The 72,089-nt window shown below is 35.0% G+C and overlaps 2 long non-coding RNA genes across 5 annotated transcripts; one reads left to right on the plus strand and one right to left on the minus strand.

Moving 5' to 3' along the window:
* Positions 1 to 2,237: 2,237 nt before the first annotated feature.
* Positions 2,238 to 20,958, minus strand: LOC105467597 (uncharacterized). 3 transcript variants are annotated; one of them, XR_979000.3, is made up of 5 exons: positions 20,905 to 20,958; positions 16,429 to 16,563; positions 16,101 to 16,164; positions 5,410 to 5,521; positions 2,238 to 2,363 (listed from the first exon to the last, which is right to left on the minus strand). It is a non-coding gene; the product is annotated as an uncharacterized lncRNA (long non-coding RNA). The 3 variants fall into 3 exon arrangements; XR_979002.3 differs by lacking the exon at positions 2,238 to 2,363 and adding an exon at positions 3,834 to 3,935; XR_979001.3 differs by lacking the exon at positions 2,238 to 2,363 and adding an exon at positions 3,913 to 3,929.
* A 97-nt stretch (positions 20,959 to 21,055) lies between these two features.
* LOC105467598 (uncharacterized) lies at positions 21,056 to 60,380 on the plus strand. Of its 2 annotated transcripts, XR_011625340.1 has the most exons (4): positions 21,060 to 21,117; positions 23,368 to 23,454; positions 31,984 to 32,046; positions 59,957 to 60,380. It is a non-coding gene; the product is annotated as an uncharacterized lncRNA (long non-coding RNA). The 2 variants fall into 2 exon arrangements; XR_011625339.1 differs by lacking the exon at positions 23,368 to 23,454 and having other exon boundaries at positions 21,056 to 21,117.
* The last annotated feature ends 11,709 nt before the right edge of the window (positions 60,381 to 72,089 follow it).

Here is a 72,089-nt window from a genome sequence, read left to right on the forward strand (position 1 = left end):
ATGTATTTTCATTAGATAGATACCATACTTACGTTATGGAAAAGGTGAGTAAGAAATAGACCTGACAGGTTATTATTATTTAAGAGATGTAATAAACCTGAATGTCTTTATGAAATTTGATTAACATTTTTCCTAAAGTTAGAGACATAGTGGTCTACTTCATCAATTTCAACCATTTTTGTTTTAATTATTGACAAGAAGTACAAATGTAGAAGACAAGTATCCCACTGTGCCCATGGGTCTGGCATCACTGAAAAATAGCAAAGATGTCACCAATTGACTAGTGGAAAGAAAAAAATACATTTAACAATGTCATAACAAAAGAATCCTGAAATCTGACAGCATTGGGAAGACTTATGAAACAAAGAGTGAGTATAATTTTGAAATTTCATTTCCTAAGGAATTCTTTCAAAATCAGCCATGAACGCTGGTTTTTGGAGATCGTCAAGGTAGGAGCAGATCTAGAAGGAACCAAAAGTCAAGATCAGACTGACAAAGGAATGTTTCTAGACCCCGTTGCTGTCCAGGACAACAATTTATGCCTTCTTTAAATATACTTTCCCTGATCACCTATTCTAAATAAGAAATATCATTTACCTTCGTCATACCCCATCACTCCTTCTGTTATTTGTTACGTTTGAAATTACATTGTTTATATGTTTGTTCATTTAGTTATACAAGTCATACAATATTGCCTAACACATAGTAGGCTCTAAAAAAATTTACTGTAAATGAAGTGAAACAAGATAAGAAAACACAAGGAAGATGGAAAGGCCATGGCAGTATAACATGTTAGTTACCTGCTCAGAATTTATTTGATTTTTTTCTCCCATAGCTTAAAACATTTTGTAATATAATTATAGGAAAATACAGTAATTAAAACATTTAAAATAAAAAAGTGCTGCATTCATTCATTAAAGGATTATGTTGATTATCATCTTTCATTATAATTATAGCACTGTGTCTTCAAATCAGAATTAGATGGAGTAACTGTGAATATCAACATGGTTTTATCCTTGGAGGAAGATTTTTTTTTTACTTTTATGTATTATCATTTACATATACTTTTTTTTTCTTCTGGGGTGGAATTTCATTCTTGTTGTCCAGACTGGAGTGCAATGGCGCGATCTCAGTTCACTGTAACTTCCACCTCCCAGGTTCAAGCAATTCTCCTGCCTCAGCCTCCCTAGATGCTGGGATTACAGGCATGCACCACCAAGCCCAGCTACTTTCAATTATTTATTCCTGTGTTAATATTTATAGAGTGGCTAGTGTCCATCATTTCCCCAGAACGTTCCATAAAAGACATAGATAGGTCCTGCCTTCTAGGGATTTAAAATCTAGTAGGCAAAAAGATAAGGAAACCAACATACACCAGTGCAATATGGCAATAAAGTTAAGCACAGTGAACTATGGGAGCACAGACAAGCAGATCCTGACCTGGCAGAGGTGGTCAGAAAAGGCTGACCAGAGAAAGATGGATGGACAATAAAAGGTAGAGTTTAGGTCATGCTGAAGGAGTAATTTCAATAGGAAACAGAGAAATTCAGCCTGTTGGTATGACTAGGCAGAATTTATTTAGGAATTATGGAAGATAAAGATGGAGGGGCAGGCAAGTCATATTGCAAGAGTCTTTCATACCATACACACTACAGATAACATACATTAAAAAGCTATTTTCTGTCCAATATGACTGAAACTGAAACTTCCTTTCATACCACAGGAAACAATAACTTGCAAGAAGATGAGCTGGCTATGTGAGAAGTAAGGCTGGGATCTCCAGAGACACAGGCAAATAGGATGAATACATGAAGACACTTATTATATAAATCAGAGGTAGAAAAGTCCCACAACCTGCTACCTGCAAGCTAGAAACCCAGGAAAGCTCGTGGTATAATTCAGTCTGAGTCCAAGGGCCTGAGAACCAGGAACACCAACATTGGCAGACAGGAGAAGATGGATGTCCAAGTTCAAAGAGAGAAAGTGAATTTGCCCTCTTATTTCTCTTGTTCTATTTGAGTCCTCAAAATATTGGATGATGCACAACCAATGGTACATCTTCTTTATTCAGTCTACTGATTCAAGTGGCAACCTCTTCTGAAGATACCCTCACAAACACACTCAAGTGTAATGTTTTACGGGATATCTGGTCATCCCTTAACCCAGTCAAGTAGACATATAAATTAACCATCACAGCCACCAATGTTTTCATATTTACAGATTCAGAAATTTAATTTGTTTAATTCATCCAGAGTTCTGGAGAGTTCAGAGTGACAAAATTCATAAGAGGCAGTTACTATTATGTCCAAGTATAAAAGAAAACTTAAATCAACTTGTCAGTCCATTTTCTCCTGGGCAACAGCCTAGAAAATGGACAAGAATGGGATAATCTTATTAAAAATATATTAAAAATAAGTTGTTATAATAAACCCATTCAACTGTGGAGAGAAAAAAAACAGAAAATTAATTATGTGCATGGTCAGAGTCACTCAAAAGGACTAAAAATAAATTCATGTTATTTATTGTCCTTTGAATCTCCTTTTCTAAATCTTTACATTTCATACTTTAAAAAATAGTTTTTCTTTAGATTATTTATAGTAAGTTTCACTGCACTTGGCATTCAAAAGACTCTATGAGGATGTACTTTTTTTTTAAATAAAAAGGTTTTTAGATTATAAATGTGGTACAGAAGTCTTGTAAAAATTTTACTAAATATGTAAAGATAAAGGTGAAATCAAATTTTAGCCCATCCCTTAAATATAAACTCTATTGATATTTTATTAGAAATACTCATCTTTTTGCACACATGCTATACAAATAAATATATATTGCTTTGTAAGTCTATTTTTGATTTAATGATAAACCAAGCATCTAGTTGCATCAATAAATGTTGTTTGCTTGTTTTTTTTTTTTTTTTTTTTTAGACAGAGTTTCCCTCTTGTTGCTCAGGCTGGAGTGCAATGGTACAATCTTGGCTCACTGCAACCTCCGCCTCTCGGGTTTAAGCGATTCTCCTGCCTTAGCCTCCCGAGTAGCTGGGATTGCAGGCATGTACCACTACGCCCAGCTAATTTTGTATTTTTAGTAAAGACGGGGTTTCTACATGTTGGTCAGGCTGCTCTTGAACTCCTTACCTCAGGTGATCCACCAGCCTTGGCCTCTCAAAGTGCTGGGATTACAAGCATAAGCCACCATGCCCAGCCAATAAGTGTATATCTTGTATACTGTCATACTCATATTTTATATATTCAAAGCCCTTTATTGGAAATTCAGATGATATCTATGACTATTTATTTTAACAATGAATATTATTAGAAGATATATTCTTGCATGTGTATATATGTCCTCTTCACTTGTTTATTTTTTCATAGAATAAGGTACTAGAAATAGAATTTATGTGTTAAAGGCATGCATATTCTGCAGATTGGGATTAAATATGAACTTTTTTTGCTCTCCAGAATTTATCTTTTATGCAACAATTTTACCATACTCTAATCAAATTTATATTAATATTGTTGTCAATGATTTCTCATATCTCATATATATAAAATCCTTAATTACTAGCTAGGCTGAATACCTCTTATTCTTACTAATCCTTTGGTTTTCATTTTTAACTGAAAAGTTATTCTTTTTAACTGAAAAATGAAAATCAAAGGATTGGTAAGAATAAGAGGTATTTTTCAATACTTATATTGAGATGCTAGCTTTTGTTTTTTTATTAGTAAGTGATGAATTCCATTAATACAATTAATATTGGTCACTGCTGTGTACCAGACACTATTCTAGGCATCTAAAATATAGCAACAAGGAGAAAAGACAAAATGCTTTCACCAGCACCAAAAATAAATAAAATAAATTATACACACACACATATATACATATATAACATATATAATACATACCTGCCCATGTACTCTGTCTTTTCTCCACTGCAGCTTAAACACAAGAAAAATATTTCTCTCACAGTTTTCAGTGATATATAATAAACTACTTTTTAAGCTAGATGCCTCAATGATATTTCAATATATAGAGTATGGTCTGATTTCTATTACTTTTCCTTTTCAGAGGGTGATTTTCCCTCTCTAGGTTTTTTTATTGGAGCAACATTAGCACTTAAAGAATATTATTGGAGTCCAGAAAACAAATTACCAAACCCCTTCTAAAGATTTCCAAACTTCCACAGGGTGTATTTGAGGAAAACGTGGATATTGAGGCTTTTTATCTTTAACCCAACGCTGGGTATGCCCTCATCACGATTAAAGCCAGGGCCAAGATTGCGCTATAAGCAGAGGGTCAGCATCAGCAATATCAGGAGCACTGCAGTCATGAAGATGAGGGCTTTTGCTTGTCTTTGTTGTTCGTGTTCTATTCTGTTTTAATCCAACTTGTAAAAATAGGAACTTATTTACCAACACAAAATTAAAAAAGAAAGATAAAAGTACCCTAGCTCTGGCACCTCAGCTAGTTACAGACTTGAGAAATAGGACAGCCTGTGTAGACAACAACCTTAGCTTACCTTATCCTGTGTACACTTTCCGGTAGACATAATAAATGGCTTTACCATAGTCATAACTACCTTGAGTTTTCATCAAGGTACTCTTTAGACCTTCAACACAAATTTAATTTGAATCTTTTATGCTCATAAAACTTCAATATCTACTCTTCCTACCCCATATTTTTATTTTATTTTTGATTGCCTCTGCCCTTGCTCTTTCAAACAAGATCTAAATGAAAAGTGTCAGAATATTATATCAAAAGCCATTTAGATTGTTTTTGAATAAAGTGCTGGAGTGCAGATAAGTATTCAAACTTCTGAGTGCTTGGTCTAACCTATTATGCCTTTCAGTGTGCCTTCAGGAAGCAATTTCTGAACTGTGACAAATGTTTCTCATCACTGTAACTCGCAAATGAGTCCGAACTCCTAGAGGTGTAGGACAATTGTTGACCTTAAGGATAAACAGGAAGAATTTCAAGTAAATGGCTTGGACTGTCATTATCAAGACTGATATTTGGTGACTGCTCGGTCCCAGCCCCTGCTGAGTGATGTGCTACATCATTCCAAAACCTGTATCATTTTATGAGAAAGAACATCTTTGAAAATTTGTCTCACAACAGAGTCAATATTGCTTCTGCATGTGGATTTTTATTATCATCTATTCAAAAACAGAAAAAGTTTTTTTTTTGTTATTTGAAAACAACTAAAACTGTAAACTTCTCTCTAGGTTTATTAGTGCTTGGTATTTCTAAATAAATAGAGTAAATTGCTGGGTGTAGTGGTCCATACCTCTAATCCTAGCACTTTGGGAGGCCGAGGCAGTAGAATAGCTTGAGCCTCGGAATTCGAGACCAGCCTGGGCAACATGGCAACACTCCGTTTCTACCAAAGGATAAAAAACAAATTAGCAGTACCTGGTGGTGCATGCCTGTAGTCCCAGCTACTGGAGAGGCTTAGGTAGGAGGATAATTTGAGCTCAGGAAGCTGAAGTTGCAGTGAGCCAAGTTCATGCCATTGTACACCAACCTGGGAAACAGAACCAGGCCCTGGCTTAAAAAATAATAATAGTAATAATAAAAATAAAGAATAGGATAAATTAACTTAGTCTCTCTTGTACCTAATTCAAGCTGGGTTTCGTTTGTTTGTTGTTGTTGTTGTTTTGTTTATTTGTTTTTTACTTTTGAGACGGAGTCTCGCTCTGTCGCCCAGGCTGAAGTGCAATGGTGGGATCTCAGCTCACTGCAATCTCTGCCTCCTGGGGTTCAAGCAATTCTTTTGCCTCAGTCTCCCAAGTGACTAGGATTACAGGTGCCCACCATCATGCCCGGCTAATTTTTGTATTTTTGTACAGACAGGGTTTCACCATTGTTGGCCAGGCTGATTTTGAACTCCTGACCTCAGATGATCCGCCCTCCTCAGCCTCCTAAAGTGCTGGGATTACAGGCGTGAGCCACTGTGCCTGGCCCCAAGCCATCTTTTTTAATGGAGTCATTTACATATATTGACTACTTTGTGAGTGATTTTTGTATTTACATAATATTTCAAGGTGATTCAGGTGCTGTGCGAATATTACATTCTTTAAAGATTGCTATTTTTTTGTCTTTTTAAGGAGAAAAAATATATTACGTAGACATTAAAGGTCATTAATCTTGAGTGAGGAGGTGATGTCAGCAAGATGGCTAACTAGAGGCACCCATGGCTCATTCTCTCACAAAAAAGGGACAAAAACAACAAACAACTACATTTTGACTACAGGGTCTGAAGGAAAGTGCTAAAGTACAGAAAGGGAGTGGCACAGACCCCATGGAACACAGAGACTCAGGATGGCCAAGAGAGAAGAAAACAAAATACTCTGTTCCTGCCACCCCATCTCACCAGCCAGGATCAGCTTGAAACTAGGAAAGACATCTCCTTACAGGGAAAAGGCAATCAAAAGCCACCAGAGTCCCCTATTGACACCATGGGCATCTGCAATCTTTGCTTCTGGAGAATCCTACAGTTTTTTACAGGTCCTGAGGCCAGTCTAGGGGGCTACCAACCGTTCACGTAGTTATGCTGCTCTTGAGAAGGGCCACATTATGCCCCTCCCCCTGTGACCCAAACTGCTGCTGCTGCATGGTGTTGTGTTGTGACCAGAGTCACTGTTAAAGTGTGATCTGCTCCAGGGGCCAGTAGCCACTGCTCCTCTCCCAATCACTGAGGCTCTGTCACCCTTATACCATACTCATATATGACAGTGCACAATTCCCCAGCTCAACTGCTACAGAGCCCTATCCCTGGGAGAAAACTGCTTAGGAAGCACTTCATCTATCCCATTCCAATGGCTGCAGCACCCTGACTGTGCAATTGGAGCCTAAATCCAGCGAAACAGCCATGATCCTTGTGTCTGAGTCCATGTGTTGGCTTATCTCACAAGGAACAGTTGGACAGTTGGTCTCTTCCCATGGAAAAGCTGAACCCAAATTGGCACTTCTTTGGCACATAAAACAGCTCACCATCCTCTCACCTCAGGAACCCCACCCAAGATGCTGGAACAGCTACACAAATTCCAGCAGCCTAGGCCACTGAGGCGATCTCAGGCATTGCTGATATTGACTACAGCTGAAGAAACTTCTTAGAGACTACACTACTATGTCTACTTTGAACCAAAACCAAAGCACACTACCTAACCAACACCATGGGACACATCTATAGGTAAAAGTCTTTCTCTACAAAAACCACTTCACAAAATTAGAAAGAAAACCATAATACCAGATGCACAGATATGAATGCAAGGATACAAGAAACATAAAAAAGCAAGGAAACAAGTCATCACCAAAGAAACACAGTAATTATTCGTAACTGACCCTGAATAAAGAAAATTTACAAGCTCCCTGAAAAGAAAGTGAAAATAATAATTCAAAGAAAACTCACTAAGATATAAGAAAAGACAGACAATTCAATGAAATCAGGAAAAAAATATCACACAGAAAGAGATGAAAAGAGCCAAACATAAATCTTGTACCTAAAGAATTAAATGAATAAAATTTTTAAAAAATATAATCAAGAGTTTCAACAGCAAATTAGATCAAGCAGAAGAAAAATTTCTGAAACTGAAGACTGGTCTTTTGTGTCAGAAGAAAACACTCAGAAGAAAAAAATTACCCACTCAGGAGGAAATAAAAAAGAAAAGGATTTAAAAAATGGAAGAAAACCTACAGGACTTGTGGATTACCATTAAGCAAAGAAATCTCCACATCATTAAAATTCCAGGACAGAAGAGATAGATGAGGGCACAAAAGTTAATTTAAGAAAATAATAGCTGAAAACTTCTGAAGTCTTGGAAGATATATGGTAATTCAAATCCATGAAGCTTAAAGAACACCAACGAGATTTAATCCAGAGAAGTCTTCTCAAGAAACATTATAATCAAAGTATCAGAAGTCAAAGCCAAAGAGAGAACGCTAAGCAGCAAGAAAAAAAGTGGCAGGTCACATATAGAGAATCCCCATTAGACTATAAGCAGATCTCCCAGCAGAAACCTTTCAGGCTACTAAAGAGTGGGATGATATATTGAAAGTGCTGAAGGGGAAAAAAACAGCCTGTCATCCTGCAATATTATATCCAGCAAAATGGTCCTTGAGAAAAGACGGAGAAAGAAAGTCTCTTTTAGAAAAGAAAAAGCTGAGGAAATTATCACCAACAGACCAACCTTACAAGAGATGTTTAGGGAGTGCTTCAACTGGAAGCAAAAGGGCAATCATTACTATCAATAAAACACATGAAAAGATAGTCTCACTGGTAGAGGAAAATTCATTAGAAATTCAAAATACTTTGTTACTATAATGGTTATTATATAAACATTCAAGTATGTTTGCTATATTTTTGAAGGTTAAAAGTCAAATGGTCAGGGATAACTATTCACAATAAGTTGTTAAAAAACAATATAAAAATATATAAATAAAGAAACAATTTATAAATTGGGAGGGGAAGTTAAAAGTGTAGAATATATACATATATGTACATGTATAATATATATAACAAATATATATAGCAAATAATATATAATATGTATAACAAAACTTAATTTAGCATTGTCTTAAAGAGTCTATTTTATCTACAATATTTTTGTGTGAGGCCATAGTAACAATGAAGAGAAAACTTAAGGCAGATACACAAATGAGAAAGACAAAGTTATCAAAGCTTATCACTACAAAAGAATCACCAAACCACAAAAGGCAAAAAATAAGAGAGGAACAAAGAATATATAAAACAAAACAAGCAGAAAACAACAACATGGAAGGAATAAATTCTTACCTATCAAAAACAACCTTGAATGTAAATGGAGCAAATTCTCCAAATAAAAGATACAGAGTAGCTGAATTCATAAAACAATAACAACAATAATCAACTATATGCTGCCTACAAGTAATCACTTCACCGGTAAAGACACACAGACTGAAAGTGAGTGGATGAAAATTATGAATCCATGTAAATGAAAACCAAAAGAGAGCAAGAGTATCTATGTTTACATCCAGTAAAATAGGCTTTAATTAAAAACTATAAAGAGATAATAGAGGTCATTATGCAATAATAAAAGGGTCAAAGGAACAAGAGAATAAAAGAAATATAAATATATCTGAACACAGCACAGTGAATATACAATGTAAATGTTGTTAGATCTAATGGGATAGAAAGACTGCAATAGAATAATAGTAGGAGATTTTAACACCCTACTTTCAACAATGGAAAGATCATTCAGAGAGAAAATTAACAAAGAAACATTGGATTTTAACTGCACCCTAGACCAAATGTATCTGGTAGAGATTTACAGACAAATCTATTTAATAGCTACAGAATACCAATTTTTCGTAACAGGACATGGAACTTTATCAAGAATAGATCATGTTGTAGGCCAAGTAGAGATTTACAGAACATTCTACCTAATAGCTACAGAATACCCATTTTTCACAACACCACATGGAAGTTTATCAAGAATAGATCATGTGTAGGCCACAGAAACTCTCAACAAATGTAAAAAAATTATCTCAAGTATTTTTTCTGACTTTTTGACCATAGTGGAATAAGACTAGAAATAAATAATAGAAGGAACTTTGGAAGCTATAAACATACATGTAAATTAAACAGCTTATTCTGGAAAGAAAAAACAGCAACAACAAGTCAATGAAGAAATTTAAAAGAAAATTTAAAAATTTTCTTGAAACAAATGAAACTTTAAACACAACATACCAAAACCTGTGGGATACAACAACAGCAATTCTAAGAAAGAAGTGTATAGCAATAAACACCTACTTCCAAAAAGCACAAAGATCTCAATAAACCAACTAAAACTATATCTCAAAGAAGCAAAATGCAAGAACAAACTAAATCCAAGATCAGTAGAAATATCAGAGCAGAAATAAATAAAATAGAAAATCAAAACAATACAAAGGTAAACAACATGAAGAGTTGGTATGTTGAAAAGATTAAAAAAAAAAAAGACAAACTTTTAGCCAGATTAAAAAAAGAGGAAAGACTCAAATAAAATAAATCAGAGTTGATAAAGGAGACATTAAAATAAATATTATAGAAATACAGGATCACTGGAGACTATTATGAATAACTATTAGCCAGCAAATTAGAAAACCTAGAAGAGAGAGATAAATTCCTGAACATATTCTACCTACCAAAACAGAATCATTAACAAACTAAGAACCCAAACAGAACTATAATGAGCAACAAGATTTAATCAGTAATAAAAAACATCTCCCATCAAAGAAAAGCACGGGACCTAATATATTTATGAGTTCTACTAAACATTTAAAAAAGAATTAATAACAACTCTTTTCAAACTATTCCAAAAAATTGAGGAGTAGATAATTCTTCAGACTCATGATATGAGACCAGCATTACCCTGATATCAAAACCAACCACGGACAGAACAACAGCAACAACAAAAATAGGCCAATATATCTGATGAAAATAGAGGCAAAATTCCTCAACAAAATACTCGCAGACTGAATACAAAAGCAAATTTAAAAGATCATTCATTGTGATCAAGTGGAATTTATCCCACGGATACAAGGATGGCTGTATTAGTCTGTTTTCATGCTGCTGTTAAAGACATATCTGAGACTGGGTAATTTGTAAAGGAAAGAGGTTTAATGAACTCACAGAACCACATGGCTGGGGAAGCCTGGCAATTATGGCGGAAGATGAAGGAAGAGCAAAGGGACGTCTTACATAGCATCAGGCAAGAGACCGTGTGCAGGGGAACTCCCCTTTATAAAACCATCTGATCTTGTGAGACTTATTCACTATTATGAGAACAGCATGGCAAAAACCCATCCCCATGATTCGATTACCTCCCACTGGGTACCTCCCATCACATGTGAGAATTATGGGAGCTACAGTTCAAGATGAGATTTGGGTGGTGACACAGGTAAGCCATATCAATGGTTCAACATATGCATATCAATAAATATGATGCACTAACAGAATCAAGAGCAAAAAGTATATGATTATGCCATCTCTGATTTCTTTGAGTAGAGGTATGTAGTTCTCCTTATAGAGATCTTTCACCTTCCTTGTTCGCTGTATTCCTGGGTATTATACTCTTTCTGTGGCAATTTTGAATGGGAGTTCCTTTGTGATTTGGTTCTTAGCTTAAGTGTTGTTGGTGTACAGAAATGTTAGCAAATTTTGCACATTGCTGCTGTATTCTGAGATTTTAAGTGTTGTTGGTGTACAGAAATGTTAGCAAATTTTGCACATTGCTGCTGTATTCCGAGATTTGCTAAAGTTGCTTATCAGCTTAAGAAGCTTTGAAGCTGAGACAATGGCGTTTTCTAGATATGAGATCATGTGGTCTGCAAATAGGGATAGTTTAATGTCCTAACTCCCTATTTAAATGCCATTTATTTCTCTCTTTTGCCTCATTGCCCTGGCCAGAACTTCCAATACTACATTGAATAGGAGTGATGAGAGAGGACCTTCTTGTCTTGTACTGGTTTTCTGCTTCCAACTTTTGCTCATTCAGTATGATGTTGCCTGTGAGTTTTTAATAATATGGCTTATATTATTTTGAGACGTTTCTTCAACACCTAGATTATGGAGAGTTTTTAATGTGAGGGAATGTTGAATTTTATTAAAAGCCTTTTTTGCTTCTATTGAGATGATCATGTATTTTTTTGTCTTTAGCTCTGTTTATGTGATGAATCACATTTATTGATTTGCATATGTTGAACCAACTTTGCATTCTGAGGATTAAGCCTACTTGATCTTGGTGGATAAGCTATTCCATGCTCATGAATAGAAAAAATAAATATGGTTAAAATGGCCATATTGCCCAAAGCAACTTATAGATTCAATGCTATTCCTATTAAACTAACAATGACATTATTCAGAGAATTAGAAAGAACTATTTTAAAATTTGTATGAAACGAAAAAAGAGCCTGAATAGCCAAGGCAGTCCTGAGCAAAAATAACAAAGCTAGAGACATCTTTCTACCCAACTTCAAACTATACTACAGGGCTACAGTAACCAAAACAATATGGTACTCATACAAGAACAGACACATAGATTGATAGAACAGAATAGAGAACACAGAAATAAGCCCAGACACCTACAACTATCTGATTTTTGAGAAACCTGACAAATACAAGCAATGGAGAAAGGATCCCTATTCAATAAATGGTGCTGGGTTAACTGGCTAGCCATATGCAGAAAATTGAAACTGAACCCCTTTCTTACATCATATACAAAAATTAACTGAAGATTAAAGACTTAAATATAAAACCCCAAACTATAAAAACCCAAGACAAAAACCTAGGTAATACCATGCAGGACATAGACATGGGTAAAGATTTTATGATGAAGACACCAAAAACAATTGTAACAAAAGCAAAAATTGACAAATGGGATCTAATTAAACTAAAGAGCTTCTGCAGAACAAAATAAACTATCAAGAGAGTGAACAGACAATCTTTAGGATTCAAAGACAATTTTGCAAACTATGCATCTGAAGAGGTCTAATATCCAGCATCTATAAAGTACTTAAATAAATTTACAGGAAAAAATAACCCCATTAAAAAGTAGGCTAAGGACATGAATGGACACTTCTCAAAAGAAGACATACATGCAGCCACCAATCAAAAGGAAAAGCTCAACATTACTGATCATTAGAGAAAGCAAATCAAAACCGCAATGAGATGTTATCTCACCCCAGTCAGAATGACAATTATTAAAAAGTCAAAAACAACAGATGCTGCTGTGGTTGTGGAGAAAAAGGAACCATTTTACACTGTTGGTCAGAGTATAAATTAGCTCAACCATTGTGGAAGGCAGTGTGTCAATTCCTCAAAGACCTAGAGGCAGAAATACCATTTGACCCAGCAATCCCATTACTGGGTATATTCCCAAAAGAATATAAATAATTATGTTATAAATATACATGCATGTATGTTCATTCCAACAATATTTATTATAGCAAAGACATGCAATCAATCTAAGTGCCAATTAATGATAGACTGGATAAAGAAAATATGGTACATATACACCACAGAATACTATGCAGCCATAGGAAACAAAGAGATCCTTTGGAGGAGCAGGAGGCCACTATCCCTAGCAAACTAACACAGGAACAGAAAACCAAATACTGCATATTGTCACTATTAAGTGGGATGTAAATGATGAGAACACATGGACACATAAAGGGGAACAACACACACTGGGGCCTACCAAAAGGTGGAGGTTGGGAGGAGGAAGAGAATCAGGAAAAATAACTAATAGATACAAGGCTTAATAACTGGATGATGAAATAATCTGTACAACAAACCCCCATGACATATGTTTACCTGTTTAAGAAACCTGAACATGTATCCCAAAACTTAAACTAAAAGTTTCTAAAATTTTAACAAAGTATATGATTATTTCAGTAGTACAGAACAAAACATTTGATAAAATTCAACATTCCATTATGTTAAAAACTCTCAACAAATTAAGTATAGAAGGACTGTTCTTCATCATCAACATAATATAGAAGTTGAAAGTGATCCCTCTTAGATCCGGAACAAGACAAAGTTGCCCATTTTCATCACTTTTATTCAACATAGTATTGGAATTTCTATCCAGAAAAATTAAGCAAGAGTAAGAAATAAAGAGCATGTGAATTGGAAAGGAGAAAGTCAAATTGTCTCTTTTTGAAAATGAAATGATCTTATGTATAGAAAGAATTGAAGGCTCCAACAACAACAACAACAAAAAGCTGTCAGAATAAATATACACATTCAGGAAAGTTGCAGAAAACATAATCAACATACAAAAGTAACTAGTATTTCTACGTCAATAGCTAACTCAGAATAATAACCAAGAAAGCAATCCCATTTGCAATAGCTACAAAAAAAAAAAAAAAAATTCCTTAGGAATAAATTTAACCGTGAAGATGAAAAATCTTTACGATGACAATGATTAAAGATATTTCTATCAAAATACCAATGACATTCTTCAGATAATTAGGAAAACAATTCTAAAATTTGTATGAAATTACGAAGTCTTGTTGTAGCCAAAGAGATTCAGAGAAAAAAGAACAAAACGGGAGACATTACACTGTATGACTTTATATTACAAAGTATGTACCAAAACAGCATAATAAAAACATAAAAACAGGCACATAAATTACTGGAACAGAAAAGAGAATAGAGAAATAAATTCACAATTTTACAGCATACATTTTAGACAAAAGCACCAAGAACAACTATTAGGGAAAGGATAGTTTCTTCTATAAATGTTGTTGGGAAGACTGGATATCCACATGCAGAATAATGAAACTAGACTCCTATTTCTCACCGCATACAAAAAATCAATTTAAATGAATTAAAGACATAAATGTAAAACCCAAAACTATAAAGGCACTAGAGGAATGAGAGAACTTAGTTGCAAACCATATGTCTAAAAAGGGATTAATATCCAGAATAAATGAGGAACTCTAACAACTGAATAGCAAAAAAAAAAAAAAAAAAAACAAAAAACAAAAAACAAATAACCTAATTAAAACATGGGCATAGATATAGAGAATAGAAGGAGAGTTACCAGAGACTGGAAAGGGTAGTGAGGGTAGGGTTGGAGGGGAAGTAGGGATGGTTAATGGGTACAGAAAATAGAAAGACTCAATAAGACCTAGCATTTGATAACATGACAGGGTGACTATAGCCAATAATAATAATAAAAAATACATGTAATAATTCTACATATGTATGGGGCACAATGTTATGTTCTGATACATGTATGTATTGTGTAATGATTAAATCAGGGTATTTAGCATGTTGATAAGTGTACAGTTTAAAATAACTGAGTATAATTGAATTATTTATAACAGAGGAATAAATACTTGAGGTGATGGATATCCCATTTACTCTGATGTGATTATTACACATTGCAAGCCTGTATCAAAATATCTTAAGTACCCAATCACTATTTAAACCCATTATGTACTCACAAAAAATGAAAAAATTTAAAAAAAATTAAATGGGCATAATACCTACATAGACATTTCTCCAAATAAGCTATACAAATGGTAAATAAGGATATATAAAATTGCTTGACATTTGTAACATCATAGAAATGCAAATTAAAACCACAATAAGATATCACTTCATTCCAATTCTAATGGCTATTATCAAAAAGACAAATACCAAATGCTGGTAAGCAAATTTAAAAAGGGAAACTCTTGTACACGGTTTGTGTGAACATAAACTAGTATAGCTATTATGAGAAACAGTATACAGATTCCTCAAAATATTAAAAATAAAACTACTATAAGATCTAGAAATCCCACTACTGAATATTTATTCAAAGGAAATGTAATCAGCATGTTGAAGGGAGATCTGCACTCCCATGCTTATTGCAGCACTATTAACAATAGCCAAAATATGGAATCAACTTAGTGTTCATCAACAGATTGGACAAAGAAAACTAGTACATATACACAAGGAAACACCACAGCCATAAAAAAGAATGTTATTCTGTCATTTGTGGCAGCCCAGATGAATCTGGATGACATCATGTTAAATGAAATAAGCCAGGCATGGAGAGACAAATAGTGCATGATCTCATTTATATGTGGAAAAATTGAAAAAATATATAAGGTCATGAACATGTTAAATACCCTGATTTAATCATTACACAATACATACATGTATCAGAACATAACATTTGCCCCATACATATGTAGAATTACTACATGTATTACTTTTAAGTCACGAAACATAATGGTCCTAAGAGGTAAGAAATATTTTTCAACTATGAAGGATCAAACCATCCCTTCCATTTTGGGGAACAAATGTCTATGTTTGCTTAGTGTGGAATACAGCTTCTTATAGTTTATAATTTCATAAACAGAGGTTCATGTTTTCTATGTTTTTGCTAAGAATGCAAAACACAAATAGAAGATTCATCCATGAATGTACCTTGTTTTTGTTCTAAATAAATTGGTTTGAACTAAATACAAGTAGATAACTCTTGTTTTCTGCATCAAAAGTTCAAAGAGGATATTAAAGACCTTCACAGTTCATATAAATAACTAGAATTACACTTGAAGTGCCCACCTGCTAATTGGTCCATAGGTACCTCCTTCCCTAGTGCCTTCTGAAACCAGGGACATATTAAACACTTTATAGCCTGTGAGTTGTCTCTGTGGAAAGACTCCAAACATTAATCAAGTCAAAATCAATCATTCCAAAGTCACATTGTAACATTTAACTTGAGATCATTCTAGTATTTTCAAAATAAAAATATGAGCTTTCTGTTTATGCTAGAGATTTAAAACCATAAAAAAACTACTTTAAAAAAGGTGAAAATTACAGTCAATTTTGGCTTGACTTAAAGGTGATTTAATTATTTTTAAGAATTATTCATTGATTCATGCAACCATTTTTTAAAAAACTTATTCACTGACCAGTAAAACCAGGAGCTGTCAAGTTAGACTTAGTCTGCAAAGAAGCACAGTATTGTCGTCCCTTTTGAGAGATGACAGTCTGGCCTTATACAAGGTCCTTCCTTTGGAGAGATAGTATCTTAAGCAAGATTTTACCTTAAACAAGAAACAGAAATAAAGCTAGTTGAAATACAAGTTGGTATTTGTCGCAATGTTTAAAGCAGTGGCACCATGGTGTAGATTGTAAAGGTTCTGGCTTTAATTCTGTTGACCTTGGACAAGTCGCATAATCTCTTAAAAAGATTTCTTTCTCTGAATAAATGGGAATCATAAAAGAGGTAATCTTACCTTATGACTATGAATATTAAATGAAGTATCATCTACAGTACAATTAAAATAGCATTAGGAAATGTTTAATAAATATTACCTATTTTCACTGTTATTCTTTCAAAAGTATATTCTTTCTGAAGCAAAGTCCCTACTAGGTATAGAACATAAAGCTACTAAGTCTTTATGAAGGAATAGAAAAAAAACTCACGAAGATTGGTGTAGCATGGTATGAAATTCAGCTGTTTACTAGTTTTGCATATGTAGAAATAGTTTTAGAAGTGTCATTTGTAAATTAATCCCCTACTGTCCATGGACTAATGAAATTGAGAAAGGGTGGCAATTATTTTTGGTTATCTCAAGCCTTTACTCAATTCTTGATATAAAATCACTATTAGAGATAATTTCCTTCTAATTTCTAGCAAATTATTTTGGGACTTAAGTATATTTATGATTGAAAATGATGTAAAGTATATATTTTAATCTCTTTAAGGAAAGAACAAACAAAAATATATGCAGAGAGTTAACATACTGTCATTGGCCCTAGTTAATCCATTGTTGAGTTTCCTTTGACTTTAAGCTTACAAATATTACAGTCCAACTGTTAGCTGAAACAGGTCTCCTTCTGTCAGAAGATTATAAGAAAAAGTGACTAGGATGCTATACCTCAGTTCTCATAAATTTGAGTGTGATAACAAAGTGGTCTACTCTCAGTTGTGTTATCTTTATAATAATGAGTGAAGATGTTCATAACGAGGATGAAATCATTTATTGAGAATTACTGAATCCACATTCTATAATGAGAATTGTTATTATTATGTTCATATATAAGAATGTGGAGGGACAAAAAAGCTTCTATTATCAGACTTGAAGTCCTTTTTACTGAGCATTAGGTAAAATTTTGGTCAGTGGTTGCAAACTGAAACTTCTGTACATCCCACAATATATCTGAGACAAGATGTGTTTCTCGGGCTTCAGTGCCCAGTCTTTGCCTCTGCACTTACTCAGTATATAAGATGCATGTATTGATAGATACTATTCATTAATTGTTCAAAGAAAGTGATATGATTAGATTCTGTGACCCTACCCAAATATCATACCCAGTTGTAATTCCCACATGTTGGGGAAGGGGCTGGTGGGAGGTGATTGGATTATGTGGGCGGTTTCTCCATGTTGTTTTTTCGATAGTGAGTGAGTTCTCATGAGAGCTGATTCTTTAAAAGTGTGTGACAGTTCCCGCCTTGGTCTTTTTCTCTGACTCTTGCTTTTTCATAGTAAGACATGCTTACTTTCCCTTCACCTAGTGCCATGATTATAAGTTTTCTGAGGCCTCTTAGCCATGCTTCCTGTTAAGCCATGTTTCCTGTTAAGAACTATGAGTCAAACTTCTTTTCTTCATAAATTACCCAGTATAGGACAGTTCTTCATAATAGTGTAAAAATGAACTAATACACAAAGCTTTGTTTCCCTCTAAAGTCTGCAATCTTCTGTCATTATTTAGATGGTTATTAAAATGACTCTAACTTGACTTCATCTTCATTTTCAACTAAAATGGTTTAGCAACTCTAATCTATCTGTGGGATTAGTATTTGGAGATGTAGGGCAAGTGTCAGATCTCTTTAATATTTTCTTGTTGGGAAGATTCATTCTGTGCTTAGAGTGTGTTGTGAAAATGGATTCTTAATTTTTGCACAAACACGAGTATCATGATCGTTCCTAAGCAGTATCATCAAACATATTCTCTACATGGGACACTAGAGCACTTCACAGTTTAATCATATTTGGGGGGGGCACTTATAATACACTAATTTGCAATTGTTACTAAGCTATAACATTTCTCTATTTCACGTTAATCATAAACCCTCAACTAGGTCATCAACCCACAGAATTCAGTCATAATGCTTTTAAGATGTGTACGTCTGAAGTAATAAGATAGTTTTTACATTGTTTAGGAACTGATTCTTAAGATATTTTGAAAAAAAGAAGAAGAAGAAAACAAGGCTTCCTAAAGAGCTTGAGAATTTTCAGAATTAAAGGGCATTCCCTGAAGCCTTCTGTGAAGATGCAGATGAAAGAGTCATTCATCTGGCAGACTGCTTTCAAAATCAGTTGCATGACTTTACATCCAAACATTGCACAATGAAAAGTATTCGATAATAGTTCCTTTGATTGGGTAAGTGAAAATAAAATTCGAAACCATCATTCTAACTCAATGGCATGAATAACCCAAAGATGACAGCATGTACCTCTTTCTCTGCGAAAGACAGTAGATTCTTCTTCCTATTTTTTCAAAAAATCATCCAGGAATTTTCTGCAAGGCCTGCCTTTGATGCAGCTTTTGTGTCAAACTGAATGTCTAGAATTACCTTCCTGTTGGCTAACTCCTGATCATGTGGTCTTATTTCATTATAATTATCATTATAGTTCTGGCTACAGGGTTCTGCTTAGTTTTCCAGAGTTACAATTCCCTTACAATTCCCTCTTGACTATGATTAAACTGTCTATGGATTCATGGACCTGGAAAATTTAAACAGTCCAAGTTAATGAAAAACAATTTTCATAGCCATCTGGCAATGGTCTGAATATTTCTGTAAGTTAGCTTTTTGCATATTAAACTTCTAAAAGAAATAATTAAATCAACTTTTATAATAACCCACGTGGAGAGAGTATGTTCTGTATGTTTCCAACAGCCCACTGATTTGTGTATCAGTTGTACTTCCTCAGTAGTTTTGGAGAGAAACAGATAATTTATATAAATTATAATCGATAGGGGTCTGAATTGCTGAGCATTTTAGAATAGCCTCTCGGGTATGTTATGCAGTTAGAGACTAAGAAATTAATCTTATCTGCTTGGATTCTTTCATTAAGGCAAGATTTAAATCAATTAATTATAATTTAGTAAAATGTTAAAGCAAGAAAGCTTTCAGAATGAAAATTGTATTTGTGTAATTATGAAGAAAGTTATTTTTACTCAAAAAGATGGCTTCACAAAATGCCATTTTGCAGGTTCTGTAAGTTGCTTATAAAGATTTTCATTATGTTTTTATTTTCCATCTCATGAGCAATTGTCAACTGTGAAAACTAAGCATTTATTAGTGATGGCATGCTAGTTTACAAGAAAGATACCTCAGACTCACTCAGAAACAAGCAGATAAACTTTGCATTATTTTGAATCTTTCAGACCTGGGTATGATTTGTGTAACTATTAAATAACATGATGATTTCTGGGAGAAATTCAAAAACAAAACATAACAAACACACAAAAAACAATTCCATTGAGCCTTAAATGTGATTTTGATTTTAAATTATTAGTTAAGGGAGGGGGTAAATGCCCCCTTATGTATTTTGTCTGGCCTTTTCTGAAAGTCTAGACAAATAAGAATTTGGAAAAATTGTTGCTACCCAAATATTTTTATTGACAAACCCTTACTAGATGGTAAAGCCAGTTGGGAATGGTGTTTGTCTTTCTGTCAAACTTGATCTGGGTCTCTTCTATTGCTAGTTCTTTTGTTTCTGATAGGACAATAAGCCACAGCCCATATACGATACTAACTTTCTGTATATGTAAATAGATAATGCCAAGATAGATTTGTGAGTCAAGTGATATAATGAATGTTTACAAGAAAGTATAGATACATACCTTTAGTACATAACCCTTGTATCTTTCTATAGAATTAGGAATACTGACTGATGTTTCATTCAAAAGCAAAACCCTATTCAAAATAATACAGTTTATACGAACAAAAAAATTAATTGCTTTCGAACCCAATTCTTGATAACCTTAATGAAAATTAATGGATTTCATGAAGGCCAAATATAGTTTATCTCTGTTTTAAAGTTGAAGGTATTTTTTAGTGCTAAAAATTAGCAGGTAGTCAATAACCACAATAATGATGGTGGTAAATCTAAATCACAAGGTACATTTGGAATCTAAATACTAAGCAATACTAATAAAATATTTGATTGAGCTGACAAAACATTCACTGTTTAAGTAAGTAATTAAGCTAGTGCAATCAATAGAAAACTATTTAAAGAGTCAATGTCCTTTCACGAAAAGAACAAATCTACAGTTTTATCTTGTTTTATAATATCTGCAGGCATGTTTTTCTTCCACCACCGCCCCCTGCCCCCGGCTTTTTTTTATTTTTATTTTTTTGCTTTCCCTCTTACCAAGCTAATAATCCTTGAGAAACAACAACAAAAAAGGACCTTATTCCATCCCTGCTGTTTATCACTTTCCTGAAATCATAATCCTCTCAGTGTAACTATAATCATCTCTGCAGGAATTAATTGTGATGTCACAGAAGATTATGACATTAAGCGGGAAAGAGGCAGCAGGAAACTGAGCATTATGAAGAGTAAAGATCTCTTTCTTATGAAAACGTATGTTGTACATATATCACGCCTGTCTTTAAGAATGGCATCAAGTTAATAAGAGTAACTAACTACTTAAGACTGTTAGGTTTCCTTACATTGCATTTTTACATAAATTTAAGGGTTAAGCTTTAATGATTCATTAAAATTTATTGTTTCTTCATCCATTGTATCAGAAGGGCAATTTACAGTCATGTATCAGAAGGGTAACATACAGTAATTTCAAGATGTTTCAGTCAACCACGGACCACACATACAACGATTTCCATAAGATTGTAATGAACTAAATATTTCCTGTTGTCTAGTGGTGTCATAGTTATCATAAGCTCACTGTGCTATGTATTACTCCTGTAATTGCTGTCTCATGTGTTCGTTGTGATCATGATGTAAAGAAACCTACTGCACATTCATTCATATAAAATAAAGCACATACAATTACAGACAGGACATAGGCTTCCTAATGATAATAAAGAACTATGTTACTGGTATATGTATTTACTATGCTATACCTTTAATTATTTTTGAGTGTACTCCTTCTACTTATTAAAGAAATTAACTGACTGGGCGCAGTGACTCATGCCTGTAATCCCAGCACTTTGGGAGGCCGAGGCTGGCGGATCACCTGAGGTCAGTAGTTTGAGAACAGTCTGGCCAACATTCTGAAACCCCATCTCTACTAAAAATACAAAATTGCCTGGGCGTAGTGGTGCACCCCTGTAGTCCCAGCTACCTGGGAGGCTGAGGCAGGAGAATTGCTGGAACCCAGGAGGTGGAGGTTGCAGTGAGCTGACATTGTGCCACTGCACTCCAATCTGGGTGACATAGCGAGACTCTGTCTCACACACACAAAAAAGAAAATAAATTAATAATAAATTAACTGTAAAACAGCCTCACGCAGGTCTTCCAGAAGATATTCCAGAAGAAGGCTTTGTTATCATAGGATACGACGGCTCCAAGCATGTCACTGTCCCAGAAGACCTCCCAGTGGGACAAGATGTGGAGGTTGAAGACAATGACATTGATCCAGACCCTGTGAAGACCTAGGCTAATGTGTGTGTTTGCGTCTTAGTTTTTAACCATGAAGTATAAAAAATTTAATTTAAAAAGCTTATAGAATAAGGATATAAAGAAAGAAAAAAATTTTGTACAGCTATACAATGTGTTTGTACTTTAAGCTGTTATTACAAGAGTCCGAAAGTTAAAAGAGGGGAAGTTAATAAAGAAAAAAGTTACAGTAGATGAAGATAAACTTATATTTGAAGAAAGAACATTTTAAAATAAGTTTAGTGTAGCCTAAATGTACAGTATTTATAAAGCCTCGAGTACTATATAGCAATGTGCTAGACCATCACATTAACTCAACACTCATTCATTGATTCACTCATAGTAACTTCTAGTCCCGTAAGTGCCCTATACAGGTGTATAGTGTGTATCAACACGTTGTGTATCTTTTATACTATATTTAACTGTACATTTTCTATGTTTAGATATTTTTAGGTACACAAATACTTACCATTGTGTCACAGTTGCCTACAGTATTTGCTACAGTAACAGGCTGTATAGTTTTGTAGCCCAGGAGTGACAAGCTATACCATATAGCCTAGGTGTGTAGTAGGCTATGTTATCCAGGTTTGTGTAAGTACACTGTGTGATGTTCCTATAATGACAAATCACTTAAACATGCATTTCACAGAACATATCGCCATCGTTAGTGGACACATGACGGCATGTCTTTTCTATTCTGATATTAAATTGTGTTTATCAAAATTTCTTTGGCTGTATTGCAAATAAAATGGTACATCCATCAGGGGCTCTAAACCTTAGCTTCACTTGGGAAGCTAAGATTTCAAACCACTCACATTACAATCATTTGGGAAAAAGTATCTGTGCCCTGGCTCCACCCCCAGAGTCTCTGACTTAATTTTCTTGGGATAAGATCTGAGTATCAGAAATGTTAAAAAGCTCCCAGATGATTTTAATGTGCAACCAAAGTTGAGAACCATTGTTCTGTATCATTTTGCTCAGAGTAGCCTGTCATCGGGGGAAACATTTATTTTATTTCTTATGGACTCTTCAGACAGAATTTTAGAGAGAACCACATTTTCTGAGCATGGTTTTACCATCTCAGCATAATTTCAGATCATATTTCAGAATTTAATTTTTAAAAAGCACGCCATCTTACGGACTATTTTGCGTGAGAGGAAGCTGATGTGTTATCTTGGGTCTTTAAATGCTTGTTAATTACCCGGAAATTTGCAGAGCAGCAAAGCAGAACATGCTGTGATCCTCCTGCAGAGGTAAACCTTCTCCAATGAGTGGCTTCCAGTTCCACAACTGCAGCACCTGGTGAGCTTGTTCATGAGCATTTGTGGGACACTTTCCAGTGGCTTCCTAAAATATATGGGATACAGAAGATTTGAGAGGGAGAGACTGGGATGAGAGCTAGGTTTCCTTTATAGTTGTTATGGTTAATCAACTTTAGTGTGTACCACATAAAAGGTATTTGAAAATATGGAAACCTCAAAGGAGCATGAGAAGTATTTCCCTTGCCATCCCTCAATTAAAAGCTAAGAGAGGAAACTAGAATTAGATACTCCAGCAGTAAATACATACAGGTGTATAATTAGCAAAACATTCTAGGCCATAGATTAACTCCAGAAAGCCTCTGTGGGAATTAGAACTGAAACCTCCCCCCAGGTGGCTTCAGACACAGGATCCATGTCTTAAAGAGTGAGAGCCGTACTTCAGCCCAAGTCACCCCCAGGCTTGATCACTTGATGCAGTTCACAACATCTCAATTTCTAGGTACAGAGCTGAAAACTATGGGGATAAAAGCAGTTAAGTCATTGCAGAACTCCTAGTAGGTGAAAATTCTTCCCCAGCCTTTAGGAACTCTGCCCAAGTCTATACCACTATATGAGATCCAGGCAGGTTGAGGACATACAGACAACCCACTATTCAGAAAGCACATTATGTTCAAATAGCAAACTTGATCACTCTTCCTCTGGAAGAGGAAGATATTTTCTCCTGATAGTTTGAGCTATAATGAACAGGGACCAACTTAATTAGGCTACTTATGTGAAAATGGATTTATTTGCAATAGATATAGATCAAGCTTGTCTTATGACTAAGCGCTCGAATTGCAATTAAATACATTTACTTTTCTGAGTATAGCAGTGAAGCTGTGTGTGTGCATTTGTGTGTGTGTTTAATAATTTAAAATACAGCAGTTCATCAGAATGTGTGTGTATGTATAGTTACATAAATTGTTATAGACAAAGCTGAAATTTTCTACATGAATTTATAAGGACTATTGAATTACTGCACACACATCAAGCCCAAAGATGTCAGCTGAACAAGGAATGAGAAGACCAGGGGACAAAAAAAATGCAAGAGGCAAAAAAAATCCAAAAGAAGAGCAGACAGGAAGGGAGAAGTGGTAAAACATGCTTGAGCAGGAACGGATGAGGACTGAAAAAGCCAGAATATTTTAAATTACATGCACATATTTAGTTGTAATGTATAGCGATATAACCTCTATTATCTCCAAAATAGGATTAAAAGTGTATTGCAAATAGTGATCTTGGTAAATTGTATTTTGAGGAAATCAAAGAACAAAGATTTTATTTTTGAGCACTTGCAAGATGGAGAAATGAAATAGACACAAAACGCTGAGGAAAAAGAGATTGAGAAATCAGCATAAGTATGAGATTGCAGTTGTCAATGACTACAATAAAATCCCAGGGAGCTGTTGTCTGTGGAAGATAATAGACTGCGGGTAGAGTACTTGACATAGCACTTCGCATATAGAAAACATGCAGTAAATGAAAATATTATCACTATTAATTTATTATTATTAGTGACAAAAGATAATAGTTTGAAGTAATCTCATGCAGTATGAAGATTCATTTGAAGGGATATGATATCTAAATTTAGATAAGAGTAAGTTATGGTAAGGTTTAATATTCTGGAATACACTGGCTTAATTAGAAGTATATTTAGTATCTAAGAACGTTTGATTCTGATAGTATTAAAAAAGAAGATCCTACTGATTTTGTTTTGTTCAAGTCTCTACTTCCCCCCCAGCAAAGAAAACCAAAGTCAGATTTCTCTTGAGCCTGGTGTCATGCTCAATAATAACAAAACAAGCCATGCAGAAGAAACTTGGTATAGAAACCTAGATTTCTGAAGACACTTATATTTTTCAATTTCAATGTTTGTGCTTATGAGAAATAAAAAAGACAAGTAAATAAGAGATTGGGGAGTAGGGATGGGAATGGATCCATTATTTCATTTCATTCTCCTGGGGAAATATTCCTGGCAGGGTGCATGTTCATTTTTGCACTTTCTGCAGATTGCTTTTATTAAACAACTTTTTAAAAGCCTATGCTTTTGATATATTAAAACAATAAGGGTAAATCTACATCTACTACAGAGATAAATTACCCCCAGATCTAATCTAGAGAAAATGCATTTTCACCCTCATAATAACACTAGAAAAGGAGCTAGTGATCAGATTTCCTATTAGTGAAAATAAGCACTTTAATAAACTGCTTCGTATCTCCCAGGTATTATAAATGGCAGCTGCTATTAGAATTGGTCTCAATAATGTAATAGATCACCAAATAAAACCACATACCTTAATGGAGCATAAATTAAATACAGTCTGTGGATGGCTTCAACGTGTAAATGCAGTTTTTGAAAAATGTTTTAATTTTTCATTTAATAATCATGCCAGCTTTGCACAATGGAGAATAGTAACATCTCTATCCCTCCTGACCTTTATGATATAAACCATAACCAACAACACTTTCTGCTTTAATCCTTCTAATTTTAAGGCAAAAACTCCTGATACTAAGTTCCTTAAAGTAAAATCTTATAAGAGCATACAAGTGAAGTAGGAATAATGACAGAGATTATTTAATATTTTGTCTTGTTACTATTTTTAGATAAAATATATTTAGATTTTAAAAAGCTGTATTTCATGTGTATGTGTGTATATGTGTGTGCATTTATTTCTGCATTTCAATATGAGGCTACCTGAAGTTTATGTATCCTAATGAAGGCACAGTTAGTAACACATTTAAAACTTTAAAAAATTAGAGAATGATCATTAGTAATTTTAACCATATCTAATGTCTGTGTTCTATTATTATGCAATATTTTATTATAGCACACTTCTTTTATTAAAAATATCCTCTTCCTTTATACATGATGACAAAATATATGTGTATACATATATATTTACTCAAAGGCATATCATAATAATTAGCTGCTCTAATGTCAGATATTTATCACAAGAAATATCATAAGCATAGCCAAACATTCTACATATATGTATGAATAACACAAAGGCTTTTTAAGAAAAACAAATTGTCATCCAGAAGTTGTCATTAGAGAAGCAGATCAAGATAATCCATCTCGTTAAATCAGGCACTCCGATATTTACCAACAAAGTCTCAGATGTTTGGTCATAAAATATAGTTTCTCTTTTAAAATAATTGAAATTGTTAGTGAAGTTCTCAATTGCCAAATAACCTAAACCCACATGACTAAAAATGGACCAAACTGGAGCTCACTAAACTGTTGAGACAAATAAAGAGAAACGTTTAGTCACAACTGAAGGTTGCACTGTCTAAACTTTTGGCAAAAATCAAATCTCCTGGTCTTACATTAAGAAGGGAAGACCTAAGGGAAGACTTTTGTTGAGGCTATCAGAAATTTGTTTGCTAAGATATTGACTTAGATTGTGTTTTGGTTTGCTGTATTTTAATCTCTATATCTTATGGATTTACCAATTATTTGGCTGCAGTTAACAATGTCCTCCTATTTCTCTCTACATATGCAGACATTAAGACAGCGTCTCTTAAAAAAAATAGTGTCTCTTTGGTCTTTATATGGTCCAACAAATATTATAGTAACAGTAATATATGGATATACACATTAATGCCTAAGAAACTATGTAGGGTTTATTAAATTTATTTTCTAAATTGTATTATTAGAAGTAGAGCATATTTTTATAATTGTTCTTAATTACATCTGGTTATTAACTGCAGTGACCTGGTTTGCACCTATATCAAGACTGGGAGAGTTGAATAGCTCTATTCCATCTTCCCCTGTGACACCACCAGTGACCTTTCTAAAACAGTCTATGTGATTTCAGATGATGATTTTCTTAAAGCAAAAATGTCAATTTTCATATAATGTATTGGGTTATTCAGTATAATTCTGTAATTCAACAAAAATTTGAATTTTAAGCTGAAATGTATTTATGAATACAAAAAGTAGCAGCAGATGATACAGAGTAGTATTGTATTTAGTTACGCATTTCCTAGGAGAAACAAGAAGGGAGAAAAAGGGAGAAATTCTATGAACAAATGAGAAAATTATCAGCTGCAGCATTTTTTTTCCCCATTTACCCTGGAATTCTCAATGGTACCCACTCTGAGCTATCCTCCTTTTACTCAGTTATCTGCAGTCCCACAGATTACTCCGTGAGTCTCACCAAATGATAAAGCTTATGAGTCCTGGATTCGTACTCTGGAAAATCTGTGTCTGACCAGGTGGTCCATTGCAGCTTCAAACTCCTATGAATTGGCTATGAAACCACGACTGAGAAATCCCAGGGTTATGGTATTTCTACCTTGCCAGCAAATTTTTCAATTCCAGGGGTCATGTTACCTTTCAATTCTGCTAAATCTATTAGCTTTATGGGAGTATTGCCTGATGTAGCACTGAATGTTCTGCCTTTAGCGTTCCAGGAACAGCGCAGGGCAATTAGCTTCTGCTTTAGCTGAATTATATATCTTTGCAGCTAGAAAACCATGGCTCACATTAGAGGTAAATTGGGTATTTAATTTAGACTATAATATAGTCCTAAACTCCCTGTGATACTTCCCATTCCTATTCTTCTCTCCTTGGATGAACTGGCATAAGTCTAAGTTTTAGAATGAAAAGCAAAGAACATACTCCGTTTAGGCTGTCACAGCATAGAGACAAAAATATAATTCAGAATTGTCTTCTTTTAAAATAAGTCTTTAAATTGACAGTGCAGTATTGTATACTACATAATACAAGCCTTTTATGTGTCATATTAATATAGTACCTTAAAATCTTGACAATTTACACCGATATTTTGCGTTAACATTGCAGTTAACTACTTGGTAATACAGCAGTCACAGAATAAGATAGTATTTTAGTGGCTTATTTTTTTCTCTTGCAGTATTATTACCAGAAGTAATAATTTGCTCACCATGACATTTATTGTATCTTAGGACCTTTCACTAAATACTTGATTGCATGATATTATAAGGGTCTGTATTTGTTGAGTAAGTACTGCTATATCGATTCTTTTTCTCTTCGACAACCAAAGTGCAACATGGACATATTTATTAGTAAAATATTTAAGCATACCAGGAAAGCTGTTTTGTAGATTTGTCTAAGCTCTAAGCAAGTTTTTCTGATTCTTGTGTGGAATCAGAAGTTTGCTTTTGATTCACATAGTGACTATGAAATTGCATTTTAAATATGCTTTATGACTAGAAAGTCTTATTTTACTTACACAACATTATATCAAGAGAAAAGGCAAGTGAGACAGTCAACAACTCCAGGGCATCATTTTTGACTTGATAGAGGATAAATGCTTTCCCTGATGCAAAAACATCCATTTTGATCTCCTTTACTCAGCTACTGAAGGTGACTTTATGATTCAACAAAATATGTATTTTAACAGAAATATACCCTTATAGAAAGTAGTAGCAGAGTATATACAACTGTACTTTATTTAATTACACATTTCTGAAGAAATAAAAAAGGCCACTTATGAACTATAAAAATTGTTTGAGAAAGTAGAAACATCCACAACAGAAAAACAAAACAAAACACAAAAACATATAAACTATATTTTCTCATTCATCATTGGTTTCTTAAAGCAGTCATGTCCTCATCATGCCTATGTTTATTTCTTCAAAACAAGAGGTGCTTAATATTCTACTTTTCTTTCAATTGCCCGCAGACTATTTCACATGTGTTGTTCCAATTAAAGCAAAAGTCCATTCCATTTGTCTGTTAGAGAATATTAGTTAGAGAAGTATTTCCCAATTTGTTTTGAAACAAGCCTCTTTATTGTTTGTTCGAACAGCTGTGGTTCAAAAATGTCATTTTAAAAAATTTAAAACCTTATAGGTATTTTGTATTTTGAACATTCTTAAAGATGTGCCATTACAAGATGTAGGATGAAGTCCAGCAGCTTCCTTAATCTACTGGAGGAGTGCTGTGCCCTCTCAGTTTGTACAATTCAACACTTTCTACTAGAGATCTGACTTTGCAGCAATATCACAATGCAAACATATGACTAGACACACTCCATGTATATTCCAGGTATATAGTGGGGAAAGTTCTCTAGAGAATGCTCTGAGGAGGAACAATGGAGGGTGTTATTCTAAGAATGTGAAATTGCAGGGAGCTAATCAACATCTCCTGTAACATCATTCACCCACAGTTTCCAGCTACAACTATGGTGGGAAGGGCAGGGAAGGGGACTAGGAAAGAACAAGAGAAGGAGGAGGAGGAGGAGGTAGAGGAGGAGGAGGAGAAAAGGAAAGATGAGGGCAGGAAGAAAAACAAGGAGATTAGGCCAGAGGTGGTAGGAAGGTTGATTTTCTTCATGAAGCAATTAAGATCCTCTGGCAGGGGTGCTTGACCTATTTTTCATTAGGAACACATTTTTTTTTTTTTTCATCTTTGAAATAATAGGCTCACTTTGCCAGAAGATGAATATTCTTTCCTATAAAAACTTTGGACAAAAATTCAAGTTTCCCAGAGACCTTCCGAAGTTGATATACTTCAAGTTAAGGAGAATAATTAAGGACACTAGACTTTTACATTACCTTCTTCTAGGAAAAGACACTGATTGGCCATGATCACACCAGAGACTCAACACTCTTCAGCATCAACTAACTGAAGGGTTTGCACACTGAGGAGGCACAGAGGCAGCAGTCTGCTCTGCTGTTAAGATATTCCGCTGCTTTTTTAATGCTTGATATATCAGAATAAAACTCTCTCTGGCATTTCCTTTCTATCTATAAGTTAGATAGAAAGTGAACTGCAATTAGCAAATTTACCTTCCTACACACACCTTGCTCTTATGGTTCTTTTTGAAGACCGCAACATGAGACTTCAACATGTTTTGCTTTCATTTACTCTCAAAACTTGCCCACATTTGTAAACATTTCATCATAATTTTAGAAGTTTTTTTTGGTTAATAAGAGATAAGAATATTATATACTTTGTATGGTGAAATGAGAATTTACTGTAATTGAAATAAATATTTTATACTTTAATAAAGTGAGTTGAAAATGCACTGTTGAATAATGTACACCTAATTTTAAATAATCATGCAAATTTGTCATGCTTGGGTTTCACTTCCTGTAACATGAGAAATTCGGTCATGCTAGGAAAAAAAATCAGCTACGTTAAAAGGATCAGGTTCAGTAACTTCTAATGCATTAGCCCTTTTGAATTCAGAACATTCTAACATTCTTGATATTTATATGTGAAATGCAAAGGAAAGCAGGAGACTAATACGTTTAAGACATATCCATGAATCATTAAAGGAGTTTCTGCAAAACTTTAATATTTTTATTCTGCAGTTAAGGGCAGTGTTTTGTTGTGTGCGTGTGTGAAATGAGAAAGACTAATAGGAACATGAGCACTCTCATGTAGTTGAAGAAAGAGACTGTGTGGAAATGAAGGAGCTGGAAATTGAGGATCTAGAAATTGAGTCTCATAAAACTATCTCTGCTTGGAAAACCTTTATGAACCAACTAGCCTTCTCATCTAAAGACTGATGATCTCAGTATAAAGCTCAAGATTCCTGACATGGCTCACAAGTCTTGATTTGGCTCTGCCTACTGCTTCAGAACCCTCATCAATCCCTTCTCACCTTTGCTTTCTACCCAGAGAAACCAAGTGCTTGAGCTGCTTCATAAATCATGATATTTCACTAAGTCAACTCTTTGATCTCACCATTTATCAGATAGGTAGGATTTATCTTTAATTTATACACACATGCAGATGAGGTTAACATTATGATATGGTTTGGCTGTTTCCCCACCCAAATTTCATCTTGAACTGTAGCTCCCACAATTTCCACACATAGTGGGAGGGACCCAGTGGGGGATAATTGAATCATGGAGGTGGGTCTTTCCCATGCTATTTTCATGATAGTGAATAAGTCTCAGGACATCTGATGACTTCACAAAGGGGAGTTGCCCTGCAAAAATTCTCTTCTCTTGTCTGCCGCCATGGGAGACGTGCCTTTCACCTTGTGCCATGATTGTGAGGCCTCCCCAGCCAGGTGGACCACGAATGCATTAAACATCTTTCTTTTGTAAATTGCCCAGTCTTGGGTATGTCTTTATCAGTATCATGAAAACAGATTAATACACATTAACATGTCATTCAAATGAATGTAGGGTTAAGTTGTTCAATTCATTGAATAATTGCTGACCCTATACTTGATTGTAATATGTTCATATTTGACTCTTGTGAGAGGTAGGGTTTGGCCTATTTTAATCCTATTCTAAGTTCTATAATTATTACCAACTCCAAACTATTAAACACCAGAACGATCAGCCCTTGAATGTAATGATTGCTGAATTCTATTCCTCTCAAACATTACTCAAAGTTAAGATTTAAGGGGCAAAATATTAATCAACTCTGCCCATGCAACCCTCGTATGCCCTTCTTATTTTCTTCTTCATAGATTTAAGAGTAGTGACACCCCTTTCGTGAAGTGCAGAAGTGCATGCTCCTCCATGTTTGCTGCTGCAGTTGACTGTTAACATTGGGAAATCACTACTTTTTCTCTGCTAGGATACAAGATGGAGCTGGTGAGGAGTGTGGTGAGTGGAAAGAGCCAAAAGCTATAGAGGAAAGGTAACGTTATTTCTTTACTCCAGTTTAAACTGTCTTTACTTCAATTCCAAACAAATCTTAGTTTTTAAATATTTTAGGCAAAATTTAAGTAGTTGGAAGTGACATATATATTTATTTTAAACATATATATTTATAATATGTAATATTATATAATCTTAATAGTATTTATGCATCTAAATATATGTATATTACAAGCATCTTTAAAGGAAAAGTATGTTTAGCTCTGTTAGCTGACTCATTGTCAAAAACAATTATAGCCAAGTGCCATGATATTTGCCCATATGAGCACTTCTCTGAAAAATGTGAAGTGTATTCTTGCATTTTCACATTAACAAGCATCGAAAAGCATAAGTAGTTTTTTGCTCCTGCATGGGGATATAGTTGGTCTACAAATGCAATGCACATGTGGCAGAAGTTATAATGGCAGAATATAAAGAAGGATTAACAAAATGAAATCAAATGAATCTATCAAGATGATAATGTAATCTTTCTCCTTCGACCCACTATAAACATCATTCTCAGCAAACCATCGCAAGAACAGAAAACCAAATACCGCATGTTCTCACTCATAGGTGGGAATTGAACAATGAGATCACTTGGACACAGGAAGGGGAACATCACACACCAGGTCCTATTGTGGGGAGGGGGGAAGGGTGAGGGATAGCATTAGGAGATATACCTAATGTAAATGACGAGTTAATGGGTGCAGCACACCAATATGGCACATGTATACATATGTAACAAACCTGCACGTTGTGCACATGTACCCTAGAACTTAAAGTATAATAACAAAAATAAAATAAAATAGAAAAAAAAAACATGTAGTAGATTAACTGTTATTCCAAGTTAGAACGTAGTAGACAGGCTAAACCTCACTTTGACCACCATCAAGTCCCAGTTCCCTCCTACAGGAAACACCTGTCAACAGTTTGCTGTATCATCTCTTTACAAATGTTTTTCTATGTATTTTCATACATATATATGTATTCTTATAAAATAATACAATTCAGTAACTTTTTATGTAAATAGTTTTGACGTATTTGCATAAAATGCTTGCCTTAATATATAATACCAATTTGTCTATTTATAAATGGCATATGGAACATCATATAGCATTACCATGTTATAGTTAATTTAGATATTTCACTGTCACAGAAATACAGAGGTTTTTTTCTTTAATTACACTGTCAAAAGCTATGATGCAGCTTAGGTATATATATACACACACATACACATCTACACATACACACACACATATATAAATATACACATATGTATTCTGTGTCTTTTATGCATTTGTTATAGTGGCTATTCAGTTGAATTGCTGGCTTTGAGACCATGTACATTTTTATTATTATTATTTAGGAAATCCTGCAGATGGTCAAAATGTAAACCTATCCAAATTCTACAACTTATAAAACTTTCATTATTTTTTTGGTTTTGTTTGCATTAATCAAGCTACTACTAAAGTTAATTTGTTTTTCTTACATTCTTGGTCATCTTTACGTACTTTTCTATAAATTGCCTATTCTTAGATATAATCCATTTTATTGGCTTCCCTTCATTTTCTTGATATTTTAGGATAACTTTCTATATTTTGGAGAGTAACTTTTAGACTTATTAATGGTTTTGGTTTGTTGTGTGGTTATAACTTCCAGTAATATATTGTATTGTTGCTTGGGTAAATTCAACAATATCTTATTTCTTATATTGATAATAAGGTTTTAAGCTATACTAATGAGAAAGGTATCTCTTCATTTTATAGTTGCTAAGATATTGTTTGTATTTAATTAACATCATGACTGCTTACCTTTAGCTAAGACTTGGCATGTACTGAGATCATATTTTTCTCCTTTGGCTTATCAATACAGAAACTTGCATTCTTAAATGTAATGCATGTAGAATGCAAGTAGATAGGTAAATGCATGTTCATATGTAGAAAATATACACATGTTCTTTGCTATTGAAAATTTTTTTATTATTGGGGATGCATCTTAATTGCTACCATAGGCAATTCTTTTATCATTTGATTTATTATTACTTTACTTACAAGAGATTCTTAATATTTTTAAGAATTTAAATTTAAAAATTTTTAAGAATTTGTGTTATTCTGACTGTTTGGCTATCAGAATTTGGAGTGTCCCTGGCATATTGAAGGACTTAGTAAGGGTGGAATTATAAAATTGTTCAGGAGTGATTGTTGTGCAGAGCCCATACTTATCAAGTTTCTTTTATGTAGTAGCAGATAGCCTCTTGTTTTTTTCAGTTCAGCCTCATATCAAAGCTACACTCTGTTGAATGATACAAAAACAGGTGGAATGTGGCCAGTTTCTCCTGGTGTTTTCTTTGTTTTATCTCCTCTTTCTACAGTTGGCCTCCCTTTGGGGTCCCTCCAGTGTTAGGATTAGGGAGTAGTAAGGATTAGAGAGAAAGAACAAAGTCGTATGGGGCTCTTTGGCTCACTATCATCCGGTGTTGGGGCCATCTGTGTGATAGATGTCTGATTTCTGGTTTTTTCTCTTGTGCAATGCTTTTGTCGACTCTAGGAAATTTGTATTAGTCAAGATGTCAAACTGTTGTTTTCTGATGTAGAAGATGCCTCCATCCGGCTGACTTCTTATGACCTGACAGTCCCTGGCTTCCATCAATCCCTCTTATACAGACTCTTTCTCTTGTAGGTACCTCACCCCTCCAGATGCCCTTCTTGAAAGGAATACATTTCAGGCTGGTTCAGGCTTCACTTCCATGCTTGGATTTGTTCAGTTCATAGACAAACTCATGAATAATTGCCTCATTAATTTATGGAAGCAAGTTCCAGTCTCCTAAGTGCTCTAATCTTAAGGGTGCCCATATCAGGCTTCTGAAGTCCTTCTTCTTTGGGAAAGAGGTGGGGATTCATAGTATACCAGCTCTTTCCAATGGAATTCTCATTAGGGAATATTTCTGATCAATTTACCCAACTGCAATTTTAAGGCTTTCAGTTGGGTGATAGGCTAAAACTTTCATGAGTGTTCACAGTATCCCAGTGTGTTCTGCAGCAGTGGTCCGGCAACCATTGTCCTCCAGCTTCTTGGTGTCTGTTGAAGTTCCAAAGACAACAGCAAAGTTGTCCTTATGCATCCTTTGCAAAATGACCTGGAGAGCTTCCCACCTTTTTTTCTGTGTTCTAAACAGTTTTTATAAGGTAGGAGTTATTTGTTCCTTGAGAACTTGATATCACTTGAAACATTTATGTTCATTTACTTTTAGGAAGTAGATTTTTTTTTTATTGCTGTTTTAATGTATCCCGTATTTTTTCTATTCAGGTTTTCTATTTTGAGACAATTTTGTTACTTGATAGCAGAAGGCTATACATTTTGCATAATTTTGTTTGCTCACAAAAAGCATTTTTTAAAGTAACTGCAATGTCCAATTTTCTTTCTTTAAACCAAAAATTATTTAGAACTTCAAGTGTGTATGTGTGTGTCTGTGTGTATGCATATGTATGTATGTATACGTATATATGTATATATATGCCTTGAGAGGATACAACAAGAAGTCTGCAGTCTGTAACCTGGGTTCGCCAGAACCCAACCATATATATACACATATGTGTGTGTGTGTGTGTGTGTGTGTGTGTGTGTGTGTGTGTGTGTATACATATATATAGACTTGCTTTCATTTTCTTGATATTTTAGGATACCTTTCTATATTTTGGAGAGTAATTTTTAGACTTATTAATGTTTTTGGTTTGTTGTGTGGTTATAACCTCCAGTAACATATTGTATTGTCGTTTGGGTAAATTCAACAATATCTTATTTCTTATATTGATAATAAGGTTTTAAGGTATACTAATGAGGAAGGTATCTCCTATTAAGGATGTTTCTATATATATGTATATAAAATTACACTTAAAGTTATTTTCTTTGAAAAATTTAAATCTGTTGCTCTGTTGACTTCATGCTAAGAATATTGTGGATATGAAGGTGTCCTAGTCTGCTCGGTTTGCCTTAAGAAAATATCGTAGATGGGTGGCTCGAACAGCAGAAATGTATATTCTTACAGTTCCTGAGGCTCGAAGTCTGATATCTGTGCCAGCATGATGGGGTTCTTGTGAGGTCCCCCTCCCTGGTTTACATACAGTTGCCTTCTCATTGTGTCCTCACATGGTGGAGAGAGATCTCTGGTCTCCCTTCTCTTCTTATAAGGACACTAATCCCATCCCATTATGGGGGTCCGACTCTCATGACTTTATCTAAACTAAATTATCTCCAAAAAGCCCTACTTCCAAATTCCATCAGATTGGGAGTATTGGCTATAGACTTCAACATAGGAATCTTGGGAGCACACATTTAGTCCGTAACAGAAGCCTAATAGCAACTAACTCCCATTCATTTGTATGATTAAAAAAATACTCTGCCCGTCTCTCTCTGGAAATGTTTAGTAATTTATACATCTCTTTTGGTAGTTTTAGGTTTTATTACAATGAGTTTAATAAGTATATCTGTGTTAATGTGTTTGTGTTTTATTATTCCCGACATTGGATAGACCCTGTAAGATGATTCATATCTTTGATCAATTCAATAAATTGTATTCTTTTTTATTATTGGATATGTCTTCTCAACCTTCTCTTCATTTTCTCCTGGAATATCATAGACACATTTTTACCTATTCTTTTATGCTGTATTTTGTGAGAGAGATCTCTGGTCTCTGTTCGTGATTATAAAGATTTCCAATGGGTCTTTCTGAATTTGTAATTCTTCTTTTCAATTCTCAAATTTCATCTCTTTTTAAATCAAAAGTGGATTCTTTTGTATAAACCCAATATCCTTTCCCATTTAAGATGTTATATTTTCACTATTTACTATGTTTCCTCACATGAATGTTTTTACATTAATTTTCTTTGTTTTCACAGTATGAGCTTTCCTTAAATATTTGGTAATTTCTGACTGTATATTCATCTTTATAGCTAAAGTTCTCATCACATAAAATGCTGAATCGCCATGCCTAGAGTATATGTTTGTGATGAGGAGTTATGAAGGTAGTGCTGCTTATATTCTGGTGCTTGAATTCATTATGAAAAGATTAGTGGGAAGAGGCCGGGGTCGGTGGCTCACACCTGTAATCCCAGCACTTTGGGAGGCCAAAACTGGAGGATCATTTGAGGTCAGGAGTTCAAGACCAACCTTTCCAACATAGTGAAACCCCATCTCTACTAAAACAAAATACAAAAGTTAGCTGGGAGTGATGGCGGGCACCTGTAATCTCAGCTATTTGGGAGGCTGAGGCAGGAGAATCACCTGAACCTGAGAGGAGGAGTTTTCAGTGAGCCAAGATCACGCCACTGCACTTCAGCCTGGGCAGCAGAACAAGACTCTGTCTCAGAAAAAAAAAAAAAAAAGAAAGAAAGAAAGAAAGAAAAAGAAAGATTACTGGGAAGAATGTGAACACTGGCAATTGTCTTAGTCAATTTGGGCTACTGTAACAAAGTATTATAGACTGGGTAACTTAAAAACAACAGAAATTTATTTCTTAAAATCTGAAAGCTGAATGCCTGAGACTAGGGTGGCCCTATGGTTGGGTTCTGGTGAACCCAGGTTGCAGACTGCAGACTTCTTGTTGTTTCCTCTCAAGGCAAAAAGAGGGAAAGCGATGTCTCCAGTATCTCTATGATAAGGCTGTTAATCCCATTCATTAAGGCTTCAATCTTTTGTACTAATTACCTCCCAAAGACTCCAATTCCAAATACCATCACGTTAGAATTAATATTTCAACATATGAATGTAGGGAGCATGAGCACTCAGGCCATAACAGTAAGCTCTTTCCCCTGCTCTTTGAGGTAGCGGTGCTCCTCATTTTTATTTGCCATGGCCTGCCACTCAGTGCGCTGACCTGCTTTCCCCTGTCTGCTTCTCACGTCAGGAGGCAGACACAATTTCCAAGCAGCCCAAGACCACATGGGTGTGAGTGTTGAGAGACACTGCAAGGGTGTGACTTCACCTTTTATGATATCTCAATGAATTATGTTGTAATTTACACGTGGATCTACTTTTATGACTGGAATCCATCCACCAGACATAGAGCTCTTTTTTTCCCTGGTACTCCCTTGCAGCAGTAATTTCTTATGTACATTGGAGCTGAGATTTTCCTATTTAGTTTGGACCCTACCTGCCGTCTGTCTCTCAGGATTTTGAAAAATTTTCTTATCCATGATACTTCCTTTTGTTGCATTCCAATGTGGTTATTGATTTTTAAAAAAATCACTGCTATCTCTGGTTCTAGAGATTTTAGTGGGGATGGGAGAACTATGGCTTCTGTTAGGCATTATATTTTTAATTCCATCAAAACCTTGTGAACCTTGTGAATTAAAATTTTTTCTAATTTCTACTATATCTCCATGGTTTTCAGTAACCACTAATTTGTATATTATTAATTATAATCTGACTTTGCTGTATCAGAATTATGGGAATAAATTCTTGATAATAACAATACAAACTGGATGCTAATGTGCTTTAAAATTCTATAAGTTCTAGAGACTTCATCATCATGCATTTCTGGTTTGCCATTCTCTCTCTTCCTAGATGGCAGTTCGAAAGAAGACCATAAGCCACAAATGTATTTTATATCTCTTTAATAAAAATCCACTGAGAGTTTATTTTAGAAAATTGAAGCCAGGCATGGTGGCTCGTGCCTGCAATCCCAGCACTTTGGGAGGCCGAGGCAGGAAGATCACTTGAGGTCAGGAGCTCGAGACCAGCCTGGCCAACATGGTGAAATCCCATCTCTACTAAAAATTAAAAAAAAAAAAAAAAAAAAAAAAAAAAAAAAGTCGGATGTGGTGGCAGGCACCTGCAATCTCAGCTACTTGGGAGGCTGAGGTGGGAGAATTGCTTGAGCCCAGGAGGAGGAGGTTTCAGGGACCTGAGATCATGCCATTGCACTCTAACTTGGAGGCCAGAAAGAGAAATGAATAGTATTAATTCCAGACAAACAAAATTCATTGCTTTTTCCTAAGTAAACATGTAGAGAAAAAAATAAGCAGAATAAAACAGTTCTGAAAAATATCATTTTGGGAATCCTCGGTCACAACCTCCTCTATCGTCTTTGATTCCCAGAAGTAACTATGCAAGAGAGAAGGCTTTTGAGTACTTCAAAACCATACGTCTTCCAACACAGCCTTCACAGGAGGCTCCGTATTTGGATTCAGTTGGAATACAAAGCCAATTTTCTATGTTGAAATAATTCCATATCCTTGTGTCCATTTTTCCTGAAAGCTAGACACCCTGTAACCACTACCATGTCTTAATTCAATATTTGCTATGGCAATATCTGGAATATCTGATTTTTTCAAGAAGGAATTAAAGAAACGCTTTTTTCACTAGCACCACAATTTTATAGCCCTGATGCCATGATATGTAAATGCAACATATTTTAAAATATTTAATGTTTAAAGTAAAATGTTTAAAATGTTTAATTTTAAGTTTAATGTATGTTTATTGATGACATACAAAAACAATATAGTATTGTTTTCAGCACTGCCATTTTTCCAGAATAGCAAAACAGCTAAATAATCATATCAGTAGCTAAATAATATCAACAGCTAAAACTTTCAACATCAATAGCTAAAACTTATGTTGTGTTTATTGTATTTCATGAATTTAGTTTCACAACTTTACCATGCAGTAGTTTCTATATTAACATTCTCCTAAAGGAGTTTGCACATAAATAAATAAATAAATAAACAAGACTAGTCCAGTATATTTTATTTTAAGCAAAAAAAAAAAAAAAAAAAAAAAGTAGTGGAATACTAAAGCAGTAAATTTCTTGTTCCCTGGTGTCTTTGTCAGTTTAGCGTACTACAACAGAATATTATAAACTGGGTGGCTTAAACATAAACACTATTTTTTTCTCACAGTTCTAGAGACTGGAAATCCAGGATGAGGGTGTCAGTATGGTCAGGTTCTTGGTGAAGACCCTATCTATCTCTTGTTAACAGGTGACTATGTTATTGTGGTATCCTTGTGTAAAACAATCCCTTTTTACAATAGCATATATGTATCTCAGGGAGAGCAATCTCTAGTCTCTCATTTTATAAGGACACTTGTATGACCACATCTAAACCTAATTACCTCCCCCATTTCCCACTTCTGAACATCATCCAATTGGGAGTTAGGGTTTCAACATATGAATTTGCAGGGACACAATCATGCAGTCCATAACACCGGGAAAGCAAGGAATATTTAACATAAAATATTATTTGATGTGAAATTTGAAGAAAAAATAGACAAGGCAGAACAAAGTATGTCTTTTTTTTAAATTATTTTTTATTATTATACTTTAAGTTCTAGGGTACATGTGCATAACATGCAGGTTTGTTACATATGTATACTTGTGCCATGTTGCTGTGCTGCACCCATCAACTCGTCAGCACCCATCAACTCGTCATTTACATCAGGTATAACTCCCAATGCAATCCCTCCCCCCTCCCCCCTCCCCATGATAGGCCCCGGTGTGTGATGTTCCCCTTCCCGAGTCCAAGTGATCTCATTGTTCAGTTCCCACCTATGAGTGAGAACATGCGGTGTTTGGTTTTCTGTTCTTGTGATAGTTTGCTAAGAATGATGGTTTCCAGCTGCATCTATGTCCCTACAAAGGACACAAACTCATCCTTTTTTATGGCTGCATAGTATTCCATGGTGTATATGTGCCACATTTTCTTAATCCAATCTGTCACTGATGGACATTTGGGTTGATTCCAAGTCTTTGTTATTGTGAATAGTGCTGCAATAAACATACGTGTGCATGTGTCTTTATAGCAGCATGATTTATAATCCTTTGGGTATATACCCAGTAATGGGATGGCTGGGTCATATGGTACATCTAGTTCTAGATCCTTGAGGAATCGCCATATTGTTTTCCATAATGGTTGAACTAGTTTACAATCCCACCAACAGTGTAAAAGTGTTCCTGTTTCTCCACATCCTCTCCAGCACCTGTTGTTTCCTGACTTTTTAATGATCGCCATTCTAACTGGTGTGAGATGGTATCTCATTGTGGTTTTGATTTGCATTTCTCTGATGGCCAGTGATGATGAGCATTTTTTCATGTGTCTGTTGGCTGTATGAATGTCTTCTTTTGAGAAATGTCTGTTCATATCCTTTGCCCACTTTTTGATGGGGTTGCTTGTTTTTTTCTTGTAAATTTGTTTGAGTTCTTTGTAGGTTCTGGATATTAGCCCTTTGTCAGATGAGTAGATTGCAAAAATTTTCTCCCATTCTGTAGGTTGCCTGTTCACTCTGATGGTAGTTTCTTTTGCTCTGCAGAAGCTCTTTAGTTTAATGAGATCCCATTTGTCAATTTTGGAGCTATTTATGACAAACCCACAGCCAATATCATACTGAATGGGCAAAAACTGGAAAAATTCCCTTTGAAAACTGGCACAAGACAGGGATGCCCTCTCTCACCACTCCTATTCAACATAGTGTTGGAAGTTCTGGCTAGGGCAATCAGGCAAGAGAAAGAAATCAAGGGTATTCAGTTAGGAAAAGAAGAAGTCAAATTGTCCCTGTTTGCAGATGACATGATTGTATATTTAGAAAATCCCATTGTCTCAGCCCAAAATCTCCTTAAGCTGATAAGCAACTTCAGCAAAGTCTCAGGATACAAAATTAATGTGCAAAAATCACAAGCATTCTTATACACCAGTAACAGACAAACAGAGAGCCAAATCATGAATGAACTTCCATTCACAATTGCTTCAAAGAGAATCAAATACCTAGGAATCCAACTTACAAGGGATGTAAAGGACCTCTTCAAGGAGAACTACAAACCACTGCTCAGTGAAATCAAAGAGGACACAAACAAATGGAAGAACATACCACGCTCATGGATAGGAAGAATCAATATCGTGAAAATGGCCATACTGCGCAAGGTTATTTATAGATTCAATGCCATCCCTATCAAGCTACCAACGAGTTTCTTCACAGAATTGGAAAAAACTGCTTGAAAGTTCATATGGAACCAAAAAAGAGCCCGCATCTCCAAGACAATCCTAAGTCAAAAGAACAAAGCTGGAGGCATCACTCTACCTGACTTCAAACTATACTACAAGGCTACAGTAACCAAAACAGCATGGTACTGGTACCAAAACAGAGATATAGACCAATGGAACAGAACAGAGTCCTCAGAAATAATACCACACATCTACAGCCATCTGATCTTTGACAAACCTGAGAGAAACAAGAAATGGGGAAAGGATTCCCTATTTAATAAATGGTGCTGGGAAAATTGGCTAGCCATAAGTAGAAAGCTGAAACTGGATCCTTTCCTTACTCCTTATACGAAAATTAATTCAAGATGGATTAGAGACTTAAATGTTAGACCTAATACCATAAAAATCCTAGAGGAAAACCTAGGTAGTACCATTCAGGACATAGGCATGGGCAAAGACTTCATGTCTAAAACACCAAAAGCAACGGCAGCAAAGCATGTTTTTAAAAAAAATATCAGGGAACATCATATGAAAAAACATGGAGGTAGTATGGATTCATGGTAAGATCTGGGAAGTCAAATTCCAGTGGTGCTAGACTACAAACATTAAGGGGTGATGGGGTGGACTGTGTAGATAGATGCCATTTATGAATGACTCATACACCACAAGTGATTTCAGCCTTTACCCTGGATCTATTAGCCATGTTGAGTACGGGAGTTACGTTGTTAGGGTTGCATTGTCAGGGTGGAGAGTATGTTCAAGAAGAATGAACTCAAAGGTAATCATGCAAGAAGAAAGGCTATTATAATGGTTTGAGTAAAAATTATTACAAGCCAGAATTAGGATATGGATTACAAAAACAGAGAAAAAAATTTATAGACTCGAGAAGATAAGAAGACAGAATCAAGGGATGATGCTGTATTGAATATGAATGGAGTGAATGATTGATAAATAGAATAGATACAAGGAGAAATCAGGAACACTCTGCATCTTATGAATTATGAAACTGAAGTGATGAAACCATCATTTTCTAAAAAAGGATACCTAGGGTCTAATGATGTTAAGCAAGCCCATGATGACTTTAGCATTGGCCCTGTTGAATTAGTAATGTCTGTAAGATACGTCAGTGGAAAGGCCTAGTAAGTAAATAGATATATGGGTCTGAAGCTCAGAAGAGTCTTTTCTCTAATTTAACGAGAGGTTTCTGTTACATATATTTTGTGCATAAGTCATTTGCAGCCCTGGAAGCACCAGTCTCCAAGGATAAGGAAGAATAGGCATTGAGGGGAAGAGAAACGGAGATTTGAGGGATATAAAATATGAACCAAAAGTAAACAGGATTTCAGAATTCAATCCAAGTCAAATTTGATAATTAAATGGTTGATAATGCACATGAGCAAATAACAGCTAGAAAATTGAAGATGAAAAAGGTTGAACCACATTGGCTTTAGCAACGTGGAGGTTAGGAATGAGATAAATAAGATCAATTTAATTTTAAAGGTCAAGAAAGCCAAATTTCACTGAGAGTTGATTGAGCATTGAGAAATCTGAGAGAGTGGGTATGTATGTTCTCTCTAAAAGCATAGATGGATTAAAATTATGCAAGTTATCAGTCAGGCTGACAAGATGGTGAACAAGCACAGACAGCTCATTCCCTCCTGTAAAACTTATCTCAGGAGAAACAGAAGAAATAAAAGGGAAATATATGAGTCAGAAAAACTGATGTAAAACTGTGCAGGGCTCCAACAGAACTAGATAAAATTTGCAAACTGAACTGGAGAAGAATAGACAGCCTGGATATAGGAGGCCAAGTGCTGTGTTCAAAAGATGAGTTAGAGAGAAGCTTTTGGATTTTGCTCGTTTTTCTCCCTGAGAAGAAAAACAACCTGAAAATTTCCAGAGGAGGGAAAAATTTAAAAAAACAACAAAAGAACAAAATCATATTAACACTGGACTGGTTAATAGTAGCGCTGGAGCCACATACCCACCCCCATCCACACACACAGAGAACCTGAGTAACATATTTAAAGTGTAAACAAATTATATAATAATAAAATGTAAGTTTTTCATTTCAATATGAAGATACATAAAGATTTTTCTCATTCATACAAAATCCCAGAAAGCTTATTATATAAAAATTAGGTTTCAGAAAGATCCTTGACGAACATACCCAGGAAAAGAAAAATTTAATTAAACAAGATTTAATTATATACATGAAAGCAATGTAAATAGGATAATTTAGTATACTATAATATTGCCTACAAAGCCAATAGAAAAAAGTACACTTATTAATATAATGTTCAGAATTTAAAAATTAATCTCATTAATGAGATCATTTTTTAAAAAACTGATTCAGGATATTTCTAAGCATACATAGTTTGTATTTCTTCTACATTCAGTGTTTATATAGTGAATGTGACTTTGCATATGTGTATGTGTATATAAACGAAGGAAGTTTTCTAAAATGATACTTGCCTTTTTGATGTGTGTTGCACACTAAATATTGTTAATGCAGTATGTTACTGTTTAATGATAGTGACCTACTGAATTGATTTCTCAAAATGCAATGAAATATGACAATTTAGTTCGGTGAGTGAAAAAGAGAAGAAAGTGATTATATTATGTCATAAAATTATCTTATATGGAGGTAAGTTATTGTTCATTATATAGGTAATTAGGCAAGAAAAGGAAGTAAAATACAAAAAAAAAGTGAGAAAGGAAGAAGTAAAACTGCCTCTGTTTGCAGATGACATAATCTTACCAAAAAACTTTTAAAACTAATAAATACAGTAAAGTTGCAGGAGACAAGATTGGCAAACAAAAATTATGTTTCTATACACTAACAATGAACTATCTGAAAAAGAAATTACGAAAACAATCCCTTTTACAATAGCATCAAAAAATGGAATACTCAGAAGTAAATTTAATCAAGGAGACCAAATATGTGTACACTGAAAACTATATAACATTGATCTAAGCTCTTGAGGAAGACATAAATAAATGAAAGATATTCCATGTTTATGGATTAGAAGACTTAACATTGTTAAAATGTTTGAGGTATTTAAAGCAATCTACATATTCAATGCAATTCCTAGAAAAATTCCAATGGCCTGCCTGTTGATGGTGTATAGGAATGCTAGTGGTTTTGGCACATTGATTTTGTATCCTGAGACTTTGCTGAAGTGACTTATCAGCTTAAGAAGCTTTTCGGCTGAGACCATGGTGTTCTCTAGATATAGAATCACATCATCTGCAGACAAAGATAGTTTGACTTTCTCTCTTCCTATTTGGATACTCCTTATTTCTTTCTCTTGTCCGATTGCCTTGGTAAAATCTTCCAATACTATGTTGAATAGGAGTGGTGAGAGAGGGCAACTTCGTCTTGTGCCTGTTTTCAAGGGGAATTATTCCAGTTTTTGCCCATCCAGCATGAGAGTGCCTGCGCATGTGTCATATATGGCTCTTATTATTTTGAGGTATGTTCCTTCAATACCTAGTTTAGTGAGAAGTTTTGTTTGTTTCTCTGTTTGTTTGTTTTGAGGTGGAGTTTTGCTTTTGTTGCCCAGGCTGGAGTGCAATGGCGTCATCTTGGCTCACCGCAACCACCACTACCAGAGTTCAAACGATTCTCTTACCTCAGTCTCCCAAGTAGCTGGGATTACAGACATGTGCCACCATGCCCGGCTAATTTTTTGTATTTTTAGTAGAGATTTGATTTCTCCATGTTGGTCAGGATGGTCTCGAACTCCTGACCTCAGGTGATCCACCTGCCTCAGACTCCCAAAGTGCTAGGATTACAGGTGTGAGCCATCACTCCTGGCCTAGTGAGAGTTTTTAAGATGAAGGGATGTTGAATTTTATCAAAGACGTTTTCCACATCTATTGAGATAATCACGTGATTTTTTTGTCTTTAGTTCTGTTTATGTGATGAATCACATTTATTTATTTGCTTATGTTGAACCAACCTTGCATCCCGGAGATGAAGCCTGCTTGATTGTGGTGGACAAGCCATTCCATGCTCATGGATAGGAAGAATCATTATCATTAAAATGGTCATATTGCCCAAAGCAATTTATAATTCAATGCCATTCTCATTAAACTACCATTGATATTCTTCACAGAATTGAAAAATTCACATGGAACCAAAATTCACATAAAACTAAAAAAGAGCCAAATAGCCAAGGCAATCTTAAGCAGGAAGACCAAAGCTGAAGGCATCACACTACCCAACTTCAAACTATTCTACAAGGATACAGTAACCAAAACAGCATGGTACAGGTATAAGAACAGACACATAGACCAATGGAACAGAATAGAGAACCCAGAAATAAGACTGCACACCTACAATCATCTGATTTTCAACAAACTTGACAAAAACAAACAACAGAGAAATGATTTCCTATTCAATAAATTGTGCTGGAAGAACTGATTAACCATACACAGAAAACTGAACCTGGACTACTTCCTTACACCATATACAAAAATTAACTTAAGATGGATAAAATACTTAAATGTGAAACCCAAAACTGTAAAAACCCTAAAAGAAAACCTAGGCAATACCATTCAGGACAGAGGCATGGGCAAAGATTTTGTGACAAAGACACCAAAAGCAATTGCAACAAAAGCAAAAATGGACAAATGGGATCTAATTAAACTAAAGAGCCTCTGCACAGCAAAAGAAACTCTCAACAGAGAGCACAGACAACCTACAGAATGGGAGAAATTGTTTGCAGTATATCCATTTGACAAAGGTCCGATACCCAGTGCCTATAAGGAACATAAACAAATTTACAAGAGAAAACAAAAAACAACCTAATTAAAAAGTGAGCAAAGCCCATGAACACACACTTCTCAAAAGAAGACACACATGCAACCAACAAACATGAAAAAAACTCAACATCACTTATTATTAGGGTAATGCAAATCAAAACCACAATGACATACCATCTCACATTAGTCAGAATGGCTATTCTTAAAAAGTCAAAAAACAACAGATACTGGCAACATTGTGGAGAAAAAGGAACACTTTTACACTGTTGGTGGGAGTGTAAATTAGTTTAACCATTGTGGAAGACAGTGTGTCAGTTCCTCAAAGACCTAGAATCATAAATATCATTTCATACAGAAATCCCGTTACTGAGTATATGCCTAAAGAAGTATAAATCATTCTATTATAAAGATATGTACATGTGTATGTTCATTGCAGCAGTCTTCACAATAACAAACACATGGAATCAACCTAAATGCCGATCAATGATAAACTGGATAAAGAAAATTTTGTACATATATACCATGGAATACTATATAGCCATAAAAAATAGAGTCCATGTCCTTTGCAGGGCCATGGATGGAGCTAGAGGCCCTTATCCTTACCAAACTAATGCAGGAACAGAAAAACCAAATGTTGCATGTTCTCACTTGTAAGTGGGAGTTGAATGATGAGAAAATATGCACACATGGGAAGAACAATGCACACTGGGGCCTGTCAGAGGGTGGGAGGGGTGGGAAGAGGGAGAGCATCAGGAAGAATAGCTAATGGATGTTGGGCTTCATACCTAGGTGATGGGATGATCTGTGCAGCATAGCACCATGGCACAAGTTTACCTGTATAACAAACCTGCATATCCTGTACATGTGCCTGAACTTAAAATAAAATGTGGATATAAAAAATATTTAAAATAAAATTGATTTTAAAAGTTACAATGGCATACGTTCAGAGAAATAAAAAGTTCTAAAATTTTTATAGAACCACAAAAAATCCCAACTAGTCAAAGTAGTCTTGAGAAAGAATAAAAAAGCTAAAGGCATCGCAATTCTTATTTCATAATATATAACAAAAAGTACAGTAATTAAAACAATATGGTACTGGCATAAAAAGATGTATACACCAACGAATCAGAATAATGAGCCCAGAAAAAAATCATGCATTTATGGTCAACTGACCTTTGACAAAGGTGCCAAGAATACACTAGCAAAAAGGGCAGTCTCTTCAATAAATGATGTTGAAAAATCTGGATATTCATATGCAGAAGAATGAAATTGGACCCTTGTCTCACACCATATATGAAAATGAATTCAAAATAGATAAAATACTTAAGACCTAAAACTGTAAAATGTCTAGAAGAAAAAATAATAATGGTCTATGACTTTGGTCTGGTCAGTAACTTTTTGGATATGACCCTAAAAGCATAGGCAACAAAGCAAAAATAGACAAATGAGATTGCATCAACTAAAAAGTATGTGCACTGAAAAGAAAACAATCAACAGAGTGGAGAGACAACATACAGCATGGGATAAAATATTTGCCGACCGTACATTTGATGAGTGATTAATATCCAACACATATAAGAAATCCACACAACTCCATAGCAAAACAAACAAACACAGCTGATTAAAAAATAGATCAAATAGACATTTTCCCAAGGAATATGTGAATAGCTAGCAAGCATATGAAAATATTATTAACAACAGTAATTATTAGAGAAATGCACATCAATATCACAGTGAACTATCACCTCAGACATGTTAGAATGGCTATGATAAAAAATATAAAATATAAGCTTTGGGGAGAGTATGGGAAAAGAAGAGAACCCCTGTACATCGTTGGTGGGAACGTAAATTAGTACAGTCATTACAGAAAATGGATGAATGTTCCTGAAAAATTAGAAATAGAACTGTCATATGGTAAATCAATCCCACATCTGAATACATACCCAAAGGAAATGAAATTAATATCTCAAAGAGGCACCTGTATGCCCATGCTCATTGCCGCATTATTTACAATGGCCAAGATATGGAAACAATCTAAGTGTCTATGTTCATGAATGAATGAATGAAGAAAATGTGGTATCACATATAATATTTGTCCCAAGATATATCGTACATAAAATTTATAAAATTTGCTAAGAGAGTAGATCTTAAGTGATGGATATGCAATTAACTCAATTGTGGTAATCATTTCACAATGTGTACATTATATAGTTTGCATGTTTGTCCCCTCTAAATCTCATGTTGGAATGTATTCTTTCATATTGGAGGTGGGTCCTAGTGGGAAGTAATTGAATCAAGGGAGCACATCCTCCATGAATGGCTTGCTGCCATCTCCTTGGTAATTGGTGAGTTTTAAGAGATCTGGCTTATTTAAAAAAGTCTGGGACCTCTCCTTTTCTCTCTTCTGCCATGTAATATGCCAGTTCCCCTTTTGCCTTCCACCATGATTGTAAACTTCCAAAGGCCTCACCAAAAGCCAAACAGATGCTGCTGCCATGCTTATACAGCCTGCGGAACCATGAACCAACTAAACTTCTTTATTTATAAATTAAAAAGCCTCAGGTATTTCTTTATAGCAATGCAGGAACAGTCTAACACAATACATATATCAAAATGTCACATAATATAACTTAAATATATACAATTTTTACTTGTCAGTTATATATCGAGAGAAGAAAAAAGTATTATCTCCTTGTAAATTAAATTCAAACAACATTCTTATATTCCTTTAATTTATATTTAACAAAATATTTCTGTGGAATTAAAGAATAGCACAGATTTACCAAATAATATATTGAGTTATTTGGAGAGTAAAATTCAAGTGATGTAATCACGCCCAAATTATTTTACACTAACAGTGAGACTTTATGTTGCCTGCTTTGATTATTTGAGCTTACCTTTTAAAGCTAAAAATGAAGCGGAATTTCTTGAGAGGATATTGTTAGATAATTTATACGGCGATCTGAAATTCTTTTTCCATTAACAAGTTATACTGGAAATTAAAACTTCATCAAAAATTTACCACGCCCTATTTAGTTAATAAATGCTGACATGTCACAAGCTAATGCAAGCATATTGGTGCTAAGACCTCAGACTGAGCCTTAGCAAAATAAACAGCAAATAATCACCCATCAGGATTAAACAGTAGATGTTAAAGGTCTTAAGAGCAGTTCAAATTGCAATCTACTGTTCTTAGTACTAGTCATCAGTTATATTTAAAGCAAAAATACTGGTATTTTAGTGCTCTTTCTCCGATGATGTTTTGAAAAACAATTGTGACATATTCCTAAGGACATAAAGCGAGAAATAAGGTGACCCTTTTTAAAGTTGAAATTTGGATCAATTATTATTGATATATAAGTATCACGGAGACAGGACTGTAAGACTTGAGTAAAATAAAAGAATGCCTCTATCGAATTGACCTTTGACAATAGAACTCAGAACAGTGGTTGCTTGGATGGGCTGGGGTTGGAAAGGAAATGAAGACTGTATGGAAAGGACCACTGGATTCCAGAGGGCATTATTCTAGGGTTGACATCCTGTTGAGGCTGAACTAACCTGCATCCAGAGTGTCTCACTCACAGAGCTGGAAGCTGATGCTCCCTGCGACCTCAGAGCTTAGCTGGGGTTGCCAACCAACCTGTGGTCTCTCCCACATGGCTGAGTCAAGCAAACACCTTACATGGTGAGACAGTGCCCCTAAAGCAAGTTTCCTTAGGAGCAAGGCAGAAGCAGCATCACTTTTTATGACACAATTATAGAAACCTCATGGTCTTATTTTCAATGTACTTTATTCATGGAAGCCTGATGAGAATACTGAGAACAGGCATAGATCCTGATATGGTTTGGCTTTGTGTCCCCACCCAAATCTCATCTTAACTTGTAATTCCCAGCCATTGAAGGAGGGACCTGGGGGAGGTAATTGGATCATAGAGGCAGTTTCCCCCATGTTGTTCTCATGATACTGAGGGAGTTCTCACATGGGCTGATGGTTTTAAGTGTGGTACTTCCTCTGTCCTTCACTCTTTCTCTTTCCTTTGCCTTGTGAGGAAGGTTCTTGCTTCTCCTTTGCCTTCTGCTGTACTTGTAAGTTTCCTGAGGCCTCCTCACCATGTGGAATTGCAAGTCAATTAAACCACTTTTCTTTATAAATTATTTAGTCTCAGTTATTTCTTTATAGTAGAGTGAGAACGGAGTACTAATACAGATCTCAATATCAATGGGAGGAGTGTCACAAAGAAATTTGGGACCATGTTCTTAAATTATTGCATTACATCCTTTGACCAAAACCAATATCTATTCCTGCCACATGCAAGATAACCCTCCTCATTTCCCACCACACACTCCCACAATCTCATCCTGTTAGGGCATCTACTCAAAATCTGAAAATCTCACCATTTTGCCTTGATAGCAAAATTTCTGTAGCCGTTACCATTGCTGCATAACAATTACCCTACAACAGTTATTAAAAGCAACCACTTTATTATCTCAAAGAATCTATAAGTCAGGATTTCACACTGAGGATAAGAAGGTGCCTCTTCTCTCCTCTACAATAAATGGGATCTCAGCTGGGAAGACTCAAAGTGCAGTGTCAGGGTAACTCAATGACTAGGCACTAAACTAAATGCTCTTCCACTCATGTTTGGAGACTAGCTGGAAGGATGCAAGGACTGGCTCAGCTAGGAGAGCCGACTGTACTGCCTATACAACATGTCTCCATGTGGCCTGGCTTTCTCTCTGAAGGGTGACTACAGGGTAGTCAGATCTCCTCCAAGGCAATTCAGGGCTCTAAGTTTGAGTGTTGGGTGACACCGTGTTTTTAAGTACGCAGCCTCAGAAACTTATGATACAACCTCTGATTTAGATGACAAAGGAAGGAACTATAGGCAATTCCGAGTAAGAGCAGTGCCAACAAATTTAAAAGGGTATTGTGACTGGGGCTGAAGACATTTCTTTTTATAAAAGAGAAGACAGAATTGCTATCTCAATGAGATGTTTACCACAATGTAATGAGACATTAGTTACATGACTAAATGTGCCAAGTCTCCCGATCAATTTCTTAAATTGAAGACAACATTATCACCAGAAGCAATTAATCTTGAATACTACAAATCCTTTGCTGTGTTGCCTTTCCCTGTCTGTTACAGAAATTCTTGTGTACTCTGGGAACAAGTCCTTAGACTGACATGGAGAACAATTCAGGTCACCTGAAAGCACTAGCGGTGCTTTCACCTGAAAGCATTCAGCGGTGGTTACTAAGAAATATTTGTGGTGAAAGGATTTGTCTCACTTTCTTGTCTTATTCTCAAAATAATGTCGTCAAGGAAGAAGGAGAAATATTATTGTTTCCATTTTGCATTGGAACAATCAGGGCATTTAGAAGTAAGGAAACTCAGAACGATTTTGAAGTGAGACCTTTGGAATTTTGGCCTGTTGTGCTTTGTTTGGTACCAGCTTTGGAAACTTGATCTCAAATCACCTTATGTATTTTTAAAATATGAATTTAATTGTTTGTAATAGTTAATGTCACACTAAAATTTCATCAGTTATGGCAATTATGAGTCCTTAGTAACTGAGAGAATCCTTTCTCATTACTTAAAATTCCTGGCATTCATGCCCAAGTTCCATTCCACATCTTCATGGTTTCTAGCTCTGGAAACTTTGCTTTTTAGTGAGTCTTAAAGTACAGCTAATTCTGACATATTCTTAGATTATTGCTTATTTAACCAACTTACTTAGCCATTTGTTGCTGCTTCGTAACTAGAGCCACAGACAACCTTCATGCATCTGGTTGTTATAAATGGGCATAGATCAGAAGAACAGATAATGAACTTTCAGAACTGATAAATAAAAAGACACAGTCATCTGTCCAAAGCTGGTGAAGGGCAATCTTCTTACGAGATTCATTAGTTTATTTTCAGCATAAAAAACAGTTACCATGGAAACACATTACGATGATATATATTCTAATTTTTGGTGGAAATGTAAATTAAAGTCACCTTGAAAATTGGAACCACAGCCTTTTAAAAGAGCTGTGCACATTTTCCACACTCTGATACAACATGTTTAAAATAAAATTTCTTTTGTTTTCATGTAATTTCCATAAAATAAAATAGTAAAATGATACTATAAAATAATATAAGCTCAATTATATAAGGTCAGAGGCATGCTATCAAAAAGAAATCCATGGACTTTAAATCTTAAGGGTGAGAGATTTTACAAATCTCACTTTGTATATATTAATTATATTGGGATACATCAATTGGTTTCCATATTTCATCACACTTGGTGGTTTGTAAGTATGGTTATTTCATTGAATATATTAAATCCTATACTATTGAATTTCCTTTCTCACCTTAGCTTGTTACCAATGTTTTAATTGAGAGATGGAATAATTTCATCATTTTTCAAGAAAAACACCTTCTCTATACTCAGTTATAAAATAAACTGCTGTGAATTGAAAAATAGAGGTAATATAAGTAATATGTACGTAAAATTTGAATTAAACTGTAATATAACATGTATTTAATATTTGAAAATAACACAGAAAGTGTACTTTTCTCTGTATACTTATGTTTAAATATGCATTAAAATGTGCAGATTGCTGTTCTTGGGCTATAAACAGATTGAAAATGAGTAACTTTGGGGAGTCACATATGTTACATTTTAGAACAAGTATATTTGAGAGCAAGTATATTTGAAAGTTTTACCTGGAATAAATCACCAGAAGTGTAATGTTCATTAAAGATTCATAAATTCTTTTTTTTTTTTTTTTTTGAGACGGAGTCTTGCTCTGTCACCCAGGCTGGAGTGCAGTGGCCGGATCTCAGCTCACTGCAAGCTCTGCCTCCCGGGTTTACGCCGTTCTCCTGCCTCAGCCTCCCGAGTAGCTGGGACTACAGGCGCCCGCCACCTCGCCCGGCTAGTTTTTTTGTATTTTTTAGTAGAGACGGGGTTTCACCGTGTTAGCCGGGATCGTCTCTCGATCTCCTGGCCTCGTGATCCCCCCGTCTCGGCCTCCCAAAGTGCTGGGATTACAGGCTTGAGCCACCGCGCCCGGCCTAGATTCATAAATTCTTACATTTTTGAGAAATCAAACCAGCAAACAAACACACAGAGATCAGTTTCCTGAGATCATAAGGCATGGCTGCCCCAAGGTGATGCCCAGTGAAACACTTGGATTATTATCTAGTCAGTCTTTTTCTATAATAAATCACGTGAATGACTCCAGGAAAATATAGTTTCCTGTGCTTTAGAGATATATCATTTTAAGGCTTTAGTGAAATCTATGTGACAATAATTAAGTTCTTGTCTCACTGTCAAACACTTACACCTGAGTAACAAAGAACAATTCTACATCTCAATTTTCTCGACGTGGTGATCACAAGTCTAACCTCATATACGAATGATACTTTTGAAACTCATTTTTACAGAGGCAAACCTGACAAACTCCATTCTCATACTACAGACTTTATGCTAATTTGTTTAGCAGTTTGTGGCTTCTGCCAATTTAGGAGCAAATCTCTGTGTCCTATTCATCTGTAAATTGCCAGCAGAGAGTTTTATTCCTTGTTTCAGACTCAAATGCATATTTTTTTTCATCTTCTGTCATTACCTACAGTAACATTTTAAAAGGGAAACTCTTGACACAAACTGATAATAAAAGTCTAAGGAGACCTTGCTGGATGCTTTTATAGCTTTTCTTCCCTTCAAATGGAGAAACCTGGCTTACAGACATACTCTGAGTTAACCTTGAGGATTCTCAAAACATTTTATATCCTCAATTAAATGTTCAATCCCCATTATCAGTAGCCTATGCTATTACAGTCTGTACACAAGACACTAGAAATGAGTAGACGTTTTAAGACTCAGGGAGATTACAGTGCACAGTTACCTGCTCTTACTGGCCAACTCTTACCTCAAATTTTTCCTCACATGGAACATCATTAAAAACTTTCACTCCAAACTCTTCACTTCGTTTTAAACATTCATAATGCAGAGAAAATCTGGAGAGCCTACTCAATGGAAAACTGTTTAGTTATTTTTCTGAAAACAGGGAAAAGTAATAATCTTTTCCTAACTGTACAAACAGGTAGCTGTACAAAGAGAGAATTGAGAAGATAAGGCAGCAAACATTGCTGCATAGACTACTGCAAACATAGGAAAGAAGACATGTCCAGCCTCAAAATTAAGATGATCATCTTTGAGGAATTAAAACCCAAAGTTTACTCTAGAGGTATCAGCCTGCTAGGTTCTATAAGCAGCAGTGGGGACCAGGAGTTTGGCTCTTCTGTTGTACGAAAGAAGAAAAGTGCTTCTCTGTCTCTCCTGAGAGAACTCAAAAAACGTTTGGCGGAAAGGCTGTAAAAAGTGTGTTGTTTAATAGCTTCCATAGCAGGTTCTCATTGAGGGAGGTGGGAGAGCAGAGATAGAGTATGGGGAAGGAGAGATTAACTAAGGCACTGCATCAGCCAATGTTCTCCAGAGAAACAGAATCAGTGGGAGTAAAGATATTGTAAGAAATTGGCTTATGGGATTATAGGGACTGGCAAATCCAAAATATGTTCGGGATTGCAGGTTGAAAACTCTTATGCAAAGGTTGATATTAAGGTCATGAGGCATAATTTCTTCTTTCTCAGGGAAACCTCAATTGTGTTCATAAGTCCTTTCAGCTGAACAGATGGTGTCCACTTACATTATAGAGAATAATCTCCTTTACTGAAAGTCACCAAATTGTAGAATTTAACCACATCTACACAATACTTTCTCAACAACTGCTAGATCCTTGATCAATTGAATAACTGGATACTATAGCCTAATCAACTTGACACAAAACTAAGCACTGTATAGACTTTCTCTGCTTCTTTGGCTAGATCTATGCTATTCAAACTTTTATCTTGGACAAACAGACACAAATTGCCAATTGAAAAGCAAGCAGACTGAGAGATAAATAAAATAAATTGATAATCATATAACCATCAACTGTTTTGAATAGTTTAAAATATTTCAAATAACAAAATACTAGGCTCAAACATTTACCCAATGTTCAAACAGGTGATTTCAATCATATACAACCCTATTCAGAGACTGAAAAAAGTAGATAGTGTAGTCAAACCCCATATAATGATGTTTCACTCAACAACAGGCAATATATATGATTGCAGTCTCATGTGATTATCATAACATATTTTCACTGTACTGTTTCTTTATTTAGAGATGCTTAACACACAAATACTTACCATTGTGTTGTAATTGCCTCCAGTGTTCAGTACAGTAGCATGCTGTACAGGTTTGTGGCCTAGAATAAACAGGCTATACCGTACAGCCTAGGTGTATATTAGGCTACACCATCTAGGTTTGTCTAAGTGCACTCTGTGATGTTCACACAATAATGCAATCACCTAACGATGCTTTCCTTGGAACTTATGTCTGTTATTAAGTGACACAGGACTGTATATCCAAACACATTCTTAGAAGGTAAAAAAAAAAAAACTTGATACCAAAATACTAAAGAATTTATAATTAATTTTGGCCAGAAAAGTAATATGCTACCTTAGTTTATAATTGGAAACTCAGCCATATTAAAAAATTAAAGATGAAAAGCCATGTCATCTTTTCCATAAATGAAATAAAAAAGCATCAACTCATTCTTGGTAAGCTGTGTTAGCAACTTAAGAACTGGTGGAAACTAAATTAACTTGATAAAAGACAAATTTAAAAATCTCTAGTAAACATTATATGTAATGGTAAAATGTTAGAAAACATTTATCTGAAATCAAGAAGAACACAATATGCGTTAGACTACTATTTCTATTTAACACTGAACTGGAATCCTCAGCTAGTACAATAAGACAAAAAAAAAAATAAATAAAAAATGAATGAAAAAGAAGGGCTCAAACATTTTAATTATTTCCAGATAATATAGTTGATGATATAGAGAACTTAAAATGGATAGAGATAGATTATTTAAATTAATAAAAGTTAATTTTCATTATAATCTGGAGAAGTCTATCACGTATTTATGTACCAATAAATAAAAAGTAGAAAATCTAATATAAAAATGTCATTTATAATAGAAGCTAAAATATTACCTATAAATAATTCTGAAAGAAATTGGACAATGTACTTATGAAGAAAATTATAATATACTATTTTTTAATATTAAATCAGACCTAAACAAACTTCAACGTATATCATGAATAGGAACATACAATATGAGGAAGATGCTAATTCTACTTATTCGATGTGTATAGTCAATACAATTCTAATCAAAATCCAAAATGATGAAACTTGACAAGTAGATTCTAAAACGTAAGGTGAAGTAAAGTTAAGGCACTGTCAGAAACGTGCAGAAGGAACAGAGAAGGGTAGGAAAGGAGATGTATTTACCCATGAGTTGTTGATGCTTATTAAACTTTTAGAATATAGGTCAGTGTGATAGTCCAGAATAATAAAACAGTAGAAGAGTGCAACAGAATCAAACTCCAGAGACAGAACCACACATACAGGGAAGCTTGATATATGACAGCACTGTGCTTCACAGGTAAAAAGAGGTGGCCTATTCAATGATTGGTTGCTGGTATGATTGGTTATCCAAATGGAAATGTGTGAAATCAGGTCCTTACCATTACCAGGCATAAAAATCAATTTCAGGTGGTCAGAGGGCTTACATCTGAAAAGCAAAACTTAAACAAAAAATCAACACATTCAAGATATGTTCACATAGCTGCAGCAGCATTGAAAGGTATAAACAGGTTACAACCGAAGCCAACTGTGAAGGAAATGATGGATACATTGAATATGTTAATATCAAACATCTCTGCTTATCCAAGAAACTTAAAGAAATTGCAGAGTCATACCTATAAGATATAGTTTTGTATAGTTAAAACATTCAAGTATATGCAAAATATTACTTAGGGATGAAGAGATACATATGTATATACTTTATATATATTGGGATTATAAGTATTTTGTATGTATATGTGTACATATATATACATATATAAATATGTACACACACACAGGCATATCTTGGAGATACTGCAGATTCAGTTCCAGACCACAATAAAGTAAATATCACAATAAAGCAAGTCACACAAGTTTTTTAGTTTCCCACTGCATATAAAAGATAACAGTATACTATGGTTTATTAAGTGCACAACTGCAAGATGTCTTAAAAAATTTACATATCTAAACTTAAGAATACTTTATTACTAAAAAATGCTAACAATTATCTAAACCTTCAGGGACTCATAAAGTTTTTGCTAGTACAGGGTCTTTCTTGATGATGACTGCTAACTGACCAGGGTAGTGGTTGCTGAAGGCTTGGATGGCTGTGGCAATTTCTTAAAATAAGACAATGACATTTGCTGCACTGATACACTCTTCCTTTCATGAGAGATTCACTGTAATATGTGGGTACAGTTTGTGGAATCCCAAAACAATTACAATTGTAATATCAAAGATCACTAATCACAGATCACCATAAATGATATAATTAATAATTTAAAACTTTGAAATTTTGCAGAAATTATCAAAATGTGACACACATACATGAAGTGAGCACATACTGTTGGAGAAATGGCACTGATAGACTTACTTGATGCAGGGTTGCCACAAAACATCAATCTGTACAAAGTGCTATATATGTGAAGAGTGGTGAACTGAAGCACAATAAAATGTGGTATGTCTCTGTAGATCCACTGAAAATATAAAGAAAAGCGAGGGAAGTATAAACACATATTTCCAGGTACTGTTCAGGTTTGGGGAAAGGTTAGATGATACATTCAAAGACACAGGTAAAAATTCTAAAATATTATTAATGTTGAATGTATTAAGTTCGCTGGTTAATATTCTAGGTATTTCATTCTAATTATATTTTCACTACCTTAAGTATATATAGTATTATGTCATTTTATAGAATTATAAAGTATATTCAGTTAAATACATGTATCTTAAGCATAGAATCCAATGAATGTTGGCAATTATATATACTTATATATTGATATGGTTATACATCTACTATATATTTTATATTAAACATTTTTATTTATATATGACTATAGCAATATAAAAACATTTCAGTCATTACAGAACTATTCATCATGTCCCTTCCCGTACCCATCCATCATTGACCTTCCACCCCAGGCAACCACCATTTGGATTTATTTCCCCATAGATCAGTCATGTCTCTTCTAGAAATTCATATAAATGAAATTGTATGTATTCTTTGCTGTCCTGGCTTCTTTAACTCAGCAAATGTTTTTGAGGCGCATCAATGTTTTGGCATAGATCAAGAGTTCATTCCCTTTTATTTCTGGGTAGTGTTCCATGGCAAAAAATCAAAACTTTGTTTATCTATTCTCTTGTTAATGGAGAGATTGTTTCTAGTTCGGGGCTACATTGTTTTGGGTTGTTTCCAGGTTGGGCCTAGTATGAAAAAAAGAGCTGCTATGAACATGTTTAACATTATGAGAAATTTCCAGACCAACTTCCAAAGTGGTTACAGATCTATACATATGTACTACAAATATAGGTGTGAGGGGAGAGAAATCAAATATGACATCAAGGTTTCAAGGATTAACAAGGAGAGAGATGAATTTGGCATTTACTCATTTGTAGAAAGTTTGAGGTGAAAGGTTTGGAGTTGAGTTTGCCGAAAGTTAATTTGAAATTATTGACATTTGAATACAGATATAGGATAGGCAGTGAACTATGTATGTCCAGAATTCACAGAAGAGATCAAGGCAGGAGCTGCAGAGTCATCATTATACCGATTTACTGATTCATTCATTCCAAATATGCACATTTTATTGAATGAGCACCATATGTGGCAAACTCTTTAGATACACATGGACCATACCAGTTAAAAAAAAATATCTGCCCATATGGGACATATATCACCTGTGGCCTAGGAGAATAGATGGGGAAACTTAAACAGAGAGTATGCATATAGAAAAGAAAAGGGGTTCAAGGACAGAGCCCAAGGGCAATCCATTGATTCGATATTATGATATGAAAAAGAAGAGCTGAGAGTCTGCAGAAAAAAAAAAAAAATGTCCTGAAGTGCAACAGAAAATGTGGGAATGTGTTGCACTGTGAAGTCAAGCATGGGAATTTGTGTTACTCGCCTGTTTTAGCAAATCTCTCTGTATTCATGTTCTTTTGCAGTTCCTGCCACTGCAGGAGTAAAGTGCATTTCTCCATGCTTTGGATTTTGTTGTGCCAGTGCAATAAAGCAGAAAAGTGAGTGTGCTCTTCCCATGCCCATATCTTAGAAGATTTGCAGGTGTTATTTTCACTCTCGTGCATCTCCCTTTGCCACCAGAACATGTTTGGACTTGCTTGCTTCTACCAGGATAAAAACGATATGCACTAGAGCTTCCAAGCCACCATTTTCACATGGCTGTTTTGTTTCTTTGATTTCTTTCCCCTTGCCTCTTCTTGTAAGTTATTGGATTTACGGCCCACTCTAAATCTAGAATGTCATCTTGGGGTCATTAAATTAATCGCATCTACATTTACAGAAATAAGGGGTAAAGACTTGGACATACCTTTTTTTAAAGAAACGCAATTCTACAGTGTGTTTATAGAATCATTTGCTGTCTACTTAAGTATATTTTTCTCAAGGAAAGGATCCATGTTTATTCATGTTCCACTATAAAGTTTCCAGAGAAATACCTTGGAATCGACGAGCTTAAAAATGATGTCAAGTATTTTATTCAAGGACACAGCCACTGTTTCCATTGTAAATAAGAGTTTATATTCTAATGGTCAGAAATTCTTTATTGTTATGGATTAACTTACTTCAACCTACTATCTTAAAATCACTTGGATGATATCTTCTGCTGTTGAGTTCCGATGAGTCCTTTTTTCTCTGCCTTCCTCAATCTTTTGAAGCACACATTGTAAAAAATCTCATTAAAGTCAGATATGGTCTTTGATATGAAAGGAAGTAATACATCGAAATCATTACCTAAAATTTCTAATAATGATTTGCCCTTTTATCCTAACAGTAATCCTCCGTCTACATAACAAAGAACTAACCATTCTGGTGTCTCTTTCATTAAACTTCCTTTGTCCCGAAACATATTGCTTGGTGTGCTCTGTTGATTTATTTCCTCTCTCTTCTGAAAAGTTCTATTTCTTTTCAGAAAAGATACAGTGAGTTTTCTGTAACATGCTGTTCCTGTTGTTAGGTAATTATTCTGTCTGGAAAAAAAATATTATAATAGATATTTCACAAAAGAACTATTCAACAAATGCATTTTACTATGGAAATCAACAGTCTCAGGAAGGCGGGAGAAGTTAAGGCAAAAATGAACACTTATCAACTTGCCTAGCTGCCTTCCACATTTCAGAAATCCAGCCCAGGAAATCAGCTACAAAAAAAAAAATGGAACAAAGCTTTATGAAAGAAACTTTTCAGTCTACCACAAATGAAGGAAATGAGTAATAGCCAAATTAATACATTATGTTATTTATTAAAATGTATGGTTTTATGTCTAAGATGGACCGATTTATATATTAATAGGTAGCTAGAAATGTGTTTAACTACCAAAAATACAAATATATAAACCATACATAACAAATGTTTTTAAATTTTATACGTAATTTTATTTCAATTCAGTTAAAATACCTATTAAATTCCAAATATAAAAATCCTTCTGAAATGATGACACATATATATCTTTTCATTCATACATTTATTAACTTTAAAAATTGCACATTGCTCAGGAAGTTATTTAAGTATATTTTTGACAGAAAAAAATAGGCATTAGAGACAACATTGGCCAGGGCCTACCTGTTCTAGTACTTTATATTGTAAGAAATAGGTTGAAATTCATAATTTGAAATACATAATGCATGGATTAAGATGAAATAAACATTCTGAGTTCATTTCTTTTTAAGATTTTGATTTTACAATAATTTTAGATGGAAAAGTTGTAAGAATTACACAGTTAGTTCCTATGTATCCCTCATCCAAGTTCTCCCAATGATAGTATCTTATGTAATCATAGCGTATTTGTCCAAACTAGAAAATAGACATTTGTAAAATACTATTGAGTATATTACAGACCTTATTTCGATTTTGCTAGTTTTAAACTAACCTCTTTTTTGTGTGTATAAATCTATGTGATGTTCATCACAGGTGTGGATATTTTTTTAGCCACCACAGGCTGAAGATGTGGAGTTGTTCCATTAACAGAAAGAAATTCCTTCTTCTCACTCCTTTATGTAAACATCCTCTCTTAACAATAACCCCTGGTAACCACGGAGCCGTTCTCTGTCACTAGAGAGAGGGATTTTCAGACTGATCTAAGTGGAATTATACATGACCTTTCGAAATTGACTTTTTTTCACTCAGTGGACTGTCCTTGAGATCCAGTCAAATCATTGTTTGTATCAATAGCTTGTTCTTTTTATTGCTGGGTACTACTATATTTTATGGATATACCACGGCTTGTTTAAAAATTCACCAATTGAAAGGCATTTATTATTGCCCTGTTTCCAGTTTTTGGCTATTGCAAATAAAATTTCAAAGAATATTCATGTTCAGTTTTGTGTGAACACGAATTTTTATTTTTTCTTGAATAAATACCCAGGAATGTGACTACTGGGTTATATGTTTAACTTTATAAACAAATATCAAACTTATTTCTATTGAGTTGTAGGTTTAGCTTTGTAGAAAACTTCCAAACAACTGTAAAATGTTACAACCCCACCAGCCATGTGTGACGGTCACACACCCTCACCTGCAAGTAATATTGTCTCTCTCTATTTCTTTTTATTTTAACGATCATATATGTGGGTAGTAGTATCTCACTACATCTTTAATTTGCATTTCCATAATGGCCAATTATGTGAACATAATTTTATGTGCTTATTTGTCATCCATATATCCTTCAAAATACCACTTCAATGTTTTGTCCTTGTTCTTACTATTGATTTTAGAGAATTCTTTATACAGTTTGGATTTAAGTACTTTGTCAAATATGTGACTTGCAAATAATTTCCTCCTGGTTTGTAGTGTATCTTTTATTTTTCTTAACACAGTAATTTGCAAAGAAAAAGTTGTTAAGTCACAGTTTATTTCTACTGAATACACAGAAATATGAAATAGATACTTGACTTAGAAAATGTATATTTTAATTATTTAACCCATATGTGTGTTTGTATATTTGTCTGTACATAATTTTTAGAAATATAATAAGGAAAAATTGCCAATAGCAAAAAAATTAAAGAACATTATTAGGGTTTTAAAAATATTTTGAGAAGTTTGAGAAGTTTTCATTCTTTTTTTTTTTTTTGGACATGGAGTCTTACGCTGTCACCCAGGCTGAACTGCAGTGGCATGATCTCAGCTCACTGCAACATTTGCCTCGTGGATTCAAGGGATTCTGCTGCCTCAGCCTCCCAAGTAGCTGAGATTACAAGTGCCTGCCACCACACCAGGCTAATTTTTGTGTTTTTACTAGAGGCAGAGTTTCACTATGTTGGCCAGGCTGGTCTCAGAACTCCTGACCTCACGTGATCCGCCCACCTCAGCCTCCCAAAGTGTTGGGATTACAGGCATGAACCACCACACCTGGCCTGATTTCTTTATACAACATGCTTTCAAAGAGAACTAAGTTTATTGGCCAATATATTGTAATGATCACTTTATGCATGTGACATTTTGTCCTTTAATTACTGACTTTTTCAGTTAACTGGCTTTAAGTATTAAGACCACTTAAATCAATTTTTTAAAAGCAAAGGCAATTTTTTTCTGAGACATTATTTTAAGATATTGCATCAGATAACTAATTATAGCATAAATCAGCACTGTTTAATTTATTCAGTGTCACCCAACAGAGAAATTTTTTGAGGGCTGAGAGAGCAATATAAAAAACCATCCTTAAAGGAACTTAGTGAAACACATTTTACTTTGAGTCAAGGTTCTTTAACAAGAACACCCAAATAAACAATGCTTTACCTGAACATTTCAAATCTTGTGAGGCACTATTGTTTTTAAAGATGAACAACAGAAAACTAAAGCCATAAAGGTTATTGAGGGGAAAATTTGTAATGCGGTTGATTACAGCAGTTCCTCATTACGGAAGCAGGACATATAAAGAGCAATCAATAGCTTCAAAATAATGAAATTGTTGTGCCTATATTCACAGTAAGGATTAAATGAGGACAAAATTGTCTCATTTTGTATGCAATCATTTAATTTTTTTAAGCAAAAAAAGTACAAGAGTGATGTAAAAATAACACAGAATTACATTGTTAATAGTTAATGGGAATTATTTGAATGTCGTTTACAGCTGATAGTTTCTTCTCCAACACTGTGTAATTTTGAGATGGAAAGGATTTTAGAGCTGTTTTAAATCAAATTAGGAACAGAAAAATTGCATTTATAGGGGAATTGAAGACTTATGTCATATCAAAATGATTAGTGAATTCATGATAAGGAGATGGGTGTAGTATTGAGATTACCAGCACCTGAGCAAGTTAGTTAATTTTCCATGTATTCCTCTGTAAAAAGGGGAGGATAAGCATATTAATTTTTAGGGTTGTTGTGAGGACTACATAGGTTGGCATATATGAAACCTTTTGAATAGTGCCTGGCACAAAAAAGAATATTAGAATATAGGAACATGGCATAAAAAAGTATACAAATTCATGAACATAATTATTATTTGAAATCATCATATTCATGAAGCAGATTTGTCAGAACATCTCATGAACCCAGGTTGTTTTTCATGTCATTTCTATCAACAGGCCCATGCACTGTTTCCAACCTATTGCGTTGAACTACTTTTCACAGAAAATGAAATTGAAGATCAGAAAATTATTTTACTAGGCCTAGAGAAAAAGAAAGGAAGGAAGAATTTCAGTAATGGGCCCTTACAACGTACATTCAAATCTTGCACAGTGTTCATTTATTGTGTGAACAGGAATTAGGGTAGATAGACAAGGCTGGGGAAGGGAAGGTCACAGGACTGGTGGCCAGAGACCATGGGCTGACCAACAACATTAGATGAATGCACTGTAGGATTCTGCAAAGCGACTTACCCTTATTGTGTCTTAGCGTTCACATCAGTACAATCAAGGCAATGTAGAGTGAGGCAGCAAAGAACATCAGAGTAATAATTGAGATTTCGTTCTACCTGGGAGAATATAGGTCTCTCTAGAATTTCTGTATCTCTATAATAAATAAGAAAAATAATAAGTGGATCCACATTTGTGGGGCAACACATTTATATAATCTAGGGACCTGCTTTACATAAATATCAAAGAAAGACCAATACCAACAAATGTATAGGGAAGACACTGATTACAAAACGAAGGGGTGATTTTCAGAGTACACAAGAGGAAGAGAAAAGACAAAATCAGAGGAGAGCAGAAGTATCTCTACCAAAAGGCTGTCCTGAACATTGTAGACAATTTCTAATACAGGACGGAAGGAAAATTACTGCTGTAGGGCATTACCAAAGGTGGTTTGAGTGACAGATTGCTCAGTAAGTTTAGCATTAAAAGATCTGATGAAGCCACAGAGAGCTTGGGACAGATAGACAGAAGCATTTAGCATCAGATGCAGGAACACATTGCCTTGGTGCTGCCTGCCTTCTTTTAGCAATTGAATCACCATCTAAGGCATCACCCAAGTTGCCTAACTAGGCAGGGTCAGCTCCCCAAGGACACAGGACCTGTGGGTGCCATAAAAGGGAACCCCACAAATGGAAGATCTCCACACTTTGTTTAATGCTCTGTAGTCACTCTCGTGAAATTCTTAATCATTTTTGAAAAAGTAACTCCACAATTTCATTTTACACTGGGCTTTACAAATTACTCAACTCATTCTGTCTCTAGGAGCATGAGTATTTAGGCACAGTTGAAAGTCGTCAGTTATTTTAACAGAGATCCACTGCATCAATTCATGCAATATAGTAATCAAAAAGCATCCTCTGTTTTGGGCTGTCTTATAACTTCTAATTGTGATACTCTCTGAACAAATTTCTTGAATATACTCCAACTAGCTAGTAGCTTTGTTTAAATAGTTTAGACAACCCCAAATACAAAACATAAAGTATAAGAACAAAATAGTATATTTTGGCATCCAACCCATGAAATTTCTCTGTCAGGAACCTCAGCTGAAACCCCTCAAGATGTCATGTCTATTAATAACTTATTGTAACTCACGCAGAATGGGGCTGGGTGGCGCCACCGTTTATTTCCCCAGTGCATGCTAGACTGCTGGGATTTCTCCTCCAGATCTCTCATATCATCCGCAGAGAACACATGTTGCAAGTTGTGTAAACCCTTTCATTTCATTCAGCCCAGATTGTGGGAAATATATATATATATATTTATATTTATATATGTTTATATATAATTTTGAATTTCCAAAACATAAGAATCCATGAAATCTTTATCTTTCTCAGTCTCATTGTGAATATGAGACTGAGTTTTTCCCAAATAAATTCTTCAAGTTTAATATCTCAGTTACGAACCTTAAAGTAAAAAACAGTAGCAAGGGGCAGGTGGGGGAAATAGAACTTGCAAATGGAGCCTGTGGTTTTGTAAAAGTCATCTTCAGTCTCTGGGTTGGTTTTGCCATCTGTAAAATGGCTATAATACTAGACAGGATTATTTTTAAAATTAAGAAAAATGTCATTGAAATGCTTGGCCTTTGATGATAGCTCGGCACAAGGGTTGTATTTAATTTGCTCTTTAATGTTGGAAAAAATTGCTAAATTCAGTGTTTAGTAATCATCTGCAATTTATTTAGTGACCTCAAATCATTCTATAACCTAAATACCTACTGGATAAAACTGGAAGTGTACTAAGAAATGATTGAGACCAAAAGATGTAGAATAGTTTCAGACAAGTGATGCTTTTTAATTCATGAAGGACAATACGCACACAGTAGAAAACTTGATGTAAAGATTAAACTTCTTATGGCCCAAATATAGGTCACCGCCCAGAGATACTTACCTTTGATGGCTTTTACTTTGTTATGTTTTCTTGGTTTCTTTTTAAGGAGAGGTAACTCTGTAACTCTAAGATATATGTAATATGCTTTTACATTCATTTCTTGATTTTTCAAAAGTGAAGACTATTTATAGAGTCTCAATAATGAATGATATTGAATTAGCTCATTTTCCCTTTCCCTGACATTTTCTTCTCAACTATGCTCCCCATTTTCATATTTATACTTTTACTTGTAGGACTTTTAAATGTCACCATTATGTCTTTTAGCAATATGTGTGTATCTTGATTATGTCACTACTTTAAGGAGTATTTCTCAACTCTTAGCTATTTAAGATAAAGAAATTAGGAGCCAGAACTTGGTTCTATTCCTCCCCCTCTTTACACGTTCTAATTTCTACTTACTATATATTATTTTGCATTTTTGTCAAAAGTTAATTGTTTTAATTTTTGACAGTAGATTGATTCTGAAAACTGAATATTCCATCCAAGTCTGAATAAACTTACATAGGAAAAAAAAAGTAAATATTGTTTGTAAATAAGTCACTCAGAGAAAACAAGAATTTCATGGATTCTTATGTTTTGGAAATTCAAAATAATTTTGTGTTGTATTTTGCTTTGCATTTCATTGTGTTTTAAATTGCCTTTCTATTTTTCTTCTCAGTTCATGCCTTTTAGTGTAGCATCGACTCTCTATCATCAAAAGTAAACTATCCATTGAGTGAAACTGGCTTTCCTGGAAAAACATATTTTCTAGAGTCTACGACTTTCTGCTCCCAATCACCAGGATGCGTAGCTAGAGAATCTCGGGTAGGTTTTCAATGTATTTGATTCCAGGCCTTCTCATTCTTGTAATTCTATAGATTTTTTTCTCCTTATAAATTTAAGATTATTTTTCCCACAAAAACATATTTTAAAAATAAGTTTTTTGCCTACCCATACCTAAAATAATTATTTTATCTTAAAAATAGTTTACGTTTCTTGATTCAAAATCATTTTTGTTTCAAAATATTTCTTTATAATCTTTCGTTTTTTTTTTTTTTTTTTTGACAAAGTCTCACTGTCACCCAGGATGGAGTGCGATGTCGCGATCTGGGCTCACTGCAACCTCCGTCTCCTAGGTTCAAGCGATTCTCCTGCCTCAGCCTCCCAAGAAGCTGGGACTATAGTCATGCCACCACACCCAGCTAATTTTTGAATTTTTAGTAGAGACGGGATTTCACCATGTTGGCCAGGATGGTCTAGATTTCTTTACCTTATGATCCGTCCTCCGTGGCCTCCCAAAGTGCACTGTTGCTCCCGGCCTCTTTATTTTTTTTATTCCTAGTATATCCAGTTTAACGACAGCTATTCAGATTCCATTCTGGTTTCATTTCCTTTGTACGTAAACTTGTTGCAGGTAGTTAGGCATGAGTGGGGCAGGAGAGAGTTCTCCCTCACCATCAAGAATGTTGGGTGATAGTTCAGCAAGTATCCTATTGCCTCTCTAAACATAATAAACTGGCAACTGGTGCCAGAGAGAGGTCATTTCCTGACCATCCACACTTGTCACACTAACGTGTTAACTGAGTATGGTCACCAGGGAGATGCAACTTACTGCGCACGTGCATTAAGTGACAAAAATAGTGGAGTATGGCCTTCTGGGGCACTTCACCGGAAAATATGGGTTGCATACAACCTCCCAAACACACGGTTCATGCTCACTTCCCAAGGGTAAAGAGGGCACAGTGCATGCAGGCAGCCAAGCTTAAGGGAAGGATGAAAGGAGTGCAAGATGCCGGAAGTGGGCCAGCATATAAAATCCTAGGATCACAGTTAAATGTTGCACCCGACCTTCTTAGTGTTCACTTGGCTGTCTTCCAAGTGCATTTTCCTTTCTTTCCTGCTCTAAAACTTTTTAGTAAACTTCCACTCCTGTTCTGAAACTTGCCTCAGTCTCTTTTTCTTTCTTAGGCCACTCAGCCAAATTTTTTCTTCTGAGCAGGCAAGAATTCAGGTTGCCATGTGAATTCACTGCTGGTAACTCACATACTTTCCACTGGGAATATATTGTCTTAATCTTTGTTTCAGAATTTTAGTGTATTTAACCTCAGTTTATGAAACTCCATGTGCATGTCTCTCTGCATTCAGAATGTTTGCTCTTAAATGGTCCTTTGGATCTGAAGACTTTTTGCCTTACTTTAGTTCGGTTGCATTTTCTTTTATTATTGCCTTATTTTCTTCCCTTCTCTTCTTCCTTGCTTACTTTTTAAAATGCTATTACTAAGATGTTAACTACCCTGTTGTTTTTCTTATACATCTTTTACCTGTCCATGATAGTTCCTCGGTTGTATTCTTTAGCATGTCAATTTTTCCCTGTAGTTTTGCCAGTCAAAATACTTTGTTTCTCTTGTATTTGTCTGTTCTTGTCTTGTGGATTTACTACATTTTTCTAGAGATATTTAAATATTCTAGCATTGTTGCCCTATTTTTGTGTGTTTGGTTGCTAATCTTGGATTATTTCGTGCATTCCCTGGATTTTCTTCAAATAGGCTTGGCTTCTGGGAGGTCCTTTTGTACTTTACTGTGACAGCCTTGGTTGGTTAAGTTATTCTTGAGTAGCATCTGCTATGATGTAGGCAAAGCCATTTCCCGAGCTGGCCTCTTAACTGGGGGGGGTTGCTACAAGTAGAAGTAACCGCTCCTGAGCAGAAAGTGGTGACCATCAAGCATTACTTTAGATGGTGAAGGCCAAAACCAGTCAGGGCCTCTTCCAAATGCCAGAATGAGGCACAGAAACTGGAACAGTCCCAGCTAACTCTAGAGACATCAAGTATTTTGTTGTTTTTATCTATCTGTTTTAATCTCAGGACCCAGGGGTTAAATGCCAGGTGATCAGCACTCTCAGGATGGGATAAAGGGATAAACAGTGTAGAGAACTGGTGCCAGAACTGAACCACACTTAGCTCTTCAGGAAATTTTTTTGCTGCATATCCAAACTTCCACTCCTACTCACAGCAGCGAGCTCTACTGCTGGGGACTCTGTAAGCCAGTGCTTGTATGATACTCCCCCAACTCCATTACTGTGCTCTTCCCAAAGCTACAAGGTTTCCTCTGTTCTTTTGTGTGCAAATATTTGCTCTCACGCTTCCTGCTTTCCAGAAGCTGAGTAAAAGCCTCAGACCTACCAATGAGCCTATCATTTCTACAAAACACTCAGTTCTCCTTGATATTGTAAATTAGCAGCTGTTGAGGCATGTACATGTGCATTTCAGTACAAAGTAGTGATTTAGCTAAGACAGGAAATGGGCTCATTTTCTCCTAACCAGAAGCCTGCAATTTTTTTTTTTTTCCTGACAGTCATTGTATTCAAGCCTAACAAATAGAAACTATTTCACTATTATTCAACAAATATTTACTGACCTACTGTAGTATACACACACACCTACATCCCAAATAATTAAATTGAGTGTACTACATAGTATTATAGGTTGAGAGATTGAGAAAATGCCATTCAAAGTAAATTTCTTGAAAAGAGAAGATGGTTCAACGGCATTTCAAAAGACAGGCTTATCAGATACATGATGTGAATGAAGGGAAAAGGAACAATGTGTGCACAGTTGGTGAGATTTAAGGCGTTATACAACATAATGGAAGGAGTAATAATTTATCAAAGTGTTAAGCTTCATTTTTAGCATTTGGCAAAAACCTGCCACTCAGTGTTGGCTTCAGGCTTTGTAAGAAAAATTTGTCAGAGACCCACACCAATGTCATTTCCTACATGCCTAAACTCATGTGTGATCAATAATGCTGTGATTGCATTTCTAATTCTTATTAATCAGTTCAATAACCTCGAGTAATACAATCAAAGCACCTCACTTGGGTTTGGAGTTAATATCCCAATAATCATGTTTCTAATATATATTAACATTCTGCATATATTTAGGAAAAAAATCTGTTTAGCTACATTTTCTTCAAAAATAATAGAAGGTAAAATATAAACATCTGTCTATTATTGCAAAAGTTAAATGCTCCAGTAATTAAGATTATTGATTAACTATACAACTATATATTTTAAAAAATAGTATAACTCCCAAGAATTTATCCGAGCAGAATAATTTTTGGAAGATTAATATATCCTTGTGAAGTTAACTATGTTTAAACAATTTTAAGTTATAATGATTGATGGAGAACAGAGTGCATCAAAGTTCTAGTGTCAACATGTCAGAGGTGCCTGAATTACAACAACTCCATTTTGAATAGAGGCTAGGTAAAATGAGGCTGAGATCTACTGGGTTACATTCCCAGAAGGTTAGGCATTCTAGGTCACAGGGTGAGATAGAAGGTTGGCATAAGATGCAGGTCACAAAGATCTTACTGATGAAACAGGTTGTGGTAAAGAGGCCAGCCAAACCCACCAAAACCAAGATGGTGATGAAAGTGACCTCTGTTGGTCCTCACTGTTCATTATACACTAATCGTAATGCATTAGCATGCTAAAATACATTCTCACCAGCAAAGTAACAGTTTACAAATGCAATGGCAGCATCAGGAAGTTACCCTATCTGGTCTAGAACTCTGTCGTGGGGTCTGGATCGGGACCCTTTTTCAGTAACAAACAAAAGTGTTTGTTGTTCCAGTATTTATAACATTAAACATAACCTTTAAGTGTTTTGTCATTTAATTCTACTGAGTCAAAACATTTTTAAGAAAAAATTTCTATTTGAGAATTGAGAGTTCTATTCCTCTGGAGAGGACGATTTAACACTATTTAAACATTGTCACCTAAAAATGTCATGAAGAGAAAAACTCTAAGTTCATATACAATATCAAAAGAAGCATATAGTGAAACCCCATCGCTACTAAAAGAACAAAAATTAGGCCTGGCACGGTGGCTTATCTAGTACTTTGGGAGGCCTAGGTGGATGGATCATGAGGTCAGGAGTTCCAGACCAGCCTGCCCAATATAGTGAAACCCCGTCTCTACCAAAAATACAAAATTTAGCTGCGCATGGTGGTGTGTGCCTGTAATTCCTACTCAGGAGGAGTACTAGTCAACCTTCTATTTCACCCTGTGACCTAGAATGAGTGGGAGGAGTACCTACTCAATCTTCTATCTCACCCTTTGATCTAGAATGTCTAACCTTCTGGGAACATAACCCAGTAGGTCTCAGCTTCGTTTTACCTAGCCTGTATTCAAAATGGAGTTGCTGTGGTTCAGGTACCTCTGACATGTTGCCACTAGAATTGCTACTCAGGAGGCTGAGGCAGGAGAATCGCTTGAACCCAGGAGGAGGAGGTTGCTGTGAGCTAAGATCATGCCACTGCACTCTAGCCTGGGCAACAG

The sequence above is a fragment of the Macaca nemestrina genome, chromosome 7 (genome assembly GCF_043159975.1).
Source record: "Macaca nemestrina isolate mMacNem1 chromosome 7, mMacNem.hap1, whole genome shotgun sequence".
NCBI lineage: Eukaryota > Metazoa > Chordata > Mammalia > Primates > Cercopithecidae > Macaca > Macaca nemestrina.